Source organism: Quercus suber, unplaced genomic scaffold, assembly GCF_002906115.3.
Source record: "Quercus suber isolate HL8 unplaced genomic scaffold, Cork oak 2.0 scaffold_9, whole genome shotgun sequence".
NCBI classification, from domain to species: Eukaryota; Viridiplantae; Streptophyta; class Magnoliopsida; order Fagales; family Fagaceae; genus Quercus; species Quercus suber.
This window is the reverse complement of record NW_027069475.1, coordinates 1,966,029-2,037,120: the sequence shown is the minus strand read 5'-3', so window position 1 is coordinate 2,037,120 and position 71,092 is coordinate 1,966,029. Positions and strand designations below refer to the sequence as shown.

The following is a 71,092-nucleotide window of genomic DNA, read 5'->3' as shown; positions in this document are numbered from 1 at the left end:
CTAATACTTTTTTCATTATTTCACCTTTTCTTTGCTTTTCTTTCTTTTCCTTCCATCTTTTTTCCTGCCTCACATTCTTTTCCTTCTTTTTTTTTTCTCCTTCCATCTTTTTTCTTGCCTCACATTCTTTTCCTTGTTTTTTTCTTTTTTCTTTTTTCTCCTTCAACATTTTCTCCCATTCCTTCTACTATTTTTCCCCTTTTTTTCAGATACTTTTTGAGATTTTTTCCTCAATTTTTTCAACTTTATTTTTCTTTTGTTATTTTCTTATATATTTTGAAGCATACATAAGACATTCACTCTCCCCTCTAATGCAAGCCTAACACACACCAGAATAACTTTGGTCCACCCATAAAATACAGTGAAACCATCCAGCGCTAATATACAGAGAACTTGAGGAGTAAAAATGACCCTGCGATCATAGCGAGACATTAAGTCAAACCATGTCTCCAAAATTGGGAAGTATCCACATCCACACCAAAAACAAAAGATAAAGTAGAGGTTTCCATTATAAACAAGGTCTCCAGCAACAAAAGATAGAATGTGACTTTGGGGCCAAAAAGTGAGATATATTCCAAGGTTTAATTATAACAAATAGTATCCTAGAATTTATATCTAAGAATAAGTTTTCACTATAAACAAGGTTTTCAAGACTTTATGAATCCATTTAGTACAAGCTTGAGACCCACATCCAACAACAAGAGGATGTAATTGTCATCAAATGTGTTGAAAGTAGATGTCTACAATCCTTAAAATCCTAAATCACTAACAAGACGATAAGCTTAAAAATGGATCACCTACTTTAAAATTTTTATTTTTCCTGTACAAGCATATGGGAAGCAGTTCCAAATTGACAATCATTAAAAGGCCATTACCCAAAGTTGGTCTTGGCCCCCATCAAGGTGGAGTCAAGGGAGGGTTATTCAGAATACAGTGCTATCCTTTCAGTAATGCTGGTTGAAGTGACCACTCCCAGTAATCAATTATGTGCACTTCAGCACTTGATACTTGATACTTGATAGCTTGAGGCTTTTACTATTATACCACAAAGTGGACCCTCCACATGCTAGATTAATAATATTACTAATTTATTTAGTCACAAGGATTTTTTAATAAATTATGTTTGAATATTTTTTTTATTGTTAAGTCATGTTTCTATACATCTCAAATATGTTACAAAAGGGAACCGTAGAAATATCTACATGAGCCATCACTATATTTAAACTCCTCATCTGCATATTGCAATGCAATGTAGCAAAAGTTGAAGCATCATACTAGTTTCATTGGTAAACATCCAACTGACATTTGAATCTGCGTTTGTTACGCAGAAATATGCAACCCTTTTACTGAAGATGAATTAATATAAACATTTTTTCAATTCAGGACAACAGGGTATATGTTTTCTGTCACATTTATTAAGATGACAGGGTCAGATTGACTCTTTGGACCCGATATCATACTCAAACCAAAACATGGATCCTATCCAAATCAATGAAAATACCTTTCTCTTTTGGAAAATTGCAAATCCTATTATATCTTATAGGGGTAAACACATCAGTAGTAAAATATTCTTTTTTGATATGTAAATAGTTGTGTGTGGGGGGATTTGATCCCTAGATGTCTCCGTTGGAAACACCAAGAGGTGCTAGTTGAGCTACAAGGCTCTTGGTTGGCAATAGTAAAAGATTTCCTCCAAATCATTTGTAAGATCTACCTCTCCCAGGTGATAAAAATAAAAGCCAGAAGTCCATCCCGCATTCAAGAATATCATCATACTACATTTACCTTGAAATTAACTGTTTATGATAGCATAAGGTAACTCCAAACAAGATTCAACATATACATTTATGCTTGGGAGCATGTGAACAAGCACTACTATGAAATAATAACAAGAAGTAATAACTATATATAAATAAAAACAAAACTCAACCATCACTAAACTATATAAATGGTTTTTTAAAAGACTAAGCACTTCAAGAATGAGTATTTAAAGTTGTGGAGGAGAAAAACCAAGATAACACATCATATAACCCAGCAGAGTCAACAGACTAATCTAACAGAATAGCAAACTTGGAAAAGGCTAAGCTCAAATAAAAAGAAGATTGTGTTTCTCACATTGCCAACAAACACTGATCGTGCATCTGCCTCCTCCTTGTTTGCTTGAGAAGCAGCTGCAGTGGCAGGGTCTGCAGAAAATGACACACACATAAATACAATCCAAGCATTAAAAGAAAAAACAAAAATTATACTAAAAAGGTGACATGTTAAAAAACATTATATCTTAACAACACTAGAACATCACCACTTAATCTTAAAAGCCTGTTTGACATTCTAATGTACAACTTTTAAAGCTTCACCTTCACCTTCACTTTTCTAGGTACAACTATACTTTTGCGCAGCTTTTTAAAGCCAAATAGACCAATGAAAATGAGTTATACCAACTAAACAAGCACTTTAAAAAAAAAGAAAAAAAGAAAAAAAAAGAGGTCATACTCAATGCACAAAACTCCCACTTTTGCGAGGTTTGGGAGGGGTAATGGCTGGGAAGCACAGACACAGACACAAGTACAGGTACAAACGTGTGTACGACATGGTGACATGAGCAATTTTTGAAAACCGGTACAGCACCAATATTACACAGATACGACACGGGTACAGCACCCTAAATGAAGTGTCCATGCTTCCGAGGGTAATGGTTACCCCCCAATTTATTGTGGAGACTGATTCTTGGACTCCAACTTGCGACCTGTTGCTTTTAGTGGAAGGCACTTGCTATCGCACGAAGGCTCGACCTCTAAATATAAGCACTTAACACTAATATTCTATCTTAACAACACCTAAACATAGTATCAGATTAGCTTCAAATCCAAAACTTCTAGACGGAAATCACTCTCAGCAAATTTATTTTTTGTTATTAACTGAAATATATCACTTACACAATTCATCAATCTTTTATCTAAACAACTTGAACAGAAACATTTCAAGCTATATAGCTCAATATCGAACACCGCCTCTACTATAAACTATAAAATTCATAGCAATTCGAGTAAAAACAAAAAAAACAAAGAAAGCAGTATATGAACAATCAAAGTATAAGTTTAAATTTTTCCCAGGGATTATTTTCTCAGCAAACAATCATAGAAATCGGAAAAGTAAAGTAGAGAATTTTAGAACCTTGAACAGCGCCCATTTCCTTCTCGACCTTAGCTTGCATTTCACGGAGAGCGGCAGCTTCTTCTTCCATTTCCTTCAACCGCTTCTTCATCTCATCCAGCTCCTGCAATCAATCCAATAATCAATTTTGGGTTTTGATGCAACCAAACGGTGATCGAAAACCGAACGCTAGGGTTTTCGATCTTCTCAGAAAAGAAAAAAAGAGGAGGACCTTGACGGCGTCGTCGTCGGCGGCAGACATATCGACGTCGGCGGCGTGAGAGTCCATGTCTCCCTCCATCTCTCCCTCGTCTGGGATTTCTCCGCCGTACACCTCGTGCTCCTCTTCCTCCATCTCTCTCTCTCTGTCTCTCTCTCTCTCTTCTGGGTTTCTAGAAAGAACAAACACCCTTTGGGCTTTGTTTCACTGGTAAATACTGGGGCGTTTTTCCAATAATGAAAAAATAAATAATAATAATAATAAAAAAATGTTTTTTTGGTAAAATAATAATCAAAATTGAATCAATTGGAAATAAGAAACTAGCGGTCACGTTTGTATGTCTTTAGGGTCATATTAAACGGATGCTATAGTTGTTAAATGTTAGTAAATTATTTTTTAAAAAAATTTGAAATTACTTTTATAGAAAATATAAAAAGTAGTAAAAAAAATTAAGGACAAAATTTTTTTTTCTTAATATTATTAATATTACTACATATTTTGAGAATCTAATAGTTAGATTGCATGTTCTTTATGCTTTTAATACTTGTAAGGGTATTGGGCTCGGAAGCCCATTACTTATGCATATATTAGGCCTGGGGCCCAATTCGAGGACGCGAAGTAGTTCGAGGAGGAGTAAACATTGCTATGGAAGTTCGTGTTAATAAATGTAGAATTTAGTTTTGATCATAAGAGCCTATGAGGGTGGTCCGAGGATGAATTACTCCTCGGCTAACTAAAGCCGAGGTTCGCAGGGGTGGTTTGCCGCCTTGAGGAACATTCCAAGTGATTCTATTGATACGGATAAACATTATAGAAACACATGATAGAGGGGAGCCCTAAAATATCTAAGAAGAAGGCTGCTACCATTGCATTGAATGTTCTGCAGCTAACTTTCTAGCTGCATTAATGTAGAGAAGAACCCTGAAGGGTGTGCTTTGGCTGCCCCAATGCACAGAGGGCCTGAGAGGGTATCCGATGGGACAAGCACTCAGATAGTGGCTTGGATGATCAACAAGTAGAGGGCTAAGATCGTCTAAAGAGAACTATATAATGGAAGAGACTCTCCATGGTATAGGGATCAGAAAATTAAGAGAAAAAGACTGTAGTAATCAAGAACTGCATTTGTAACCAAACCTAAGAGAAATATATAAAAACTAAACTCCTTGAACTATGCCGATGACGATTTTCTTCAGTATAAACTTGTCTATCTTCATTCTCTTGTCATCTGAATCCATTTTAGTAGTTGTTTGATTCATTAAAGCCCAGTTTTCCAACCCATTCTCTACAAATTCAATAAGGTCATAGTGAGCGGGCTTAAAAAGAGGCTGGATAATGCAAAGGGAAAAGGGGTGGAAAAGTTGCCACATGTCTTATGGACATACCAAACTACACCTCGTAGGTCCACTAAGGAGATGCCCTTTTCAATGACTTATGGGGCCGAAACTGTCATTCCTCTAGAGAATGGATTCCCCACGCTAAGAATGAGTTCTTTCATTCCGAGCAGCAACGATGGGCTATTGGAGAAGAGTTTAGACTTAATTGAAGAAATAAGAGAAAATGTCATGGTTTAATTGGCCTACTATCAACACAAGTTCAAGCAAGGGTATGATGCCAATGTAAAGCTAAGGTTACTGGCACTTGGAGACTTGGCCTTAAAATAGGTTTTAGGAACTGCCAAGAACCCAGCATTGAAAAGTTGTGACCTAACTGGGAAGGGCCATATTGTATCACATCAGTGACTGGAATAAGTGCATATTATCTTGAAGATCTAGAGGAAAAGGCTGTACCACGCCCTTAGAATGTAAATAACCTGAGAATGTATTATTATTAACGAAAAGCTTTCTTCACCATAACTTGGGTTTAACCTGGATTTGTTATATTGCATGTTATGTGTTCTACTATCTATCTAAGTATCAAACAGAACTTTGGTCATGCCTGACTCCTCAGACCACATACCTTAGGTAAATTGATGTCTTTTAATCATTGTTCTAAGTATTAAACAGAACCTTAGCTATGCCTGGCTCCTTGGACCACATGTTTTAGGTAAATTAATACTCCCTGACATCTATCTAAGTATCAAACAGAACATTGATCATGCCTGGGTCCTCAGACCACATACCTTGGGTAAATTGGTATCTTTTAATTATTATTCTAAGTATTAAACAGAATCTTAGCTATGTCTGGCTCCTCGGACCACATGCTTTGGGTAAATTAATACTTTCTGACATCTATCTAAGTATCAAACAGAATCTTGGTCATGCTTGACTCTTCGGACCACATACCTTGGGTAAATTGATATCTTTTAACCATTGTTCTAAATATTAAACAGAATCTTACCTATGTCTGGCTCTTCGAACCACATGCTTTGGGTAAATTAATACTCCCTAACATCTATCTAAGTATCAAACAGAATATTGGTCATGCCTGGCTCTTCGGACCACATACCTTGGGTAAATTGATATCTTTTAATCATCGTTCTAAGTATTAAACAAAACCTTAGCTATATCTGGTTTCTCGGATCACATACTTTGGGTAAATTAATACTTAATGACATCCATCTAAGTATTAAACAGAGTCTCAGCTATGCCTGACTCCTCGGACCACATACTTTGGGTAAATTAATACTTCCTATCATTTTACCAAGTGTCAGGGCAAAGCCTTACTTATTTTAGACTCCTCGGACCACATATTTAAAGTAAATTAGTGCTTCTTATTGATTGCTTGATTGTTAAAAACGACCAGCCACTTTAAACAACAATGATTTTCACTGTGATAGCAAGCTCAAATGGGAGCATTACTTAAAACATACAGGCATACTTGTATTTGTTTGTGAGTTGGTTATCCCTCTGGTCCTTTAAACTTGCTAATGAGTAGGGAACAAAGTAAGTTTAAGCCTGTATGCATGCGACATTACTGTGTATATCCTTAAAGTTAAAATTATGCTTTGCCGAGGTGATGGACTTCATGGATTTAATTTGTTTTGCTATTGACCATATGAGATGGGATAGTTTTTCTGTAACTTATGCAGATTAATAACAAGAGTTTTACCTCATTACTGCATTTACTAAGTGTTAGAATCATAGGAAGAAAGAAAATATGCATAACTTTCATTAATTAAAGCCTTAAAGCAAGGCAGATTGAGTACAAAAAAGGGGCAGCTTGGTTACAAACTTGGAAAACTAAAGCAGAAGTTACAGACAAAACAAAAGAAAAGAAAAACAAGAAGAAAGAGCATACTAAAGTCTACTTCTTTTTTATTACAATTTTTCCTTGGGGCGGGGCCTTGGATTGGGAAACTGCAGCCTCCAAGGATCCCTGGTTTGTACCTTTGGGGTCACCTTTGGCAGATATTGGAAGAGTGGCAAGGACAATCTCCATTCAGGGTGCCTTCTTGTCTTTGGTAGGATCCTGGGGAGCAGCCGAGGGCTTGGTGGCATTAGGGGCCACTCCCTTAGTCACCTCAACATCCTTTTCTTTCACTCCAGGCTACTCGGCCACTTTTGGAAGGCTACCAGAGGAGGGGAGGACCTTGTCAGAACTGTCCTTCTTGGGCTTCGCCACCTCAGGAAGAGGGTCTACCTTGGAGCTGGTGGATGAGGAGGTACGAATGGCTGGGGGGTAGTACACGTTTTCTACCCTCTTAAGAGCAGAAGAGGCCTCAACCCTAGCCTGGTTGAAGGCCTCATCCCACACTTAGGAGTAGTAGTGTCTACGCACCCCTCAAAACCTCAACCTTTAAGGTCTCTTCGGTCTTTGCTACTCCTATGTCATAGCCGTCTTGCTTGGCTTGATCTCAGGCTTTCTCAATCTCCTTCAACTTCTTCTTAAGGGCAATAATTTGTTTTTCAGAGGCAGCCAACTGTTCCTCGACCTGATGGAAGAATACCCTTTGACCCTTAGCCTGCCTCTCCACCATGTCCAAAACAGCCTCGGCGCTCTTCTTGGCATGATCGACCTCTGCTAGCTTGGCAGTGAGGTCTTGAGATTTCTTTTCTACTATCTTAAAGGCCTTCACTGCAGCAATGCGCTTACCCTTCTCATCCTTGGCTAGTCTGTGAGAGCTGATAACTATCTCCTCAACTTTGTGGGTAGCCTGGACAGCCTATAAAAAAAATTAAAAAAGAAAAAGAAAAAGAAAAAGAATACAACAAACAAACAAACAACAACAAACAGCAACGAGAAGATATGTGAGTTAAGAAAGTCAGAGATGAGTATAGGTACAAGAAAAATTAATGCTATGAAAGTAAAGTGACAAAAATTATTAATAGGCTTACTTAGGCCAAGTCCTTCATCAGACTGAGGAACACTTCATGTTTCCTCATAGTCCTCAGTTCGGACATATTTGCAGGTAATAGTAGGGCTTGCTTCAATGCGTTTGCAACATACCTTGCCTTCTCTTGCTGGGAATTCCTGATGGATGCATCAGAGAGAAGGGGGGCTCCATCCAAGATAAAGGGAGATGCCCAGGCAGGAACCCCAACTTGGGTTTCAGCTCTCTTAGGAAGAGGACCCTTGCCTCCCTCCCCCAAATCTTGGCTTCTTTGGGGAGGTGGGAGTTTGGCTTGGGCATTCTTCTCGAGTGCCTTGCTCCCTGAGGTAGACTCCATCACGTCAAAGAGACTGGTCCTCGGCTTTCGTTGTAATCCCATGATGTTTGGAACGGGGGAGGCCTCTCGTATTTGGTTTTCTTCAACTGGAGACTGTGGTTGGTTGAACACCTCGAAGTTGTCCTCGGAGTTGGACACTTCAACTATTTCTTATTCTTTTTCTTCTTTTTCTTCCCCTTTTTCCTTGATAATAGGATGGGAAGAGGAAGCTTCTGGTATGGGGTTAGTGGTAAGGACACCCTCTGGTATTGGACCAGAAATAAGGAAACCCGCTGTGGCTACACTTATCAGATGAAGACGTGGGTCCTGTGCCTTGATAACGCACTTCGATGCCTGGAAGGTCTTTGAAATCGGAATGTAATCCAAGATCAAGTGGGTAGCCCTTAGTTGTCCATCTGTGTGGACAAACACCTCGGCCTTGAGGATTTTGTCCAATCTTTGCTAGTTCACCAAACTGAAATTGGGAACGGCAGCTCTCTTATCTGCAAAACCATCAAGAGAAACAAAAAACATCATTAGCAAAGGACAACTCAAGTCAAAGGAATTTTCAGGTACAAACACAAACAAAGGAAAAAGAAAAGGAAGCAACGTAGAAATTGTAAACCTATACCTAGAGCCCCACTTGGTTTCCCCTCTCTTGTCAGACAGGGGAGGCCATCGTGTCACTCCCCTGATACGATCAAGAAATCCTTATTTAGGCATTTATTGGAATCGGGGAGGCATTGGATAAGCCTAACCTCGGGGTACCTAGATTTTAGGTAATACCTCTGCCCCTTTAAGTAATGAAGGTTGTAAACCCAATTAACGACGTGGTATGTGAGGTTTAAGCTCATTCTCTCGTTAAGGGCATCTATACTACCTAAGATTCTGAACATGTTGGGTGCGCACTAGGTGGGAGCTAACCTATGAGCCCTAAGGTAGTCCCTAGTAACAGTGCCTATGGGAATTCTCATCCCACCCTCTATGAAGGAAATCATTGGGATCACCGTTTATCCCTCTTGCCTTTTTTTGTGCCACTCTCCCTCCTTATAGTATTTAGTAAACACTCTGGGTGGGATCCTATACAGGGCTTTAAAGCTCTCCATTCCCTCCTTGGAGTCTATCAAACTTTTGAATCTACCAATTTCTAGAAAGGTGTGGAGGAATTAAGAAGATTGAGAGAAGAAAGTGGGGCCGAGGAGAAGAGAAGTATAGAGAAAACAAAAGTATATGGAAAAACAAAGTATAAAGGTACTTGTAAAGGCACGAGTGAGTTGGGAAAGTTGGCAGGTTCAGTGTATGTGCGCTAGAGCTAAATGAATGCTAAAGTGAGATGAGTGATTGATTTGAGTGGTATTTATATCAGAGAGAAAGCTACAGAGCAGGAAAATTCTTGCCCATGTTCTAGTAGAATCATTAGCCGTTGGATCCGCATCGCGCCGTAGAATGTGGGGAACATGGAGCTGTCAAAATTTAATGAGGGAGAGTCTTGAATGCCGAAGCATCAGTATCGTGCCTTAGGTAGTTAAAAAGGCGCCTACGCGATCTGAGGTGAGGTGTGATAAGCAAAAGGTAAGTATAGTGATGTCGAAATCCTCATTTCTTCCTAAGGCGCTCAAAAGAAGAATCTCGAGGGGCTATTGTAGGGGTATTGGGCTCGGGAGCTCATTACCTATGCATATATTGGGCCTGGGGCCCAATCCGAGGATGTGAAGTCATCCGAGGAGGAGTAAACATTGTCAGGGAAATTTGTGTTAATAAATGCAGAATTCAGTTTTGATCAAAAGAGCCTATGAGGGTGGTTTGAGGATGAATGCCTTTTCGGCTAACCAAAGCCGAGGTTCGCAGGGGTGGTTTGCCGCCCTGGAGAACGTTCCAAGTGATTCTGTTGATACGGATAAGCATTACAGAAACACAAAACAAGGAGGAGTCCTAAAATATCTAAGGAGAAGGCTGCTACCACCGCATTGAATGCTCTGTAGCTAATTTTCTGGCTGTATTAATATGAAGAAGACCCTTGAACAGTGCTGCTTTGGCTGCCTCAATGCACAGAGGGCTTGAGATGGTGTTCGATGGGACTAGCACTCATATGGTGGCTTGGATGATCAACAAGTGGAGGGCCAAGATCGTCTAAAGAGAACTGTATAATGGAAGAGACCCTCCATGGTATAGGGATCGAGAAATTAAGAGAAAAATACTGTAGCAATGCATTTGTACCCAAACCTAAGAGAAATATATAAGAACTAAACTCCTCGGGCTGTGCTGAGGAAAATTTTCTTCAACATAAACTTATCTATCTTCATTCTCTTGTCATCTAAATTCACTTTAGTGGTTGTCTAATTTATTAAAGCCCAGTTTTCCAACCCACTCTCTACAAATTCATTGTTTTGGACTTTTTGGGCCTAAATCCATCTATCTTTTGGGCTAGAGACTCAAATTTGGTCCTTACAATGACCTATCACAATAACAATTAGAGTGTTGTGAAAATGTTGTGAGATTTTGTTATGTCCATTAAATTTTCCTAATTTTTAGTGTAGTTATTTTGGTTTTTTTTGAAGGGCTTAAGGATTACGGGCCAATATTATTTTTGTTCAACTACAATTCTTAGAGTGTTTAGGTGTGTGTGTGTATATATATATATATATATATATTTGGCAAGTTAGGGTCTTTATGTGAACTCCCTGAAGTATATGTGAAGGTGAACAAAAATAATGATAATAATAATAATAATAATAATAATAATAATAATAATTATTATTATTATTATTATTATTGGGCTGGTGATTAGGATTTGACTCAATAAAATAGAACACATGACATAATATTATCAAGTGGGAGTTTATTGAACACATGACATAATATTATCAAGTGGGAGGACCGTTAGACATTGATAAAGTGGTCCACCAAAAGGACTAAATAATCCTAAAGCAACTCATTAGTTGGCCTTGTTTTACCAATCATGCTATCTTTTGATGTTCTACTTCTCCTTCGTGCAAATAATAATAATAATAAGACAACTTTAGCAAATAAATAATTTTATTAGGGGTAAGAGACTTACCCATCTTGGTTCATAAGCAATACGTAAGGACAAATATGAGAGATTAATAAGACATGTCTATACTTAATAATAATTATTTCATGCGTCATATAATATACACGTAGCATGTGAAGTTTATAACCAATTATTAACTCCACACGTCGAATGTTTGTATACTATAATTTTCTCATGCCTCTTTTTGTTTTATGGATCGTATCTACTGCATCAAATATATATAGCATACAAACAAACATAGTATACGAAGTAACAAATATTCAATTATATAAATGTACTTACATCACTGTCCTTATACAAATGCACCTAGCACAGTGGCACACGGGTACCTAACCTCAATGCCCTACCATTCACGTTTACATGGAGTACTACTTTCTCAAACACACTTAAGTGAACCGTATGTTATTGCACTACGGGTGTTTTTGCCTTGAGAAAATCTAATTTCTTATATCGGTGAGGTGGTGACAAAGAAGAGAAACTATCGCTCTATTTGTTTCACCTTCTGTAAAGATAGTTTTCTACATTTTTCAATGTTTGTTAGTATTAAAAAAATCAGTCAATGGAAAATTATCTTTAATCAATGGAAAATCCTAATAAAAAAGAGGGCTTATTTTCTATTGCTTGTTTTCTAATAAAAAAAATATTCGGAAAACAAGCTCCCTCCCTCACTGCTCTTAACCCCTATATATATGCTCTTTTGTTCGTGTTAGAGATATATTAGCCCATTAGCATAGGTCAAGCCTAATTCTACTTTGTGTGTAAGTCAAGTCTCCTACTTGTATTAGAAGTCTATTAGTCTAGGGTTTAGTCTACTATATATACACATGTTATGATTCATTGTAAAACAGGATTTCTACTACACTATAATATATAATTGATTTAGCCCTTTAGGGTTTCCTCCGTGAATGTAGGCCGTTAGGCTGAATCATGTAACTCTCATGTATTATTGGGTTCTTTATTTTATGTTTTCGCTTCCGCATCCATATTAGCATATTCAACATGGTGTATCAATGCTAATATTTAACAATTCGTCAAGGGAAACAATATTGGTTTGGTGCTCTTTCACTCTTTTTTGTTAGGACATATGTGAATCATGTTAGGAACATATGTCAATATAGAATTGGCTAATCCTTTGACAAAATGCACTTTTCTTGTAATTGGGTAGATTTAGGATGTGTTTAATACTTTAAGGAACAAGGTTTCAAGTCCAAGTGTTAAAGTCATACAAGTCTGTCCAAGAAACAAGTGAAGAAGTGCTGGATTTTAAAACTTGACAGCTAGTATCTATTGAGGTTTAAAAGGCTATTTAAGCCCGATGCTCAACAGCTGCTTGATGGATAAGGCATCTATCGAGATTTAAGAAAAGCAGATTTTCAATTCTGATTTTCATTCAATCCATGTATAGATGTTTGGACTTTCTTTTCTCACAACTCTAAATATATATAAGGATTGTTTCAAGGGCTGTCACAGATGATGCAGCTCAATGCAAAAGTTTTTCACAAGCATATTGTGAACCGGAGACATATGCCCTAGTTCATATTTTTTCTTAGAGAAGCTGCTGTGTTTGTACACTGTAGAGTTTTGTAACCAAGGAGTTTCGTGATCTTTATCATGTTGATGAACAAAAGAACTTTGCAGCCAACATCTTTCTTAAGTTGGTGTGTAAGCCGCGTACTGGGATCTGCACATCGAATTGGTTAGTCACGTACTGAGAGTCGTGCATTGAAAGGAGAGATTGTCATATTTTTTCTTAGAGAAGCTGCTGTGTTTGTACACTGTAGAGTTTTGTAACCAAGGAGTTTCGTGATCTTCATCATGTTGATGAACAAAAGAACTTTGTAGCCAACATCTTTCTCAAGTTGGTGTGTAAGCCGCGTACTGGGATCTGCGCATCGAATTGGTTAGTCACGTACTGAGAGTCGTGCATTGAAAGGAGAGATTGTCATTACAAAACAAGTCCAATTGACTATTGGGTTAAGGGTTCAACTGTAGGTTGGTATAAGGTACTGGGTTTCCTTTACTTGTAACCGCTTGTTGTGATAATAGTGGATTCTCGGGAGTGGTGACCTTAAAATCACCTGGTGGGGTTTTTGCAGTATAGGTTTTTTCCATTCGTAAACAAATCACCGTATCAATTTATTTTCCACTGTATATTAAGTTAGTTGGTGATTTGTTGGTGCTACCATGCTTATTGCATGCAAATTGAATTAATTAATTAACTTGGCTAATTAATTGGTTAATTCATCATAAGGGGTCAATACATTCTTGGCCTATCATTTTTCACGGTAAGCACTCTCAAATTTTCTCTTTCCTTCACTTTTTCTCTCTTCTCAGTTCTCATGTCCACACTGTAACTCTCTGATCTCTTCTCTTTCCATTGATTTCACTTTTTGTGTCTCTCTTTTCTCCCTGTTTCTCCTCCCTCTATAACATTGTTATCTGATAAGGTTTTTTTTTTTTTCCTCACAGATGATCTGTGAGTAGCTCTTCCTTACAAGGGCGAACAAATCGGCAGCGGTACTTTTTTTCTTTGTTTTCTCCCTCACAAATATGGTGTTCAACTCTCGTGTTTATTTGTTTTCTAATTGTACAGTATGTTGGCTTTGTATGGGCTAGCGTTTATTCATTTACATAATTGCTTTACATAATTGCATAGGTTATAGTCCATTAATTTACATAATTGCATAAGTTATAATTGCATAGATTTTTATGCGTGAAGCCAAAACCAATAGAGTCTTTTAATATAACAACCCCACATGATTTTTAGGATGTGTGAAATCCCTTTTTTACTTTAATCAGTTGACAAGCGTAGTAGGAATTTTAGTGTTTCCAGAGTAGTGTGACAGTTAAACAATCCGCTTCATTATAATCAATAACGTTTCTAGAGCGTTTAATTTCCAGAGAATCCTTATAATCAGTTGACGTGTGCCGTAGGAATTTTATTGTCACACTACTTGGCAAGTGTTACTTATCATCATTATAAGGATTCACTAATGTGTGAATGATTTACCAATAGCGTTGCAGCGATTTATGTAGCTATACTTATCATTATATACATATATACTTATTGTAGGGCCATAAAACCCAGTGATGTGCATCTACTCTTTGTATTGGGCCCGAAGTCCATGACAAGGCCCATAATCGCATATGAAAAATACGAAAGTGATCATGGTGGCCCAGAAAACCGTGCCCAGGATAATTCTGTCTACCTAAGGCCGAGGACGATGTAAAGAGACTTACTGACAAAAATAATCTTCCAAAGCATCTTGGAGCATGGCGGTAGAGCAATTCTCGGGAAAGCTGCAGTCTCCACATTAAATGCTCACAACTAACACTCTGGATGCATTAATGTGGAAATGATACCTGAACAGTGGCTTTTCTGACTCACAGTTACCATCTAGGAGCTCTGATAGGAAGTTGATGTGACAAAGACAATCAACAACAGATCTAACCTACACGTGTATGGTGGAGATGGAGGAAAAAACCAGTATATAAGGAAGAAGGAGCTTTGAGAAAAAGGGAGAGACTTCACCAGAGAAAACACTATAGCAACCTAAGCTAATTCTGTAACCATTATCACTGATCCTTAAGAAATAATAAATAGAAGCTCCTTGGACTATTGCCGAGGACTGAGCTTTTTGTCCAAATCCATATTTGTTTTGCTTGTCTATTCCTTGCATCACCAACTGTTGTTACATTCATCGAAACCTAGTTCTTCAACCCATTCTCTATAATTTTATTGTATTGGGTTCGTTGGGCTTGAGGTCACTTATCCAACAGGGGCAGTATTCAAACCCAACCCCTACAATTGGCGCCGTCTATGGGAAGAATTTGTGCGCTTGTGAGTGCAACAGTTAGAGATGGTGGGATTAGGTTCGCACTAGGCTAACCCACACCAAGGAATTCCCCAATGGATAGAGCCCATAGGATCTCAACTGCAGAGTAATTTTCTTGGTCCTGAGCATGAACAAAATCAAGAGAACGAAAGGAATCGAGAAGGGAGTATGCATACTACCCAGACAAGTAGAAGCCATTCCTAAGTGGGCAATCGTGTATCCCTAAGACCAAACGATAATCAAGCCATGCAGCAGGAGATAGATGACTTGAAAAGGAGACTACGCCATGCACGACGGAGGCAATCTCCCTCAAGTTTTGGCGTATCCTCCAACGATGAAAAAGATAGCAGTTACAGGCAGAGATCAAGAACTCCTCCAAGGTAAACCTTCTCTTATAAAGACGAATACCATCATCGATGAAAACACAAAGATTCATCTAGCAGGGGCCTGGTTAATGATGCCATGAGCAAGGCTCTGGATTAGATCTCTAGATCGCCCTTCACACACAAGATAGAAGGGGCTAGGCTACCTCGGCGGTTCTATCAACCTACATTTACCGTTTATAATGGTCGATCGGACCCCGTAGAGCATGTCAACCAGTTTAACCAAAGAATAGCCGTTCACTCTAAGAATAATGCTTTGATGTGTAAGGTTTTCCCGTCTAGCTTAGGACCTGTGGCGATGAGGTGGTTCAACGGCTTGAAGACGAACTCCATAAATTCCTATAAACAACTCACCCAAGCCTTCAGTTCTTGCTTCATTATGAACAGCTGAGTTCCTCAGCCTCTGAGCTCGTTGTTTTCATTATCCATACTTGAGGGCGAAACTCTAAAAGCATACTCGGACAGATATTGGAAAATGTATAATGAGATGGATGACAACTTTGATGACCAGCACTTTCAAAAGCGGTCTTCCAACCGAGCACGGCTTAAGGAAGTCCCTGACTGGCAAGCCTGTCACCAGTGTACGTCAACTTATGGACCGAATTGACAAATACAAAAAATTAGAAGAGGACCAGATGCAAGGGAAAGGGAAAGAGAAGGTTATCCCTCAAAAGAATAGGGATTTCAGGTCTGACCAATACAATAATGACCGTCTGAGAAGAGATTTCGTAGGGCAATCTGGATCAACCAACACGCACATGGTTAACGCCGTATTCAGGGAATTGGTACATCAGGTCTTGGAGAAGATCAAGGATGAGCCATTCTTCAAGCGGCCTAACAAGATGGCCGGAGACTCGATGAAACGCAATCAGAACCTATATTGTCAGTATCACCAGGACTAAGGACACGCCACAGAAGACTGCAGGAACCTTTGGACCCATCTGGATCAGCTGGTCCGAGAAGGGAAGCTGAAGCACCTCTTGCTTCCTTCTAGTGGCCATTAAGACCAGACAAACCAAGAGTCCAAGAGAGATACTTCCTCAAGACCAGCCATAGGAATAATCAACGTCATCTTTGCCACTCTAGGGAGGACAGGTTCGTGCCCTTCCAGGGTGATGTTTGTAGCTCGGCAGTCTGCCAAAGACTTTGGCCCAGAGACGAAAAAACCCAAGGCATATCCTCATTCGGTCTCGAGTTTCTCTGAGGAAGACAAAATCGGTACTATCCAGCCCCACGATGATGCGCTAGTTATCACTCTTTGGATTGGGGGCTATGATGTCAAAAGAATAATGGTAGACAACGGTAGCGGGGCTGAAATCATGTACCCCGATCTCTATAAGGGGTTGGGGCTGGGGCCGGAAGATTTGACACCCTACAGTTCCCCCTGGTCAGCTTTGATGGGAAAATGGTTATGCCGAAGGGCCAGATTAGACTACCTATGCAAACCGGTCCTGAAGTAGTGGAGGTTGACTTCATTGTGGTAGATACTTACACCCCTTACACTGCCATCGTGGCCAAACCTTGGCTTCACACCTTAGAAGTCGTTGCCTCCACCTTGCACCAGAAGGTGAAGTTCCTATCTGAGGGCCAGGTTTTAGAAATTCGAGGGTGTTCGACTATGGCAAGAGAGTGCTTGGTAGCAGCCATTTCACATTGGCCAAATGCAGGGTCCTCGGCCCCTGTTGAAGAAAGCTCATAGCAATCAAAGATCCTGGCATCGCCTATTAATGCATTAGTCGAGGAAGCAAAATGTGAGGATTTAGAAAAAGTGATAATTGGCAATGGCCTGAAGAGGTTCTTTTAGGTGGGATCTCAATTGCCACCTCAGGAAAAGGAGGGACTGGTGTCACTCCTCAGGGAAAATATTGATGTGTTTGCATGGGACGCTTACGATGCCCCAGGAATTGATTCAAACTTCATATGTCACCACTTAAATATAAACCCATCGGTCACTCCCAAAAAACAACCACCTCGGCGCCTATCTAGGGAGCATGCCGATGCCGTCAAGGATGAGGTGAGAAAGCTCAAGCAAGCAGGGGTTATCAAGGAGGTGTTCTACCCTAAGTGGTTGGCTAACACTGTGGCTGTAAAGAAGAAGAGTGGGAAATGGTGAGTTTGTATGGACTTCACAGACTTAAACAAGGTGTGTCCAAAAGACCCATTCCCCATGCCTCGGATAGATCAGCTCGTGGATGCAACGGTAGGCCATCCTCGGATAAGCTTCCTAGATGCCTTCTAGGGCTACCATCAAAAACCATTGGCCCTGGGCGATTAAGAGAAAACAACATTCGTTACTCTCATTGGGAATTACCACTAAAAAGTGATGCTCTTTGGTTTGAAGAATGCAGGGTCTACCTACCAAAGGATGATGACTAAAATGTTCAAGTCACAGATGGGCAAGAATATAGAGGTCAACATAGATGATATGGTGGTAAAAAGTAAAGTAACATTCGAGCACATGGAAGACCTCGGAATTATTTTTCACATTTTAAGAAAACACAAACTGCGTCTCAACGCCTCTAAATGCTCATTTGGTGTTGGTTCTGGTAAATTTCTGGGCTATATGGTGACGCATAAGGGAATTGAGGTGAATCCAGATCAGATCAGAGCAATCCACAGTCTGCAACCTCCTCAGAATCCTAAAGAAGTTTAGAAATTCACGGGGATGATCGTAGCCTTGAATCGGTTTATTTCCAGATCTGCAGACAGATGCCAACCATTTTACCTCTTGGTAAACAAATGGAAAGGATTTGAATGGCCCGAGGACTGCGTTCTAGCCTTCCAACAACTTAAGGAGTACCTATCATAGCCACCCATCATGTCTAGCCCTAAGGTCGACAAGGTTTTATTTGCCTACATTGTGGTGGCCCCTCATGTTGTAAGCTTGGTGTTGATACGAGTTGATGAAGGCATACAACGGCCAGTATATTATGTGAGTAAATCATTATTTGAGGCTGAGGTGTGTTATTTACCGCTGGAGAAGGCGATTTTAGCAATAGTGCATGCCACGCGAAAACTCCCCCATTACTTCCAAGCACACACAGTGGTTATTCTAACTCAACTTCCACTTAAATCTGTGCTTCGAAGTGTCGATTATACAGGAAGAATTGCCATGTGAAGTACAATTCTAGGAGCTTTTGATATTAAATACATGCCTCAAACCTCTGTCAAAGGCTAGGTCTTCGCTGATTTGATAGCTGAATTCGTTGAATCATCAATATAGATGGAAACAGAGAAACAAAACATAGATGGAAAATTGGTTAGCACAATCTCTGCACGAGGGCCCTCACGCTGGAAAGTATATGTTGCCGACGCAGCGAACCAAAGGGGGTTTGGAGTGGGGCTGGTCCTAATACCTCCTAAGAAGATTACCATAGAGAAATCCTTGAGATTAGGTTTCTCGGCCACAAACAACGAAACTGAATATGAGGCATTACTGCACGGAATGGTCATGGTACAGAAAATGGGAGGAAAGGAAGTGGAAGTGTTCTCGGACTTTAGATTAGTTGTGGGCCAAGTGATGGGAGAGCTAGAGGATAAAGATGCGAGAATGTAGGAGTACCTGAGTCAGGTCAAGCGCTTGCAATCGAACTTTGAATTCTTCGACCTGTCACACGTTTCTAGGAGTGGAAACACGCATGCAGATTCATTGGCTACCCTTGCCACCTCCTCGACGCAGCATTTACCTTGAACCATCCTTGTTGAAGACTTGTGCAGATCGGATGGTGCCAAGATAGGCATGGTGTAGATCCATCAGGCCAAGGTGGGTTCGAGCTGGATGGATCCTATAGTGAATTTCCTTAAAGATGATGTACTACCTAAAGAAAAGTCAGAGGCAGAGAAAATACGAAGAAAAGCCCCTCATTTTTGGCTGTCTGAGGATCACAAGTTGTATAAGCGCTCCTATTCTGGGTCGTATCTGCTATGCATACACCCTGAAGCATCAAAATTACTGCTTGAGGAACTGCATGAAGGATTTTGTGGGAGCCACATAGGAGGAAGGTCTTTGTCTCATAAAGCCATCACCCAGGGATATTGGTGGCCGAGAATGCAGAAGGAAGCCAAGGAGTATGTCAAGAAATATGACCAGTACCAAAGGTTTGCTCCAAACATCCACAAACCAGGAGGTGTCCTCAATCCTATCTCCAGTCCATGGCCGTTTGCTCAGTGGGGTTTAGATATCGTAGGCCTTTTTCCTAAAGCAGTAGGGAATAAGAGATATCTTTTGGTCGGTACAGATTATTTCACTAAGTGGGTTGAAGCCGAACCCCTAACTAACATCAGGGACGTGGATGTTAAGAAATTCATCTGGAAGAACATCGTTACTCGATTTGGGATCCCACATACCCTCATCTCGGACAACGGCCTCCAATTTGATAGCAAGACCTTTAGGAGATATTACTGTAACCTGGGACTCACAAACCAGTATTCCACTCCAGCCTACCCCCAAGGAAATGGGCAGGCTGAAGCTGTCAACAAAGTCATAGTTAATAGGTTGAAAAAGAGATTGGACGATTCGAAGGGAAGGTGGGTAGAAGAACTACCACATGTCTTGTGGATATATCGGACTACACTGCACTAATCAACAGGAGAAACTCTCTTTTCCATGACTTATGGGGTCGAAGTAGTCATCCCTGTAGAAACTTGCTTCCCAACGCTGAGGACGAGCACTTTTACTCTGAGCAACAACGACGAGTTGCTAAAAGAGGGTTTAGATTTAATCGAAGAGAGAAGAGAAAAGGCAATGGTCCAACTAGCCTACTACCATCAGAAACTCAAATAAGGGTATGATGCCAATGTAAAACAATGGCCACTAGCACCAGGAGACTTGGTGCTGAGAAAGGTTTTGGGTAATGCCAAGAACCCATCTTGGGGAAAGTTGGGGCCCAACTAGGAAGGACCGTATCACATCACCTTAGTGGCAGGAATAGACACCTATTATTTAGAAGACTTAGACGAAAAAGCTGTACCTTACCCATGGAATGTAAACAACTTAAGAAGGTATTATTATTAATGAAAATAACTTTTGTCTGCATGATGAATTATTTCAATTACATGTCATACATTCCAGCAATTACTTAAGTGTTAGATAGAACCAAGGTCTTGCATTGGTCCTCAGACCTCAAACCTAGGGGAAACTAATAACTTCCATCAATTATTTAAGTGTTAGATAGAACCAAGGTCTTGCATGTGTCCTCAGACCTTAAACCTTGGGGAAACTAATAACTTCAATCAATTATTTAAGTGTTAGACAGAACCAAGGTCTTGCATGGGTCCTCGGACCTCAAACCTTGGGGAAATTAATAACTTCCAGCAATTACTTAAGTGTTAGATAGAACTAAGGTCTTGCATGGGTCCTCGGACCTCAAACCTTGGGGAAATTAATAACTTCCAGCAATTACTTAAGTGTTAGACAGAACCAAGGTCTTGCATGGGTCCTCGGACCTCAAACTTTGGGAAAACTAATAACTTCCAGCCATTATTCAAGTGTTAGACAGAACCAAGGTTTTGCATGGGTTCTCGGACCTCCAACCTTGGGGAGACTAACGACTTTTGGCACCTATCCAAGTGCTAAGTAGAACTAGGTTATTTAGATCCTTGAGCCACAGCTGTTGAAGAGGTTGACTGCCTTAGACATTCATTTAAGCAATAAACAGGGCCCAAAATGGAGCCTAACTCCATGAGCATCACTTAAAGCATTTCAAGGTACAATTACATCATTTCACCTAAAGCATCATTTAACTTTCCTTTATAGTCAATACCGCAGTATTTCCTTAAGATCAGTAGTTTTATGGACTTATGAACCTAGAAAATGTGAGGTTTGCACTATAAACCTAAACTCTTTTATGGCTCATCTAACTGAAGGCAAGTGGTATTGCTTAGATTGTTTAATTATAAGTTAAGGCCTGAATTAAAATTTACATTGTGGATTTATTGTTTTCAACTGTCCAAGTATCGCTGGCATACTACTCAGATTAGTCAAATATTAGAGAAAGCATGAAAACATGATAAATAAAGGGCCACGTCATTCAAAGAAATACACACATTTCATTACAAAACGAAGTTTCATTACAATAAGCTAAAAAAAGAAAAAAAAAAAAGAAAAGAAAAGAAGAAAAGACAATTACAACAATACAAGTAAGCAAAAAACAACCTATTTCTTCAGCTTGATAGTTAGTTTGTCCTTAGGAGGATGCTGAGAGGCTATTTCAGAGGCTTTAGAGGCTTGGCTCACAGGGGCGGTCTTAAGGGGATCGGAGGCTAACTCCACATTCCCAGAGGCTTCCTTCTCGGCTGGAGGAGCTTGGGGGTTGGCTGGAGGAGTTGCCTGCTGGCGCTGTTGGCCATTTCCTTTGCTCTGAACATGGCCTAAATAGCCTAAAAAGAGAACAAGTGCAAGTTAAACAGGGAACAAGATTCAAGTTAGACAGAAAATGAAGGCTAATTAAGCCGAAGACCTTACCATCCCCAAATACCTCTTCAGGCTAAGGAAGACCTCCTGCCTCCTGAAATTTCGCAATTAGGCCATGTCTGAGGGCAGTAGTAAGGTCCTCTCCAAAGCATCGGCCACATGGCTGCCGGTGCCTCCTTAGAAGTCCCTGATGGAAGCATTGTCCATCAAGGGAGCCTCATTGAGCATTGGGGCAGGGATCCAAGCCTGTGGCTCAGGCAGAGGATCAACCCTTATTTCTGGCCCCCTAGGCCTAACCTTTTGCTGCTTAGCAGCCTACTGGTCCCTCTCTTCCAGTGTGGGATTAGACTTCTTAGCCTCCATTACCTCTTTGCCTTTCGACTCCTTTTTTCTCTTGGGGTCGGAAGGCTCGGTCCTCGGCGGTTGAGTGGACTTGGGAGGAGGAGGGAGCTTGGTTAAAGCGGGAGGGAGCTTACTCTGAGAAGGGGAAAGAGGTCTCCTCTGAGATGATCTTCCAGGTGCCTCTTTCCCTGGCTGTGACTCTATCAACTCTAGCAAGCTTGTATGTTTCTTCCTCTGAATACCCATATCTTCTTCTAGAAGAGTATCCGCAAAGGATATGTCTGCTTTGACTGGGGCCTCAGAGGGTGAAGCTTGGTTGAATACCTCAAATTCGTCCTCGGACGAAACCAGCTCAACTATTTTTTCTTCTTTCTCAGTGCTTTCCTCCTCTTCCTTGACCTGAGGACGAGAAGAAGAACCCACCAAAGGTACGCCCTACGGAGTTGAAGTGCCCTCAGGGAGAAGGAAACCCTCAACAGCAACGTTGATCCTATGGAGGCGTGGATCGTAGGCCTTGATGACGCACTTTGGAGCTTGGAAAGCACGAGATATTGGTATATATCCCAATATCAAGTGGGCTGCCCTAAGTTGACCGTCGTCTTCGTTTATGAACACCTCGGCTTGAAGAATCTTATTCAAACCCTTTTTGTTAACCAGACTTAAGTGTGGCTCGATGACGCGCCTGTCTGCAAAACTGTGGAAAGCAAGATATTAGCAACCTCACAACACAAGTCACATTAAAGCGTTAAACAAATCCTTCTCCTACCCCTAAAGCCACACCTGGTTCCCTTTCTACCATTGGGCAAGGGACGCCATCATGCCATTCCCCGGACACGATTAGAAAATCTTTGTTTAGCCCATTGCTTGACTCAAGGAGGCATTGGATGAGCCTTACTTTAGGCTGCCTTGTTTTCAAGTAGTACCCATTCCCTTTCAAGTTGTGAAGGCTATAAACCCAGTTCATGTCGTGATGGGTCAACTGCAACCCCATCTTCTCGTTCAAGGCGTCTACACACCCTAATATTCTGAAGACGTTTGGGGCGCACTAAGTAGGGGACAACCTAACAAATCTAAGGTAGTCCCTCATCACTGGCCCCATTGGGATTCTCACATCGCCTTCTATGAAGGCGATCATGGGAATCGCCACCTCACCTTCCTCCCTGCGAAGTGCCACTCACCCTCCTTACAATACCTAAGGTCCACGTCGAGCGGAATCCTATAGTCAGCCTTAAATTTTTCCATCCCCTCCTCAGACTCTACCAAGATCTTAAATCTACCCATCCTCAACAAAGGTTCAAAGAAACTAAAGAAAACTGGGAAAGAGAGGTGCCAAAAGAAAGAGACAGAGAAAGAAAAATGAAGAAAGTTTGAAAGGTTTGGAAAAACTTACAAGAATGAGGAAGTGTCGTCGGACAGGCTTTTGAAGGGACATGAGTGAGTGAGAGTGAAAGGTGTTAGTAGGTTCAACATATGTGTGCAGGAGCTCTTGAATGCAATAGTAATTTGTACAAATTGATTCAAACAAGTATTTATACCCAGATTGAAATAACAGCGGGAGTTTTCCAGCTTATGAATGGAAAATAAATCTCCACCGTTGGATCGCCATTACACCGTAGAATGTGGGGAATAACCAGCCGCTAAAATTTAATGAAAGCACGCTACAAGCACCAAATCGTCAGGAGCATGCCTTGGGCAGTTAAAAAGACATGGGCGCTAGCGAAGGACAAGACGTGGTAAGCCAAAGACACGCCCGAGGGGATCAAAATCCTTCTTTTTGTCCGACGTGCCAGACAGCAAAATTTTGAGGGGATATTGTGGGGCCATAAAGCTCAGTGATGTGCATCCACTCTCTGTACTGGGCTCGAAGCCCATGACAGGGCCCATAATCGCATATGGAAAATACGAAAGTGATCATGACGGCCCAAAAAACCGTGCCGAGGATAATTCTGTCCTTGGCTACCCAAGGCCGAGGACCATGTAAAGAGACTTCCCAACAAAAATAATCTTCCAAAGCATTTTGGAGCATGGCGGTAGAGCAATTCCCGGGAAAGTTGTAGCCTCCACATTAAATGCTCACAACTAACACTCTGGCCGCATTAATGTGAAAATGATGCTTGAACAGTGGCTTTTCTGACTCACAGCTACCATCTAGGAGCTCTGATAGGAAGTTGATGTGACAAAGACAATCAACAACAGATCTAACCTGCACGTGTATGGTGGAGATGGAGGAAAAAACCAGTATATAAGGAAGAAGGAGCTCTGAGAAAAAGGGAGAGACTTCACCAGAGAAAACACTGTAGCAGCCTAAGCTAATTCTATAACCATTATCACTGATCCTTAAGAAATAATAAATAGAAGCTCCTCGGACTATTGCCGAGGACTGAGCTTTTTGTCCAAATCCATATTAATCCATATTTGTTTTGCTTGTTTGTTCCTTGCATCACCACCAACTGTTGTTACACTCATCGAAGCCCAGTTCTTCAACTCATTCTCTATAATTTTATTGTATTGGGTTCGTTGGGCTTAAGGTCACTTATCCAACAGGAGCAGTATTCAAACCCAGCCCCTACACTCATATAACAATGAATTTTTTTTCATTCCTTTGTTCCAAAATATTGCTATTAATAGTGAATTTTTTTTTCATTCCTTTGTTCCAAAATATATTAGGTAATCGATGTTCTTGTATATATATTCAATGAAAATTTTATTTTTAAGTGTCTTTTTTTAAGTGTACATGTAATTTATAATTATCATATTTTTGGAACGTAGATGGATAACCCATCACTTTTGCTGCCATAATGGGGGCAGCTACATCTGTCATTGCTTTGAGTGTTGTTCTTTTGAAAGGGTTAAGATCTAGGAGTGTTATACCTAGAGAACCCCATGTCAATTGAGACTATGAAAGATAGTCATATATGAGTGATATTCTTTATAGAGGTGATGTGCGCTGTGTCCATAATATAAGGATGGAACCCTTTGCTTTTTATGCGCTATGTAGAATTCCGTGTAAGAATAATTTACTTCAAGAAACCAATCACATGTCCATTAGAGAACAAGTGTTAATTTTTTTACACACTATTGTGCATAATGTGAGGTTTCAAGTTGTAGGTGAGAGGTTTTATGGATTAGTTGAGACAGTGCACTGATACTTTAAGCATGTCCTTAGAGCAGTTCTACAATTGTACAAACATGTGATTAGACTACCTGACCAAGATAAACCCTTGGAGATAAGGAATAGCAACTAGTTTACCCCGTATTTCAAGGTAAGTTTTAAAGGCTTTCATTTTCCATTTTTTATACATATAAAATGTAAAATGAATGTAACTTATATTGGTCGTAATTAGGATTGTGTGGGAGCGACTGATGGAACTCATGTTCGTGCATATGTTCCACTTCAAATTCAAGGAAGGTTTTGCGGTTGAAAGGATGGAACAAAACAAAATGTCCTTGCTGTTGCTACCTTTGACTTTAAATTCACTTATGTATTAGCTGGTTGGGAAGGAAGTGCACATGACTCACGTGTCTTAAATGATGCATTATCTAGGCAAAGGGGATTAAAAATTCCTGAAGGTATTATAGGACTAGAAAATGATTTTATTATAGATACTAACTTTGAGAGTGATTTCTTTTCCTTTTTGACTATAAACTAGTAGGTAAATATTATCTTGGTGATGCTGATTATGGAGTTCAAAAATGAATTATTTCCCCTTATCGTGGTGCTCGTTACCATTTGAAAGAGTTTAGTGATAACCCGCCAAGAAATGACAAAGAATTATTCAATCTTCATCATTCTTCTTTACACATACCAAACACAGTTGTGGGGCCTGAGAGCCTGGTAGCCTCGGCCCACTTTACATCCGGCCCAGGGCCCATGTCGAGGAAGAAGTATCGTCTGAGGACGGTGTATGAAGGTCTGGGTTGCAAGGATCCCCATCGAGGATGAACCTGTCCTCGAAGGATCGAGATTAACACTAAGTGGGGGAACAAGCCCAGGACAGGTTGTCACCTCCACACTAAATGCGCTCACCTAACCCTCTGGCCGCACTAATGGAAATGTGACTCCTGGACAGGGCAACCTTGGTCACTGCAAATCATATGAGTACTGATAATGCAGCTGATAGGACGGACGGTCAGAAGGAAAGTGCGTGGATGATCAACAGGTGGAAGAGAGAGATGGTGAGAAGAGGACTATTTAAGGGGAACCAATAGAGCAGTAAAAAAAAGGGGAGAAAAAAGAGGAGAAAAAGGGACCACTATCAAGCTTCTCGGATCAGTGCCGAGGAGCGACCTTGAGGGGTAACTTTGGCGCGCCGGCCTTCAACGGGTGTGAATCCTGCATTGGGCGTTCTCCGTTTGTTAGGGCCTAGTTCTTGAACCCACTTTTTAAAAATTTATTGTTTGGGCTTATTAGATCATTCTCCTTTTGATTTTTGAGGGTCTTTCCAAATTGAGTTCTTACAATTGGCGCCGTCTGTGGGAAGAACTAGGGCGCTAGCAAGTGCAACAGTTGATGATTCCCCTGTTGGGGGCTTGCGCAAGGTTGGGTAGTTTTTCGTCACCACTGGCGACACTGACCCCGACTCCAAAAAAAGAAAAGAAAAGAGAAAGAAGTAACATCCAACAATAACGCTTTTGCACAAGATATGATCGTTGTAGGAAAGTAAAAGATTCAGAGAGTAGGAAAAGGAAACAAACATCGCAACATTTTATTAATCAAAAAATAAATACAAGGTACAAACAGAGGCTCAGACTGGCTTGTTCTAAAGCTAATTCTACAAACAGAGGCCCAGACGGGCATGTTTTAAAATTAACTCTAGGGAAGGGGGCTGAGGCATGCTTGTTTTAAGGTTACCAACAACCCCCGGGCCGGTGCGGATGGTGTCGGCGAGAAGAGAGGAGCAGATGCAAGGGCGAATGACGGCCTCTCCCCATGATGTTCCCTTGATTCTCTCCTAGCCCCACGGTGATTGACCGTTGGAGACGGCAACACCCGGGCACCAGACATGACGTAATCTTGCGAGCCTCCATCGGCGGGTAAGCCAGACGCGAATCACTGCCAGTCTGAAGGGCAGGCATGGATGCGCCTCGGAGAAGAGCGTTATGTACTTCAAAGACCTCCCTCCTGACCGCCATGCACAACACCATCAGGATGACGCCTAAACTTTGCCGCGTCGGAAGTCTGACGTGGGCTACAGCCGCAACGGCTCTCGGTCGAGGGAGGAGGACCTTTGGCTTGTGTGCCCTCACTCCCATCCAAGGTCGTCCCATTTCTCCAAACTCTTATCACAATCCTAGCAGGGTTATTGAGGGGGCTCGGAGAGTTAAGGGGACATGTTTCCTGTTTTGTTAGAAGGTTCATGGAGTGTAGAAGGACGTTTCCCCCCAGAGAGCCTTGTATAGAAAATGGAGGTTGATGGGAATTGATCCACACATAATTCGAAAGAAGGATTATCAGTGACATTAATCCTGACCAAATTCCAGGAGGCTATCGACCGCTGGATCTGCATCAATCCACGAGGATATTAATGAGAGTGTGCTTCGCGTGTTGAAACGTCAAGCGCAGAACGCGAGCAGTCAGGAGATGCCTCGTAACTGAGGAGGGCGGAAACTTGAACTGAAGGTGGGGTTACTGCCACGTATAAGGTTAGAAGTCCAAACCACCCTTGCCTAGGGCACTGCGGGGTCAAGGGTCCAATCTGAGGGATGGCCCACTTCCAACGAAGCAGGGCCGAGGCCGTTATCACGCCAAAAATAAGATTCCCAGCACCGAGGACAAACTCTTTTACCCCATACAGAAGAACAGAAGTGTTAGACTGAACCAAGGTCATGCATGGTCCTCGGACTCATGCCTATGGAAAAACTAACCACTTAAATATACCTAGGTACTAAACTGAACCAAAGTCTTGCATGGTCCTCGGACTCAAACCTATGGGGAAACTAGCTGCTTACAGAAGAACAGAAGTGTTAGAATGAACCAAGGTCTTGCATGGTCCTCGGATTTAAGCCTATGGGAAAACTAACCACTTAAATATACTTGGGTACTAGATTGAACCAAGGTTTTGCATGGTCCTCGGACTCAAACTTATGGGGAAACTAGCTACTTACAGAAGAACAGAAGTGTTAGACTGAACCAAGGTCTTGCATGGTCCTCGGATTCAAGCCTATGAGAAAACTAACCATTAAAATATACCTGGGTACTAGACTGAACCAAGGTCTTGCATGGTCCTCGGACTCAAACCTATGGGGAAACTAGCTACTTACAGAAGAACAGAAGTGGTAGACTGAACCAAGGTCTTGCATGGTCCTCGGACTCAAGCCTATGGGAAAACTAACCACTTAAATATACCTGGGTACTAGACTGAACCAAGGTCTTGTATGGTCCTCGGACTCAAACCTATGGGGAAACTAGCTACTTATAGAAGAACAGAAGTGTTAGACTGAACCAAGGTCTTGCATGGTCCTCGGACTCAAGTCTATGGGAAAACTAACCACTTAAATATACCTGGGTACTAGACTGAACCAAGGTCTTGTATGGTCCTCGGACTCAAACCTATGGGGAAACTAGCTACTTACAGAAGAACAGAAGTGTTAGACTGAACGAAGGTCTTGCATGGTCCTCAAACTCAAGCCTATAGGAAAACTAACCACTTAAATATACCTGGGTACTAGACTGAACCAAGGTCTTGTATGGTCCTCGGACTCAAACCTATGGGGAAACTAGCTACTTATAGAAGAACAGAAGTGTTAGACTGAACCAAGGTCTTGCATGGTCCTCGGACTCAAGCCTATGGGAAAACTAACCACTTAAATATACCTGGTTACTAGACTGAACCAAGGTCTTGCATGGTTCTTGAACTCAAACCTATGGAGAAACTAGCTACTTACAGAAAACAGAAGTGTTAGACTGAACCAAGGTCTTGCATGATCCTCGGACTCAAGCCTATGGGAAAACTAACCACTCAAATATACCTGGGTACTAGACTGAACCAAGGTCTTGTATGGTCCTTGGACTCAAACTTATAGGGAAACTAGCTACTTACAGAAGAACAGAAGTGTTAGACTGAATCAAGGTCTTGCATGGTCCTCGGATTCAAGCCTATGGGAAAATTAACCACTACAAGGAGAACTTGGGTACTAGACTGAACCAAAGTCTTGTATGGTCCTCGGACTCAAACCTATGGGAAATCTAACTACTTGCAGAAGATCAAAAGCGTTAGATAGAACCGAGTTGTGGTATGGTCCTCGAATTCAAACTTGAGAGAAAGCTAATTGCCTCACGAGACTAAGTCCAGAACAGAACCAAGGTATTGAGCAAAACATTAAAGTATAACAAGTAACAGGAAGCATCAATCAAAGTACTAAAAGCGAACTACTAAATATATATTTCAAATAGAAAGTATGTAGTTTCGTTACAATGTCGCCAAGGCAAAAAGTGAAATGAAATGAAAAAGACAACAAATAAGAGTGTCCCATGCCATCAAAACAGGGTAGTCCAACGAGATGGCTTACTCTCCAAACTCGGTGGACAGCTTGTCTTGAGGAGCCTGTTAGACAGCCTTGACTGACACCTCGGGACCCTGGCTCCGAGAGGCTACTTCAGAGGACCCTTCCATGGCAGGAGGGATTTGAGGGACAACGAGTGTGGCTTGGGAGTCAGCAGGAGGCTTCACCACATCCTGGGGCACTTCTTGATCGCCAGTTCCTGCCCCCTCCAACACTCCATGGAGCTCAGCCTCCTCAACAGGTTTGTCAGCTGAAGATGTCTCCTCAGCAGTTTTGGTCTGACTTTCACCTGCTGCTAGTAAAGCGGACTCCGCCTCAGAAGTAACGGGGAAAACCTCGAGAATTGCAGAGGGGTAATACACTCTCTCCGCCTTCTTAAGGTCAGATGAGGCATCAACCCCCGCTTGGTTGAGGGCTTCATTCCAGGTCTGGGAATAGAAGCACCTGCACACTTCAGGCACTTGGGCCTTAAGGGTAGCTTCAGTCTTAGCCACCCCCTCAGCAAAGGCCTTTTCCTCTGCTTGCTCTACGGAACGCTCGGCGTCTATTCTCGCAAACACGGCTTCTTCTTTAACCCTCACGGCCTCGTCCCTAGCGTACTCGGCAATACCTTTCGCCCCTACCGCTTCAACCAACTTTTGCTTCAGGTCGGCGATGTCCTCTTGGGCAGCCTGCAGTTGACCCTCGACATCCTGCAAGCGCTTCGTCTGGTCCTCGACCTGTTTCGTAGCAACGGCTAGGTCAGAGGCCGCGCTATCTCTAGCCCTTGTCATCTCCTCTAGATTTTCAATCGCCTTCTTGAGATTTGCCTCAGATCTCTTAAGGGTACTCGCAGCCTTCAGGAACTTATCGCGCTCCTGCCCCAGAGCGTTACTCTGGCTGTCTGCCTCCTCGTCCAGCTTGAAAATAGCCTGGATAGCCTGCCAACCAAAACAAATATGCCGTAAAGGGGAGGGGAGGTGCTCAGAAATAAAATTCAAATAAAATAAACAAGTACCAGAGGTCCTACCATGCCCAGGTATCTCTTGAGGTTGCGGGCAACCTCTGGCCCCCTCATGCTCCCAAACTCAGCCATGTCGACGGGGAAGAGGAGGGACCTCTCTAGGGCATCGGCTACGTGAGCCCCCTTGCCTCTTCGAAAATCTCGGAGAGTAGCGTCATCCATCAAAGGTTTTCCATGGAGCATGACAGCGGGCAGCTAGGCCTGGGGCTCGGACTGCTGAACGATTTCTTTTCCTTTACGCTGACCACCAAGCCACAGTTGTTTAGAAGGTCGGCGGGCTTAATCTTCATCTGGAGAAGAATGGGATCTGCCCTCATCCACTGGGTCTTTGCCCTTGGAAGGCCTCTTTCTCTTTGGATCGGAGGACTCAAGCCGAGAGTCCGAGATTGGAAGGATGGAGGATGACCTGGTTTGCGTAGGCGAAGGCTTGGGCAGAGGAGGAGGAGGCTTGGGCTGTGACTCCCTCGGCACACCTTTCCTAGATTTGCCTTCAAGCAGGTCAAGAAGGCTGGTTTGAGGCTGTCTCTTGAAACCCATCTCAGCCTGAATACCAGCCCTTGGGGGCTGAAGATCGGTTTCAGACAAATGGGGGTCCCCCAAGTCACCAGAGGGATCCTTGGACTGATCGGCTCGGTCAAATGCACCAAATTCAACCTCAGATTAGCTTAGTTCGACCACTTCTCCCCCCTTCTCTGAACTCCCTTCCTCGGCCTTTGCTGCTTGATAGGACGAGGAAGAACCTGCCAACGGGATGCCCTCCGGAGTAGAAGGTCCTTCGAAAAATGAAAACCCGTGCTTTACCATGGTGATTTGCCTAAGTCGAGAATCACGAGCCCTGATAACATGCTTCGGGACCGGGAACGACTTCTGGGCCGGATCGCATCCGAGGATCTTATGGGCGGCTCTAACCTGGTTATCGGCCTCATTCAGAAAGAGCTCCGCCCTAAGAACGGCTACTAAGTCCTCCTTGTTGATTAGGTGAAAATGACGCGCGAAGGCGTACAGATCTGTAGAAAGAGAAACAAAATTCCTTTGATCAAGCAAACAAAGAAGATATACGACAGAGAAAAAAGAAAAGAAGTTAGACTATCTCCTACTTCGAGTACCCTACCTGGCTCCCCCTCTACTGTCGGGCAGTGGAGACCGTCGTGCCACTCCTCAACACAATGAGAAAATCTTGAGTCAACCCTTTACTAGAATCGAGAAGGCACTGGATAAACCGAACCCTATCGTCCCTCATCTTCATATAATACGACTTACCCTTCAAGTGCTGAAGATTGTAGCACTAGTTCACATCATGGTGGGTTAACCTCAAACCCATCTTCTCATTCAAGGCATCTACACACCCCAGTATCCTAAACATATTAACGGCGCACTGGGTAGGAGCTAGCCGAAAATGCCTAAGGTAACCGCTTGTCACTGGCCCCATAGGGATTCTCATGCCTCCCTCTACGAAGGTGACTATGGGAATCACAACTTCACCCTCGTTCCTCCTAATGTACCACTCTTCTTCCTCGCAATACCTCAAGCCGACATTACGGGGTATCCCGTAATCAGCAATAAACTTCTCCATCATCTCTTCAGACTCAACTAGCTTCTTAAATTTACCCATCCCTAGCTACGACTCAAAGACCCTAGAGAGAGAGCAAAGGAGAAAAAAGAATCAAAGAAAAGTTTGTGCTATAGAGAGAAGGAGACTTACAGAAATGGGGAGATTCTCCTCGGACAGGCTCTTTTTGCTGGAAAGGGGAGCTGGTCAGTGTGGAGATTAGACCAGATTCAGAGTATGTACGCCGAAGTTCTTGAGTGTGCAAATAAGGAGGCCAAGTGGTTCAAACGAGTATTTATATCCCCCATTAAAATTAACCAGGCTAAACTTCCTACCTATAAAGGCAGTAAATCCCTACCAACTGATTGCCATCATACCGTTGAACGTGGGGAGCATGGAGCCGCCAAAATTAATTCGAGCGTGCACCGTATATTGAGGCGTCAGAAATGCGCATTGGGCAGGCAAAAAGACTCCAACGCTAACGTAGGCCGAGGTTGGGCGAATCATGACGAAGGCCCGAGGGTATCAAAACCCTCTTTCCCGTTCGAGGATGCGGGCAGCAAGATTTTGAGGGGCTATTGTGGGGCCTGAGAGCCTGGTAGCCTCGGCCCACTTTACATCCGGCCCAGGGCCCATGTCGAGGAAAAAGTATCGTCCGAGGATGGTGTATGAAGGTCTAGGTTGCAAGGATCCCCGCCGAGGATGTACCTGTCCTCGAAGGATCGAGATTAACAATAAGTGGGAGAACAAGCCCAGGATAGGTTGTCACCTCCACACTAAATGCGCTCACCTAACCCTCTGGCCACACTAATGGAGATGTGACTCTTGGACAGGGCAACCTTAGTCACTGCAAATCACATGAGTACTGATAATGCAGTTGATGGGACGGACGGTCAGAAGGAAAGTGCGTGGATGATCAACAGGTGGAAGAGAGAGATGGCGAGAAGAGGACTATTTAAGGGGAACCAACAGAGCAGTAAAAAAAGGGGGAGAAAAAAGAAGAGAAAAAGGGACCACTGTCAAGCTCCTCAGATCAGTGTTGAGGAGCGACCTTGAGGGGTAACTTTGGTGCGCCAGCCTTCAACGGGTGTGAATCCTACATTGGGCGTTGTCCGTTTGTTAGGGCCTAGTTCTTGAACCCACTCTCTAAAAATTTATTGTTTGGGCTTATTGGATCATTCTCCGTTTGATTTTCGAGGGCCTTTCCAAATTGAGTCCTTACAACAGTCATTACCAAATACTGAAAAATGAGATAGTTTTTCAAAAAATATTATTTGAAAAATGACCTATTTTTCAAAAAATGTTAATGCTGAAACAAATATACGCAACTTCAAATTATTAGGAAGACACTGCTACTTTGCTTGAACGAGTGGATTATGAGTTCTCTATGATCTATTTCAAATGCTTGGGGGGTCCATGTTCCATGAGCTTTAACGATGCTTAACCTTTTCAACAGTCTTTACAATTACCAAAAATATAAGTCGATATAAAACCACCATCCCAAACAAAATAGCAAGATTAATCCACTTAGAGTAGCCCATCTCCACCTGCCAAGTGTTTCGCAAGATTTCTTCACCAGTGATGGTAGGTGGTCCATTTGCTAGGTTATTAGGGAATGTTAATCCTTCAAATTCATTCTTGTAGAATCCTTGGTTTGCATACTTATGGAATGCAATGTAGTACAATGGGTATCTCCAAAAAGGTTTAGGAAGATCATTCGGCAGTCGGAAGAAACCTCCATTAAGCATCATCACACCTTGTATTCCAGCACCAGTAATGATACCCATGAGGAAATCTGGCACTATACTAGCAACAATCATCATTAAGCTTTCAACCAGCATCATGCATACAAAGAGGACCAACGAGAAGTAGGCAAAGTGGTCAAAACTCTTTTGAAGGCCAACTAGATAATAGGCTATTGCTCCTGGAAGTAAAGAGATGATAAGCAAATAAGGAATGGAAGAAAATGTGTTTCCAATCACATATGCGCCAACACCGTAGTGCCCATTCAATCTTTCTCGCCCAAAGGTCTGATACATTGTTGAAGAATATAACAAGATCAAAGTACATCCAATTAATTGATACAAAATTGTGTTGTATATAAAATCATTAGAGATTTAAAAAGTGACCAACCTTCATGTCCTCTACAAAAGAAGGGAATCCAGCAATTGCCATAAAAGTCAGAAAAGCCGCAACAAACATCAGTATTGAACCTCTTGCCTAGAAATTTAGAATAAAACTATAATCAAATCATCATTTTGAAATAGTTTAAACTTGAAATCATGACTTCAAGTCAGTAGTTCTGTTATTTGGGGAGTGTGCAAAATTGTGCGGATTAGAGTGTGCAATAAACATCACTTTTTGAAATAATCAATATTAGCTTGGATGTTTTCTTTTCTAAAAAATGATTTGTATATGTATATACGTATATTTCCATCAATTACCTGAATGGAACTAAAAGTGAAGCCAATATCATGGAATATAGTTCCAACACATAAACACAATGCAATATAGATTGCAAGCCGAAGCCAGTAATAGCCTAGATCACGATACATGTTCACAAAGGATCTACTTGTCAGAACTAGGCACTGTGTAATGAAACTTGCTTGGCTTGCCTTCTTCTCCAAAGTTCCTCCATTCTACAAAACAAAAAACTCAGCCTCATAGTTACTTGTGTCTTTATGGGGAATGATTGATGATTTAGCATTAAGTACTCACTAACAATAATAACTATAAACTTGTTTACCTGTTGGCATATCTTAGATACCAGGCGCTGAACTTCCTGGAAAGTCCCAGATGACTTGTATGAATTGACGAGAATATTAATGACTTCCTCAGTGCTTGTTGTGCCATCAGGGTCTTGTATGATGACCTAGTGTTCAAAAGCAAAGGGTTTACATGAGTTTTAAACAATTTGTGTACTCCATGGCCATGATGCCCTAGTGTTCAAAAGCAAAGGGTTTACATGAGTTTTAAAACAATTTGTGTACCCCATGGCCATGATGATTATATTCAAGAGTAGGGATGGTAATGAGAAAAATATATATATACTTACTGCATCAAAGTCCTTGTTGATAGTTCTAAGATAGTGATCAGATGGGTTTCTCAGAGTTGGGCATGGGAAGCCATTGGAAGCAAAAAACTACATAGAAATTACATATAAGCATTTCATAATTATTTGGAAACAATTTGTTTGATGCATGCTGATAAGATTTTATTTTTTAGTCCTTTTTTTCCATTGAAAAAGAAGAATTCAATAAGGTTAAACTAGGTGACAAAAATGTTGATTTTACATGCATTGTAGAAGAAATTATTGTTGTACCTCCTTTGCCATTGAAACGGACCCAAAATAGACTGTCATGCCAGTAGAAAGGAGGCAGAGATTGCTGAAGAGCTCAAAAACTTCACTGATTGGTTGATGAATTGATGCAATAACAGTCCTTCCATCTTGACGTGGTAGCTTAACGATGCGGCTCATGACATGGAAAGATGCTGCACTGTCTAGTCCACTAGTAGGCTCGTCAAGGAAAAGAAGCTTTGGGCGTGTCAATATTTCAATACAAATGCTAACCCTTCTCTTTTGTTCACCACTAAGGCCTTTTATGCTCCACCCTCCTATTCTTGTGTCCATTGAGTCTTGCAGGCCCATCTCCTTTATAGTCATCTCAGCCCTTTCTTTCTTCTCGAATTTTGACATTGAATCAGGCAGTTGGAGTTGTGCAGAGTAGTACACAGCTTCCCTTACTGTAAGTGTTGTCATTAAGGTGTCATCCTGAGTCACATAGGCCTAAATCATGGAAAGTAAGAGAGGCCATTATTACAACATAAAGAAATTAAGGGCAATTTGTGAAACAATTTTTAGGGTGGAAAAAAAATCAAAGCCCAGTTTAGGTACTGGTTTTACACTAAAGTTCTAATTTATCTGAGAATGATGTATTATTACATAAGCTTTACAATATAAAGTGATGTGTCATCAATGATAAAAATAGTAATTTAAACATTTACTTATTGTGTTTAGATATTCATTACTATGTCGATTTGTAAGCCTACACCATGATTTTAGCTCATAAGGAATTACTGTTGCTGTGACATGGAAATTGAAAGTTCTTGAGTAAGTAGAGTGATTCACAACACATGTATCATTTACATCATTAGTCATCAACGAAGTCATAAACAGATCATTTTAGGGGTTAATATGATGATAGCATTAAAACCAGTGTAAGATGTAGCACAAATTTAGCTCTGGACCGGAAAAAGCCACATTATTGTTGGGATCATTATTAATTAATGATAACAAATCCAAAGGCCTACATTTAAGAGAAACTATTTTGACAGACCAAGAACACTATAATTCATATACATAAACACAATAAACACAACACATATGACCCGGCCCTTTTTCACACACCGAAGTTCCAACACAATAAACACATGCACATATGACTCTTTTTCACATACCGAAGTTCCAAAAGCAAGAGTCTCTTTGCGTCCATTAATGAAGATCTCCCCAGTTTGCTGCGTATTTGAACTTAATCTCCCTGCAATAATTACTTGCTTTTGAGTAGTAGTTTACTCTCTCTACTTGAACTTAATCTCCCCAGATGCTTATTAATTTATGCAAAAATAAAAATAAATAACCATATACATTAGTAAATTACATTTAGTATTTATACACAAATTTCACGAATAAGCATAAATTTTTGTAAAACGACTGCATATCCTTGGTGCGATGGTCACTTCACAAGTATATGTGCTCGTGAGATGGGGAGGCAACGACCGATATTCAAGTCTCTAGGATAGAGTTTCATACACATTTACACTTAGATTAGGATAGAGTAAAATTTCTATCTTGTATAAAAAAAAAATAAAAAAAAGCATAAATTTGTGTAAGGAATGAATTCTATGGTTTTTGAATGAAAATTTTATTGTTCTCAAAAAAAAAAAGAAAAAAAAAACTTCTCTTTGATTAAATGTATTTCAATTTTTTTTTTGGTAGAGGAGATGCATTAAAAAACTAGAGAACCAATAGATTTGAAGTACAAAACTTGTTACAGAACAGTGGAATACACCATTCAAATTCGAATGATGAAAACCTCACAAATTCATAGGTGAACTATCATAAAACACAAAGTAAAAAGAGAATATGTCATCTAATGGTGAAATTCTCAAAATATTAATCTAAAAGAAAAACTAATAGAGTGATGTAACATCATAAGAAGTTATACCACGTGTTACTTGATAATAACCCTTGTTATATCTTTTTCTCAAAAAAAAACAAAAAAAAACAAAAACAAAAACCTTGTTATATCATGTACAATTTTTGTATGTATTAACTTTACTTCAAAGTAAATACTACAAGACAAAAGATGTACATATAAGGAATATTGCGCATAATCTTTTTATTTATATATATATGTATGTATGTATGTATGATTCAATATAATGATCTTATTTTATACATGTATGATTCAATAGCACAACAACTAGATTAATTAGTATGGTCTACGTAACCGGTTACAATCGCTCATTTATAGCTAATTAGTCAATACATTTATAAGAATAAAATATTGAGAATAGTTAATGAATGCCCTAAAAATATTAGTTTAAATATATTTTTAAAAACTTTTTATGAAAAACGAAAAAATAATTAATTTTTTAACAGTTTTTAATATTTTCATAAAAGTAATGTTTGACTATCGCGCATTTTTGACGTAAAGGTCATTCTATAAATATAAATTCTTGTGGAGTGAGGTGCAAGAGTTGAAGTTCAATTTTTCAAAAGGGAGTTTCGTACATATATACACTTAAATTATTTTAAAGTAGAATTCTATCTATACCTGTTAATAGGACCCTAAAATATTTTGGTAGTGCTTTTTAATAACTATTGATGTTAACATAAGATTTAAGTTGACTAAATGAAAGTGACATCAATGATAAGCTTAAATGAAAGTTATACATGATACTCTAATTACAACTTATTAATTTAATAATCTATAATTAAGTATAAAAAAGATTGTGAAATTTTTATTTTTATTTTTGTAGCATTGTCTTTTCACTTAATACTAATAATATTTTTAAATTCCATTTTGACTAGCCAAAAAATAAAATGCATGCATTTTTTCGAGTAATACTGGTGTCACATAAATGGCATTGTAGGTGCCACATAAATGGCATTTTAGGTGCCATTTATGGGGAACCAGCATTACTCCATTTCCCCTAGTCTGTTGCTTTCAAGTTTCAACCACTACGAAGGATGGGAGTAAATGGCACTTCCAAAAGTGAAAGATCATATCATAATTGAACAGAAATTGGGAAGTAGTATATCGAGGTTTCTTCTTCTTCTACTTTTCTTCAAAATAAATTAAGCAAGTGATTTTGAAATGTTGGCCAATAATTGTTAATTACCTGCCAAAGAATCCAAGAGAGTAGACTTGCCACAGCCAGATGGACCCATGATAGCCAGCATCTCTCCAGGTTCAGCATACCCAGTCAGCCCCTGAAGAATTGGGCGCCTCCCTTTTTTCCCATCAGGCACTGTAACCCACAGATCCTTCCATGTCAAGAAAAGCCCTTCTCTATTTGACACAAAACCAGCAACGTAATTGTCCTGTTCTCCTCCAAACGATTTTGTAACTTGAGAACCAGACCGTAGAGACGATGATGATGATGATGTTGATGCTTCACGAGTCTCTAAATGGTGAGGACCAGGAGTGAAATGAGCAATGTTAAATGGGAACATTTGCTTAGTGCTATCTTCTTCTTCTGAAGCTACGCTTTGCATCTCCAAATCATCATGAAACCCTACACTGCTTGTCACGGGTTCTTTCAGAAGCGACTTTGTTTGAGTTGGGCTTGGTGTCCATCGAGGGACATAAACTGGAGTAGAAGATGAAGAAGAAGAATCCATGCTATTTTTCTTGCTGTAGAGGCGAATTTCTAAGGGGTAGACAGAGATAGATCCACAGAGCTGTTGTAATCGATGCTGGAGTATTGCATATTTTGCATTACGTTTCCACGAGTGTTTAAGGGAGTGTTTGGTAGAGTAGTTTAAAAATTGTTGTTTGTAATTTTTTAAAATACATGTAGATGAAAAAAATGTGTTAAAATATATAAAATACTGTTTAAAATATAAAAAATATTGTTTGAAAATACAAACCAAACAAACCAATCATTTGAAAAAGGTGTTTCCTTTTAGTGTTTTTGCTACTTTTTCGGTCAATAATAATGTGAAAGTTGAGACATTTATTAGTATAAAACAAACAAAAGGGTCTATTCTATATTCCTAATTAATTCCACGCGGTGTGGGCTGGCCACGGACATATGCAGCAATGTTTAGGCAGCCCATGAATGCACATGTTTTTATTCTTGATGTCTCATTAATCTATTGTCCATCCAAACCCAGCTGTCAACTCAGAAAAACTATTAGGTATCCTTATTGATTATAATATAAATGTTTATTTTTTCTTCTCATATGAATAATGAGTCCTATTATGAATTTAATTAGTGAGACTTATCATTTATGTAAGAGAAAAGAGTACGCATTTATAGTACTCTGAAAATACACAACAATTTTAATTTGTCAACTTAACTACGCTTGGTCCTAGATAGCTGACCCAACTCAATGGAAAGGGTATCTCCTCTTTTAAAAATACTATTATGTTGGAAAGATTTGTATTACATGAAATGCTTTTATTATTTTTTTTTATTATTTTTTTTGACGTTCCAATGATTAAAATCTTATTCGTTAAATAAAATAGTTTCACGTTTTTTTTTTCTTCCTCTTTTGATATTCCAACTTCTTCTACTTCAAATCTTGTTTTCCCCTAACGTTCCAATTTGTCAATTTTTAAAGTATAGTATATTTTAAGACTTAAGTGGATTTTGAAGGTGAGATTCATGAGTTCTTTGATTTGAAACTTTTAGTTAGTATTTTGGAAGATACTCGTAAAAAATTAGTATGATCGACCAAAAGACTTGCATAAAATTTTTTTTGATAACGCTTACTCATCAGACAACCCAAAAGGCAAGCATTGGAGAGTGGTGAATGGTGATTCTTGACCATCAAAGTAATGTGGTAGCGGCTTTGGCTTGCACCTGTCCATGTGTATTCTTTTCAAGCTTACTAAAATCTTATTTTCAATCTTTAACTGTTAGCATTTGCTATTGAAATTTGAAAGTTGAAACACCCTCACACATATCAGGCCACTAGCTTGCTTTAGAAAGCTTTACTTTTTCAATTTTCAATCTTCAATCTACTCAAAATTCCTATCCTTTAAAGCTAATTGCTTTCACCCCACCTATTTAAGCTTCCACTGATATTTTATGCTCACCTTCCCACTTAGTATTCAGCTCCTCTATTTTTCTTAACAGGTTCCTGAGAGCTTATTTGAAACTTAGCAAAAATGACTTTAAAATCTTAAAATGAACTAAATTCTTCTTCTTCTTCTTTTTCCATTTCTATATATTTATTTATCCTATGAGTTATAATTTTATTTTCCTTTAATTTTAAATCAATTGATACTTGATAGGTTATGTTTTATTCTGGCTTCTATTCAAACAACCACATACGAAATTGATCTTATTTTTATTTTTATCTATAGTTTCATATTGGTTTATATGATTTTTTTTTTAAATTTCTATTAATATTATGTCTTCTTGTAGTAGTACTGAGAATGATGTATTATTACATAAGCTTTACAATATAAAGTGATGTGTCATCAATGATAAAAATAGTAATTTAAACATTTACTTATTGTGTTTAGATATTCATTACTATGTCGATTTGTAAGCCTACACCATGATTTTAGCTCATAAGGAATTACTGTTGCTGTGACATGGAAATTGAAAGTTCTTGAGTAAGTAGAGTGATTCACAACACATGTATCATTTACATCATTAGTCATCAACGAAGTCATAAACAGATCATTTTAGGGGTTAATATGATGATAGCATTAAAACCAGTGTAAGATGTAGCACAAATTTAGCTCTGGACCGGAAAAAGCCACATTATTGTTGGGATCATTATTAATTAATGATAACAAATCCAAAGGCCTACATTTAAGAGAAACTATTTTGACAGACCAAGAACACTATAATTCATATACATAAACACAATAAACACAACACATATGACCCGGCCCTTTTTCACACACCGAAGTTCCAACACAATAAACACATGCACATATGACTCTTTTTCACATACCGAAGTTCCAAAAGCAAGAGTCTCTTTGCGTCCATTAATGAAGATCTCCCCAGTTTGCTGCGTATTTGAACTTAATCTCCCTGCAATAATTACTTGCTTTTGAGTAGTAGTTTACTCTCTCTACTTGAACTTAATCTCCCCAGATGCTTATTAATTTATGCAAAAATAAAAATAAATAACCATATACATTAGTAAATTACATTTAAGTATTTATACACAAATTTCACGAATAAGCATAAATTTTTGTAAAACGACTGCATATCCTTGGTGCGATGGTCACTTCACAAGTATATGTGCTCGTGAGATGGGGAGGCAACGACCGATATTCAAGTCTCTAGGATAGAGTTTCATACACATTTACACTTAGATTAGGATAGAGTAAATTTCTATCTTGTATAAAAAAAAAAAAAAAAGCATAAATTTGTGTAAGGAATGAATTCTATGGTTTTTGAATGAAAATTTTATTGTTCTCTTTTTTTTTTTCTTTTTTTTTCTTCTCTTTGATTAAATGTATTTCATTTTTTTTTTTGGTAGAGGAGATGCATTAAAAAACTAGAGAACCAATAGATTTGAAGTACAAAACTTGTTACAGAACAGTGGAATACACCATTCAAATTCGAATGATGAAAACCTCACAAATTCATAGGTGAACTATCATAAAACACAAAGTAAAAAGAGAATATGTCATCTAATGGTGAAATTCTCAAAAATTAATCTAAAAGAAAAACTAATAGAGTGATGTAACATCGTAAGAAGTTATACCACGTGTTACTTGATAATAACCCTTGTTATATCTTTTTCTCAAAAAAAAAAAAAAAAAAAAAACAAAAACCTTGTTATATCATGTACAATTTTTGTATGTATTAACTTTACTTCAAAGTAAATCCTACAAGACAAAAGATGTACATATAAGGAATATTGCGCATAATCTTTTTATTTATATATATATGTATGTATGTATGTATGATTCAATATAATAATCTTATTTTATACATGTATGATTCAATAGCACAACAACTAGATTAATTAGTATGGTCTACGTAACCGGTTACAATCGCTCGTTTATAGCTAATTAGTCAATACATTTATAAGAATAAAATATTGAGAATAGTTAATGAATGCCCTAAAAATATTAGTTTAAATATATTTTTAAAACTTTTTATGAAAATGAAAAATAATTAATTTTTTAACAGTTTTTAATATTTTCATAAAAGTAGTGTTTGACTATCGCGCATTTTTGACGTAAAGGTCATTCTATAAATATAAATTCTTGTGGAGTGAGGTGCAAGAGTTGGAGTTCAATTTTTCAAAAGGGTGTTTCGTACATATATACACTTAAATTATTTTAAAGTAGAATTCTATCTATACCTATTAATAGGACCCTAAAATATTTTGGTAGTGCTTTTTAATAACTATTGATGTTAACATAAGATTTAAGTTGACTAAATGAAAGTGACATCAATGATAAGCTTAAATGAAAGTTATACATGATACTCTAATTACAACTTATTAATTTAATAATCTATAATTAAGTATAAAAAAGATTGTGAAATTTTTATTTTTATTTTTGTAGCATTGTCTTTTCACTTAATACTAATAATATTTTTAAATTCCATTTTGACTAGCCAAAAAATAAAATGCATGCATTTTTTCGAGTAATACTGGTGTCACATAAATGGCATTGTAGGTGCCACATAAATTCATAAATTTATTTTAAACTGTTCATTTGATGCATGCTACAAAGATTTTATTTTATCTTTTATTAAGTTTTTAAAAGAAAAAAGATGAACGCAATAAGGTTTAAAAAGCTGAGACAATGTTGATTTTACATGAATGTATTGTAAAAAAAAAAATTCTTGTACCTCCTCTGCCATTGAAACGGGACCAAAATAGACTGTTATGCCTGTAGAAAGGAGGCAAAGATTGCTAAAGAGCTCAAAAACTTCACTGCTCGGTTGATGGATTGATGCAATAACAGTCCTTCCATCTTGACGAGCTAGCTTGACGATTCTGCTCATGACATGGAAAGATGCTGCACTGTCTAGCCCGCTAGTTGGCTCGTCAAGGAAAAGAAGCTTTGGGCGCGTCAATATTTCAATACAAATGCTAACCCTTCTCTTTTGTCCACCACTAAGGCCTTTTATGCTCCACCCTCCTATCCTTGTGTCCATGGAGTCTTGCAAGCCCATCTCCCTTATAGTCATCTCAGCCCTTTCTTTCTTCTCAGATCTTGACATTGAATCAGACAGTTGGAGCTGTGCTGAGTAGTATACTGCTTCCCTTACTGTCAATGTTGTCATTAAGGTGTCATCTTGAGTCACATAGGCCTAAATCATGGAAAGTAAGAAAAAATCAAGGGCAATTTAGGACGCATTTTTTAGGGAAAAAAATAAATAAATCACTGCATAGTTTACGTTTTAACCAAGTTCTAATTTATCTAGACCTTGAGACTTCGAAATTAATGAGAAGTACTTCAAGGATCATTTTTTTTTTCTTTTTTAGAAACATACACACATAAGGAAAAGTGAATGAAGTTTTAACACAAAGGAACATCGTAAATTATACTTTGAATTATCAATGAAATCAAGCAATGACAACCATCTAGTCCATACGATTTCATGAGAAAGTATTTTGATGGATTAAGCACATTACATATCCATAGGTAAACATAATACACACATATGACCCTTTTTGCATACCGATGTTCCAAAAGCAAGTGTTTCTTTGCGTCCGTTTATCAAGATCTCCCCAATTTGCTGCGTATTTGAACTTAACCTTCCTGAAATAGCCAGTTGCTTATCAATAACTTCCATATTTAAATCAATGGAATTTACTAATGTTTCATATTTCTATTTTCCTCCTCCACTTGGTTTCCAAAGCCCCACGTAACCCGTATTACCACTTATGTAAATCTTTCATTTTGATTTTTTTTTTTTTTTTCTGTTCTCTCTCTCTCTAAGAGCTCAAAAACTTCACTGCTCGGTTGATGGATTGATGCAATAACAGTCCTTCCATCTTGACGAGCTAGCTTGACGATTCTGCTCATGACATGGAAAGATGCTGCACTGTCTAGCCCGCTAGTTGGCTCGTCAAGGAAAAGAAGCTTTGGGCGCGTCAATATTTCAATACAAATGCTAACCCTTCTCTTTTGTCCACCACTAAGGCCTTTTATGCTCCACCCTCCTATCCTTGTGTCCATGGAGTCTTGCAAGCCCATCTCCCTTATAGTCATCTCAGCCCTTTCTTTCTTCTCAGATCTTGACATTGAATCAGGCAGTTGGAGCTGTGCTGAGTAGTATACTGCTTCCCTTACTGTCAATGTTGTCATTAAGGTGTCATCTTGAGTCACATAGGCCTAAATCATGGAAAGTAAGAAAAAATCAAGGGCAATTTAGGACGCATATTTTAGGGAAAAAAAAAAAAAATCACTGCACAGTTTACGCTTTAACCAAGTTCTAATTTATCTAGACCTTGAGACTTTGAAATTAATGAGAAGTACTTCAAGGATCTTTTTTTTTTCTTTTTTAGAAACATACACACATAAGAAAGAGTGAATGAAGTTTTAACACAAAGGAACATCGTAAACTACACTTTGAATTATCAATGAAATCAAGCAATGACAACCACCTAGTCCATACGATTTCATGAGAAAGTATTTTGATGGATTAAGCACATTACATATCCACAGGTAAACATAATACACACATATGACCCTTTTTGCATACCGATGTTCCAAAAGCAAGTGTTTCTTTGCGTCCGTTTATCAAGATCTCCCCAGTTTGCTGCATATTTGAACTTAATCTTCCTGAAATAGCCAGTTGCTTATCAATAACTTCCATATTTAAATCAATGGAATTTACTAATGTTTCATATTTCTATTTTCCTCCTTCACTTGGTTTCCAAAGCCCCACGTAACCCGTATTACCACTTATGTAAATTGAAAGGGAGAAAATACACACTGAAATGCCTTATGTGATTGGACGGGCTGTATATGGTCTGCAGACGTCAGGATGAGCGAGCCCGTCATTTGCACGGGCCTCCAATGGATGGATCTCATATGAACGGACCGGATACGGACGGAGTAAACGAAGGTGGGCTGGTTGTCCATGGGCCTGTTGGACCCCTCATGGGAGATATTTTGGCCCACTCTTATAAGGGCCCAAACAGAGTCCTTGCGCTAGTAGGACTCCGGAAATCTTATATATTTGGTAAAGATCTTCCCTATAAGGAGGAGATCTATCCATCACGTTTAGGATTCTACAAGGAGAGTCCTATAAGGAAAAGACTTCTGCACCAAGAAAGAGATGTCAACCTTATACTACTATAAAAGCCCCAATACCCTCACAAACCAAGGTACATATGATTTTACCCTCTTTAGCACTCTAGAGTTGAGAGAATATTTTCTGACTTGATCTTCGGAGGGTATTTGGCCGGTACCACACCGGTGCCCTTTTGATAGGTTTTCTCCTTTATTTTGTGCAGGTTAACATATAAGCGAAAAGAGCATTACGCGACTTATTGGTGAACATCTCAGCTTCATCATAAATCTTTCATTTTGATTTTTTTTTTTTCTGTTCTCTCTCTCTCTTATCTTCTTGTCCTTTATACTCTTATCTCACTGTTCCTCTTTAATCCATCCCTTCTTCCCTCACCCATTCCACGATACTGTTAATATCCTATTTCCAAACCCCTCAAACCTTCTATGTCTCCATTGCATACTTTATTTATTTACTAACTTGTTTATTCTTTAAGGCAATGTGTACATGAATATTTTGCATTGAAATGATATGTAGATCTCCCATTATTTATGTTAAGTTATATATTCTTATAATTACCTTGCATTTAGTATTGGCTTTATTCCATATCAATTTCTTGTAATTTATGCTTAATTTCATTGAATTTGTGAGTTTTATTTGTAATTGGGTTGGGCTTAAAATTCAGTTTGGAGGTCCATTAATTTTGAAGCTTCTAGAAGTAGATGATTCACAAGACCATGTCCCACAAAAATAGCATGTGGGTTGAGTGTGAAATTTTAAAATTCAATTGAAAATTGATTTTGTGAAATGACTCGCGAGATCTATATATCTTGTGAATCCTCAACACAATAGGAAATTTTGTTATTTGGATCCTTTGTTGTACCCTACCCATATCGACTATATATACTCTCATTTCCCACTATATATAGGAGATGACTTGCAAGACCTATTCTGCCATTTATTTGGTTTTTTTTTTTTTTTGAGAAAATTTATTTGGTTAAATTTGACTATTTATGCAATTGTGATTTCAATGCTTAGTTAATTTATTTTAATTACATAAATCCATTAATTGTTTAATTATCTTAATTAACTTAATTGTAATTCCCTCAAAAAAAAAATTGTAATTAAAATTTGTGGTCTAAATATTGCCTAGGTAATTAGGCCATTTATCTCAAATTACATAAATATCTTGAGCACAAGAATTAGAGAAAAAGAGTTTTAAAACGGCAGGGGAAGGAGATTTTCACTAGTTTCATAAATTTTGCATTGTAATGCAAAATCAATACTTCGAGTTTGAGATGTATAATCTTAGGAAAAAAAAAAAAAATTAGAGATGTACATATATACTATACAGAAGGAGTGGGTATAACATTTTTTGTATGACCTTTAAATTCCACCTTGATTAGGTAACCAATATTATTGGAGAAAGAACTTACATTTTTTTAACTATACCTTATAATATATTTGGTAGTCGGTAGACTATACAAATTGTTCATTCTTAATTGTTTTATTTAGAAAAAAAAGAATATATATTTCTATTTCATAATTTTTTTTGGGGTTATGATCAATAAATTTATTATCATGTCAATTATAAGAAAAAAATTATAATAATTTTATCCTTTATTATGTCAATTTCATGATTTATGACATTTTGTTTAGAAATTTCTAGTATCGTTATTTAAGTGTTGTGAAAATATGTGTAAGTTAAAAAATGTTGTAAAAATATAATATTTAAACACTAAAAATTATTATTTAAACACCCCTACCAAGCACCCCTTAACCTTACACTCCTTAGTATGTTAACTACTATGACTGTGGATTGCTTTTCTTTTTTGATAGCTATTAAATAATAATAATAATAATAATAATAAAAGAGAAAGAAGAAACAGTCATTTCTGAAATTGAAAGATTACCTGCCAAAGAATCCAAAAGAGTTGACTTGCCGCAGCCAGAAGGACCCATGATAGCCAGCATCTTTCCCGGTTCAGCGTACCCAGTTAGCCCCTCAAGTATCGGCCGGCGGCCACTTTTTCCATGAGGCACTGTAACCAACAGTTCCTTCCATGTCAAGAAAAGACCTAGATCTCTATTTGACACAAAATCAACTTCCTTGAATGCAAAGTGATTTTCTTGTTCTATCGCCAACGTTTGTGTAACTTGGGAGTTTAGAGATGATGCTTCATGAATCTCTACGTGGGGAGCACTAGAAATAGCGAAGTCATGAGCAATGCTAAATGGGAATAACATTTTGTTTGAGGTACATGTCGACCTGCTATCTTCTTCTCCAGAAGCTATGCTTTGCATCTCTATATCATCATCAAATCCTGCACTTGTCTCGGCCTCTTTCAGTAATGATTTTGATGGACTTGGGTTTGGTGTCCATCGAGGAACATTAATTGAAGAATCCATTCTATTTTCTTGCTGTAGCCTATAGGGTTGGAGGGAGAGAGAGAGAGAGAGAGAAAGCAATGCAAGGTGATATATATATATATATATATTTTTTTTTTTAAAATACTTATTTTGCTCTTTTTCCTAGGGCGTGAAAGATTTTTTTGAGAATGTATGACGTGAAAGTTGAAACTTTTGTCATTAAATTGAGAAAAAGAAGAAGAAGAAGATGTAGTTAGTAGATAATTTTGCATATATATATAATAACGTGATGTTTCTTCTACTTGCATTTATATTAGATCTCTCTAATTAAATGAATGTAAGAGTCTCACATTATTATATTTTTCAATATAAAATGGAAATCCTATAGTGTCTACAAGCAAGAGTCAAAAGTGTATCACATCATCTAATATAAAATGGAAACCCTATAGAGTATAGACACATCTAAATTCATGTCTAATTTCACAACATGTTTAGTGTCAACTTGTGATTAATGCACAATAATTTTACTATTTACTAATGTGGTCTCATGTAAGTAATGTATTCCAATCACAAGCTGACATGATTGGATGTATCCTAGGAAAATTGATTAAAAATATTAAATAAAATTTAACTACAAATCCCAAACATAATTTAATTGAAAATTTTAAGATATATCACTTAAGAAACTGTATTTAAAATTTGCCTTAAAATAATACTAATACTATTGTCATAATATTTTATTCATGAAATTTTAAGAAACTTGAGGCTCACACTTGTTGATAGTCGTATGGTCTAAAATTTTAAATTAAATGATAAAAAAGAAAATTGTGAAGGTTATGTAATCTATATATATATATATATATATTTTTTTTTTTTGTTTACCAAATTTTATGAATTTTACTTGAGTTAGTTCGGAATTTACTTAAGAGACTTTAAATATAAAATATAACAAGTAAATGAATTCACACTTGACATAATGATAACTTATATACCTGCATCAATATAATTTGAACAATACAATCTTCACCGAGAATACTTGCAAAGTAGACTCGATCGAGCAGTAGGAACTTCTGCTGAGATGATAAAGGAACTAACACCCTTTACGCTTTCTCCTAGGCTTGTGTGGCCACCTTCTTTTTGTTCTTATTCTTGTTCTTATTCTTTTTTAGAGAAAGTTTCAATTTATGGCTTCCATTCTTGATGATAGCTTTTTATCATCAGACTAAGACACCAATCAATTTTTGGTGTAGGCAGGAGATTGAATCTCATATCTCTTATTCAACCATCAGAAATTTTACTAGTTAAAAAACTCATTAATTCCTTGATACATAAGTCTAATACAATATATGGAAGATGTTGACATGACATGGTGAACTAGCACAGTAAAGTGACATGACACAAGGCTAGCCAATCCTAAGGGCAGTATTTCACATGTCACGTGTGGTTATTGTAACTGTATCCAATTATTCACGTGTACAAATGCTGGATTTAAGAAGTCATTACTGGGTTAGAACTAGAAGTATAAGTCATGTGTTTTATTAAATGAGAAATGCTACTTCACAACATTTACACAACAAATCATATGTGATAAGTTATTATTATTTTAATTTAAATTTACCACTGAAATTACTTCTTTACCCACCAATAATAATCTATTATTTATGATTTATCATACAAATGTTGTGAACATAACATTTCTCTTACTATATTCAATATATCATACAATTAATATGTTACAATTATAATCTAACATGTGATAAATATGAGTTAGTGTCATCACCAAAAACTAACCCCAGGCTATAATTATCCATGATAAGCATTGTAATGAAGGGTTTTTTTGTTAGTGAATGAAAAAAAAAAAAATCATTTTGAGAAATTTTCTCTGAAAACCTTGTGTTCTTTACAAAGGTGCCTAACCACCTAATGATTGTTCTAAGTAATTCTCATTTCCAAATTCAATCAAGCTTAAACAATAACCCATCACATTCCCTGTATCAGTTTTACCAAAATGATTACTTATTCCTTGCATCAATTTTCAAATATAAGAATATTTGACCTTCTTTACTATCGTGCATTTTTGGTGCGGTGGTCACTTCACAAGTATAAATGCTTATGAGGTGTGAGAGGCAAGGGTAAGGGTTCAAGTCTGTAGAAGGGAGTTTCACACACATATACACCTGAATTATGATAAAATAAAAATTTTATCTTTAAAAAAAAAAAAAAAGTTCTTTTAGCAAAAACTAAATAAGTTTATATGAAACCTCAAATATGTTATTTTAAGCGCCCAAAGTACTCCCAAGTCCCATCTACCAAAATGGAAACTGCAAAAGGTATTCTTCGGGGCCGGTTCTATTAATTGCTGCACGCTGCACCGCCGAGTATCATTTAATGACACGAATCCCTTTAAAATCATTTTGTAATTTTCTTCACAACTTTTTTTTTTCTTTAAAATTTGCATTATATTCCTTTCCGTCCGGAAATTAAATATATATATATATATATGAGTTAAGTTTAAGTTACACATGGTGTAACTCTAAGTAATATTATACCATTCAATATTTTTTATTTAGATGCAAATTTTGACAAATCCACCATTAGATTACATTATTTTCGTATATTCTCCATACTTGCAAATTTTCATAGTGATCAAAGATTAATAGTCATGTCACCAAATAATTGTTTAAATTCAAATTTTTGTAGTTTAAAATAATATATAAAATATGAGTTTATGGATCGAATAGTAAATAATATCCAATTGAAATGAAAATTGGCAAGAATGTTAAAAACCTATAAAACATGTAATTTAACTGTGTGAACAAGTTATTAGGTGGTGTAACATTACTTAGAGTTACACCAAGTGTAACTTAAACCCAATCCTATATATATATTTGTTAAGATAGCACGTGTAAGGCACATGCTTACCATTGAATAAGAGTAATGATTAGGGTCAATTTTAAATTTTATTTATATCACAAAATAAAGATATAAATTACTTGATTTTTAAAGTATATAGAGATTTATATTAATCAAAATAGTCATTAATTTTAAAAATTTTGGTAATTATGTCATAAAAAGTTAATCTTATTTATATAGTAATTTTGATCACACACAAAATTTGGGTAGCTATTTAACATATAAATATCTATTTTATTATAATAGTTTTTTAATACCTATTTACTAAAGGTAATATATTCACTCAATAAAAACTTCTAAGAATGATAACGAATATCATCATCTTCAAACAATAAGCAACTGAGTTTTGCTAAGAAAAAAAATGGATTATAAAAGGCATGTGTCATCGTATTTTCCATTAGATAAATTATAAGGATCGAAAATTTAAATCTAAAAAATCAATATTCTTTAAATAACAAATAAAACAAGTTATATTATCATTTCAACTTTCCAAGTATTACTACCATCTAAAACTCAAAATAATTGAATAAAATTTTTGGGATGTTAAAATTTAGTAGGAGTATTTTAGATATTACATAGTAAAATATTTTAAGAATCATAAACTTTCATTAGGGTTTAACTAAGAGAATCACAATATGACATATTTGCTATCTTTTTAAATATTAAAGGAAAAATTGCTTGATTTTAAAGTTAAAGGAGAAACTGTAAATTACCCCAAATATAAAGGATTAAAAGTGTTTTTATCCTAAGTTTTTTTTTTTTTTTTTTTTTGGTGTAAAACTATGTGTTTTTACTTATTCTAATTTCACAACATGTTTAGTGTCAACTTGTGATTAATGCACAATAATTTTACTATTTACTAATGTGGTCTCATGTAAGTAATGTATTCCAATCACAAGCTGACATGATTGGATGTATCCTAGGAAAATTGGTTAAAAATATTAAATAAAATTTAACTACAAATCCTAAACATAATTTAATTGAAAATTTTAAGATATATCACTTAAGAAACTGTATTTAAAATTTGCCTTAAAATAATACTAATACTATTGTCATAATATTTTATTCATTAAATTTTAAGAAACTTGAGGCTCACACTTGTTGATAGTCGTATGGTCTAAAATTTTAAATGATAAAAAAGAAAATTGTGAAGGTTATGTAATCTATATATATATATATATATTTTGTTTACCAAATTTTATTAATTTTACTTGAGTTAGTTCGGAATTTACTTAAGAGACTTTAAATATAAAATATAACAAGTAAATGGATTCACACTTGACATAATGATAACTTATATACCTGCATCAATATAATTTGAACAATACAATCTTCACCGAGAATACTTGCAAAGTAGACTCGATCGAGCAGTAGGAACTTTTGCTAAGATGATAAAGGAACTAACACCCTTTACGCTTTCTCCTAGGCTTGTGTGGCCACCTTCTTCTTGTTCTTATTCTTGTTCTTCTTCTTTTTTAGAGAAAGTTTCAATTTATGGCTTCCATTCTTGATGATAGCTTTTTATCATCAGACTGAGACACCAATCAATTTTTGGTGTAGGCGGGAGATTGAATCTCATATCTCTTATTCAACCATCAGAAACTTTACTAGTTAAAAAACTCATTAATTCCTTGATACATAAGTCTAATACAATATATGGAAGATGTTGACATGACATGGTGAACTAGCACAATAAAGTGACATGACACAAGGCTAGCCAATCCTAAGGGCAGTATTTCACATGTCACGTGTGGTTATTGTAACTGAATCCAATTATTCACATGTACAAATGCTGGATTTTAAGAAGTCATTACTTGGTTAGAACTAGAAGTATAAGTCATGTGCTTTATTAAATTAGAAGTGCTACTTCACAACATTTACACAACAAATTATATGTGATAAGTTATTATTATTTAAATTTAAATTTATCACTGAAATTACTTCTTTACCCACCAATAACAATCTATTATTTATGATTTATCATACAAATGTTGTAAACATAACATTTCTCTTACTATATTCAATATATCATACAATTAATATGTTACAATTATAATCTAACATGTGATAAATATGAGTTAGTGTCATCACCAAAAACTAACCCCAGGCTATAAATATCCATGATAAGCATTGTAATGAAGGGTTTTTTTTGTTAGTGAATGAAAAAAAAAAAAAAATTCATTTTGAGAAATTTTCTCTGAAAACCTTGTGTTCTTTACAAAGGTGCCAAACCACCTAATGATTGTTCTAAGTAATTCTCATTTCCAAATTCAATCAAGCTTAAACAATAACCCATCACATTCCCTGTATCAGTTTTACCAAAATGATTACTTATTCCTTGCATCAATTTTCAAATATAAGAATATTTGACCTTCTTTACTATCGTGCATTTTTGGTGCGGTGGTCACTCCACAAGTATAAATGCTTATGAGATGTGGGAGGCAAGGGTAAGGGTTCAAGTCTGTAAGAGGGAGTTTCACACACATATACACTTGAATTATGATAAAATAAAAATTTTATCTTAAAAAAAAAAACGTTCTTTTAGCAAAAACTAAATAAGTTTATATGAAACCTCAAATATGTTATTTTAAGCGCCCAAAGTACTCCCAAGTCCCATCTACCAAAATGGAAACTGCAAAAGGTATTCTTCGGGGCTGGTTCTATTAATTGCTGCACGCCTGCACCGCCGAGTATCATTTAATGACACGAATCCCTTTAAAATCATTTTGTAATTTTCTTCACAACTTTTTTTTTCTTTAAAATTTGCATTATATTCCTTTCTGTCCGGAAATTTTATATATATATATATATATATGAGTTAAGTTTAAGTTACACATGGTGTAATTCTAAGTAATATTATACCACTCAATATTTTTTATTTAAATGCAAATTTTGACAAATCCACCGTTAGATTACATTATTTTCGTATATTCTCCATACTTACAAATTTTCATAGTGATCAAAGATTAATAGTCATGTTACCAAATAATTGTTTAAATTCAAATTTTTGTAGTTTAAAATAATGTATATGTGGGGCCCGTGGGCCTGATAGCCTCAGCCCATCGTGTAGTAGGCCCAAGGCCGACGCCGAGGAAGACTGACCATCCAAGGCTAAGTTGGGGAAAGCCTCTTTTTTGACCCACTCCGAGGACCTCTTTGTCCTCGGCATACTAAGGATAATTTTGGGAAGGGACAAGCCCAGAGCAAGCTGTCACATTCACACTTAATGCATTCACCTAATCCCTTTGGCCGCATTAATGGGGATATAACCCCTTAGCAGGGCAACGTTGATCAGAGTGAACCACTTGAGTACTGATAAGGCCTCTGATTGGACGGACAGCCAGAAGAAAGACGAATGGATGATCAACAGATGGAAGAAGAAGATAGGAAAATGAAGACTATATAAGAAAAGCAAGTAAAGTAAAAAAGGAGGGGGAAAAAGGAGGAGAAGAAAAGGGGCTCCTCGACCACGGGCCGAGGAGCATCCCCCCAGTTGTAAATAAACTCTAAGTATTTTTTTTAATAAAAGAGAGTTCATGCTTGGTGAACGACGGCCAACGCCTAAACCTTCAACCCACTCTCTACAAATTTATTGTTTGGGCTTGTTGAGCTGAAAACCCATTCATACTCAAGGTCAAATCCAAATTGAGTCCCTACAATAACGAATATCATCATCTTCAAATAATAAGCAACTGAGTTTTGCTAAGAAAAAAAAATGGATTACAAAAGGCATGTGTCATCGTATTTTCCATTAGATAAATTACAAGGATCGAAAATTTAAATCTAAAAAATCAATATTCTTTAGATAACAAATAAAACAAGTTATATTATCATTTCAACTTTCCAAGTATTACTACCATCTAAAACTCAAAATAATTGAATAAAATTTTTGGGATGTTAAAATTTAGTAGGAGTATTTTAGATATTACATAGTAAAATATTTTAAGAATCATAAACTTTCATTAGGGTTTAACTAAGAGAATCACAATATGACATATTTGCTATCTTTTTAAATATTAAAGGAAAAATTGCTTGATTTTAAAGTTAAAGGAGAAACTGTAAATTACCCCAAATATAAAGGATTAAAAGTGTTTTTATCCTAAGTTTTTTTTTTTTTTTTTTGGTGTAAAACTATGTGTTTTTACTTAAAATGGTGCGTAAAAAAAAAAAAAAAAAAAAGTCAACTTAAGAACATTGTATGTGAAACAGTGAATTTTGACTCAACAATGTTTACTAAACCAATAAAAACTTCTTGAAATACAACAAAATGGCATAACAATTTTATAATACCTTTATAATTTTGTTATATTTTATTTGACTTGTAAAGAATTGATAGTTCAGTAGTTTTGAAAATATTGTGACGACAACAAGATGTCTTAACATTTTCACAAAAGAAATGTTATGTCCATGACATTTTCATAACAAATTGTAACTAGTAAGTATTTACATGTTGTTATTAGTGGGCAAAAAAGTAATTTCATTAGCAAGTTTAAGTTAAAACTAATAATAATTTACCACCTATGGTTTGTTATGAAAGTGTTGTGAAAAATGTTGTGGATGTAGCACTTTTTTTGCACAATAACTTTATTTTTAGTTGTGGTTTGTTCCAAAATGATATTTTATTAATTTTGACCTATAAGAAATTAACATCTCAACAATTGTGAAAAATTTGTCAATTTGTTGTGTTAATATTTTATTATTTTGTGAAACATTGCGAATTGAACAAACCAAAAATAATATAACAAAACTACTATAGCTTTATGCATTAAAAAAAAAAAGCGTTGGTGAAACAGTGCAAGTTGAAAAACCAAAAATACTGTAGTTTCAAGGCATTCACTCTTTTTATATATATTGATAATATAATATAAAACAAAACAAAAAAAATTTGTGTCCTTGAGAAGAAAAAAAATCCATCTCACCAGATTGGCCAAATGCCTTGAATCAGTATGAAATGTTTTTTAGTAGTATTAGAATGAGTCCAAAAACTTGACTAAACCAAATCTCATTCATATAAGAATTTTGATTACACAAAGTTAGGTAACTATTTAATATATAAATATCTATTTTAGTATAATAGTTTTTTAATACATATTTGCTAAAGGCAATATATCCACTCAATAAAAACTTCTAAAAATGATAACGTATATTATCATCTTCTAACAATAAGCAACTGAGTTTTGCTAAGAAAAAGGGGAAAAAAAAAAAGAAAAAGGAAACGACAACAAAAGGCATGTGTCATTGAATTTTCTATTAGACAAATCATAAGTTTCGAAAATTTAAACCTAGAAAATCAATGTTCTTTAGATAACAAATAAAACACCTTATATTATCATTTTAACTTTCCAACCATTACTACCATCTAAAACTAAAATACGTGAAGAAATTTTTTGGATGTTAAAATTTGTGGGAGTATTTTAAACATTATACAATAAAATATTTTAAGAATCATAAAATTTCATTAAGGTTTAACTAAGAGAATCACGATATGACATATTTGCTCTTTTAAAAATACTAAAGGAAAAATTGGTTGATTTTTAAGTTAGAGAATGAATCTCAAACATAAAGGATGAAAAGTGTTTTTATCCTAAGTTTTTTATTTTTTATTTTTTTTTTTATTTTTGTAAAACTATGTGTTTTCACTTAAAATGGTGTGTGAAGTAAAAAATACAAAAAGTCAACCCAAGAAAATTGTATATAAAACAGTGAATTTTGACTCAACAACGTTGACTAAACCATTAAATTTTCTAAAAACACAATAAAATGGCACAAAATTTTCATAATACCTTTATAATTTTGTTATATTTTATTTTGACTTATAAAAAATTGATAACTCATCAGTTTTGAAAATATTGTGATGATAACAAAATGTCTTAACATTTCACAAAAGAAATGTTATGTCCACGACATTTTAATAATAAATTATAAGTAGTAGGTTGTTACATATTGTTATTGGTGAGCAAAAAAATTATTTTATTAGCAAGTTTAAATTAGAACCAATAACAATTTTCTAACTATGGTTTGTTATGAAAGTGTTGTGAAAAATGTTGTGGACGTAGCACTTGTTTTGCATAATAACTTTATTTTTAGTTTTGGTTAGTTCCAATATGATATTTTATTAGTTTATTTTGAACTATAAGAAATTAATACCTCAACAATTGTGAAAATATTATACCAATTTGTTGTGTTAATATTTTATTATTTTGTGAAACATTGCGAATTGAACAAACCAAAAATTAATAATGTAGCAAAACTACTGTAGCTTTACGCATTAAAAAAAAAGCGGTCGGTGAAATAGTGCAAGTTGAATAAACCAAAAATACTGTAACTTCAAGGCATTTGCTCTTTTTATATATAGATAATATAATATAAAACAAAACAAAAACAAATTGGTGTACATGAGAAGAAAAAAAATTCATCTCACCAGATTGGCCAAATGCATTGAATAAGTATGAAAGGTTTTTAGTAGCATTACAATGAGTCCAAAAGCTTGACTAAACCAAAACACTATTCCTAAGTCTATTGAAAATAATTTTGTGAAACATTGTGAATTGAACAAACCAAAAATAATGTAGAGCAAAACTACTATAGCTTTATGCATTCAAAAAAAAAAAAAAAGCGGCTGGTGAAACAGTGCAAGTTGAACAAACCAAAAAAATTATAACTTTGCTCTTTTTATATATAGATAATATAATATAAAACAAAGCAAAAACAAATTAGCGTACATGAGAAGAAAAAAAATCCATCTCACTAGATTGGCCAAATGCCTTGAATAAGTATGAAAGGTTTTTAGTAGCATTAGAATGAGTCCAAAAACTTGACTAAACCAAACCACTATTCCTAAGACTATTGACTCTTTTTATATAGTTAATAGAAATAGAAATAGATATACACATTTTTTATTCCATTTGTTTTTGTTATCTTTTATCATACACTAGTAGAATTCTCATGCTAGATAGATTAATTAAAAATTATATTAAAAAATAAAATATTTTACAAATTTATTTTACTCCAGTAATAATTAATGTGTCAGTTGAGTAAATTAACTATCTTATTGATTAATTAGCTAGCAGGCGTAAGCATGGCATGTAGTTTGTTAGTTTTATTATATCAATACACAAAATTACGATAGATGTTCAAAACAAATATATACCATCTATACTTTAGGGTGGTCACAATACCCTGAAATTGGAAAAAATAATTTTTATACCTTAAAAAAAAGAATTTTAAATTAAAGTGTGTTGTTAACCACCTTAAAAAAAAAAAAAAAAAAAAAAAAAAAAAAAAATCTAATCAACCTAAAAATAAACTTGAACATTTTAAATAAAAATTTAAGCCGTTAAAAATAAAACTTGACCTCTCCAAAATTTTTGTCCGTTGAAAATTGAACCAAAAATTTGCGAGAAATTCTATGTTCACAATATTTCTACAACACCTTTACAACAAATTCTAAGTGGCAAGTTGTTATCAGTAAAAAAAAAAAAAAAAACAATTTCAGTGATATGTAAATTAGAACTAATAACAATTGTCATCTTGAATTTATTGTGAAAATATTGTGGACGTAGCATTTTTCAAAAATTGTCTAAATAAACAAATTAGCCTAAAAGCCCAAATCTAATGTTTAATTGTGATATTCTAAATTTTTTTTCAAAATATATATTTTAAAATTGCTATTTTAAAAAACAAATTGCATATTTTCCAATAGCTAGTTGGTTAATGCTTGCTTTTGTCTTTAGCTTAATTTATTGGATTTATGTTATACATCTTGTTCATATGCATATGCGCTAAAATAATGCCTTAATACTTTATCAAACATGAATGTTTAATGCCTAAGTTGAATATGTTGAATGAACTTTTAGTTTACCCTTTATTCTTTTGTTATCACTATGGACAAAATTCTTATAAAGAAATCACTTTTATTGCAAAATTCATCTTCTAAGAAAATTCGTATTTATTTGAATAATCTTCTTTTAGATATTAGGCTATGGCTATAAGAAAAGGTCTCAGCTTTTTATCCTAATGGTCAAGGAAAAATAAAAAGAGCATATTTACAAAGAGGTTTTAGCCATGATTTTCTTATAAAAGAAATTAGTGAAACATTGCATTGATTAAATCCTAATTAGTTTAAAGAATACAAAATATTGGTAGGAATATATCATAAAAAATGATGATGCATTTTGTTTATATTGTTACTTATTTAGGCAAGATGTTGGTAATTGAATGGAAGATCAGTAGTTTAAAAATATTGAAAAACTCATAGAAGGAAATTTTAAAACTTGAAGTATTCGAGCTTTTTTTAATGTCAATATATTCAAGTTTTATTTTTATTAAATTTTGTTTAATTTAATTTTCTTAATGAACACCTTGAAAAGAATTCTTGGAGCCGCCACTGATTATCGTAATATAAAATTTTATTTAAAATTTCTTAAAATTCTAGTTGGAGTAGAATATTAATTTTTTAAAATTTAGAAAATAGACTTTTACTTGGAACAAACTATCATAATATTAAATTTTACTATATATTTATAAAAATTAGTTTGTAACTCATGCTTATGCATGAAAATATTAATGATAATAAAAAGAAAAAATTGAAGAATTTTCCCAATATTTTGTTAGTATTTTGTATATTTTAACTTATATATTATTATTATTGTGTAGCCGCCTTGGTAAGTGGTAACACTTCATTTGTGGGCAACAAAAAACGCATACTTACAAAATGTTTAAACACTTCGTTGCATATTATGTTTTAATCAGCTACTAATGGCTAACTACGCACTGTAAAAATGTGAGAAAAAAATGTATTTGGTTGGAAAATTATTAAAAGAACAAGATTTAGGTACAGTACTTAGGTGTTGTTCCTTAGGTGAATTTTTTCTCATAAGATGAAAGTGTATTTTTTAGTTAAGTAGTCACATGACAGAATTTTAAAAGAGAGACCTAAGGAATAGCACCTATAAACTATACCTAAGTTTTGTCCTTATTAAAATACACCAAAAAAAAAAAAACCCATTTTCAAAATAATATTTACATTTAAATCATCACTAATCTATTTGGCTATACATACAAATATTACAAATCTTGAGAAGAAGATAATTACCAACATCTAACAAATACCTTTAAACCCTTGAGTATAGTTATGAACATTTTCTATAACCTTTTTATACATCTTGAAAATAAATAAATAAATAAAAATACTAAGCACTACAGTTTTTGCCCCAACAAAATGCATATAAGACTTTGCTTTTGCCAACACCTATCTATGTACAAAATATAAAAATGTCTACATTCCCTAATTTAGCATCCTTATTAAAATACACCAAAAAAAAAAAAACCCATTTTCAAAATAATATTTACATTTAAATCATCACTAATCTATTTGGCTATACATACAAATATTACAAATCTTGAGAAGAAGATAATTACCAACATCTAACAAATACCTTTAAACCCTTGAGTATAGTTATGAACATTTTCTATAACCTTTTTATACATCTTGAAAATAAATAAATAAATAAAAATACTAAGCACTACAGTTTTTGCCCCAACAAAATGCATATAAGACTTTGCTTTTGCCAACACCTATCTATGTACAAAATATAAAAATGTCTACATTCCCTAATTTAGCAAGTCTCAAATTAGGCATCTAACTTCTATGCAAAATTTGAACTTTGAAACAAAGATCAAGAGTTAGAATGAAAATCTAAAATAGTCTCAAAATAGCCTACATGAAATTCCAAGGTTAGAAAGAGCATGAGATTGGCCGGCCAGTGGATGAAGCAGCCAAGATCTCATCATGATCAAGTAGCAATCCATCACAAATCTAACTCCCATACAAACCATAATTTTGAAAAATCAAACATCAAAAGCTAGAATGAAATCTAAAAAACATGTATATAACCTGCATGAGAGTCCAAGGTAAAAAAGTGCTTGAGATTGGTTATGGAGGAAGAAAATGAAGAAGTGGCCAACATCTCATTATGATCAAGCAATACTCTGCTTGCTCACTCCCAAGTGTAGGAGATCGTAGCAATATAATTCTCGGAATACCGAATGTCAAACTATAAGGAGCAAGATAAATTCAAAGACAATGTAATTAAATAGCAATTTGGGTGAAGAAGAAAAGTAATTTTATTTCGTGATTGTTGTTGATGCCCATTTTTTGAATCCGTACCCAAAAGCCCATATGAAGGAAAGCCCAATGAAAAGCAAGGCCCAAAGACCTACCAAGAAGACCAAAGAGTAAGAGAGGTCCAAAGAAAGAAATGCAAGGGAAAGCGATCTGCAGCAGAATACAAATCTGCCGTATAATATAGTGTTTCAGCAGAATGGCTTTGACAGATCAAGGAAAATTGGGCCCAAAACCCTTTTGATCCAGTTAACATTATTTGGTCCACAAAGGCCTAAATCCGTTTGTATAAAAAAGATAGGCATGAAAACTAATATGAAAAAGCACGATGAAAACAAACAAGGAACAGCAGGAAGTGTCAGCAGCAAGAAATGTGTGAAGGAAAGAAAAACCAAACCAAAGGAAATGACAAACACAGCAGAAAACGCATGAAGAAATAAGACAAAAACACGCAGCAGAACAAAACAGAACTAATCTGCTATGGCAGAAACGGTGTGGGAATGAAAGAAGACAAAAACAGAAGATAATGGAGTAAGCACAGAAGGGCCAGAGCACCATTAACCTGTACCCAGCCAATACAAGGGAGGTGGGCCCATGTTCAAGGGGATTTAGAGGGTGTGGTTTGGTGGTGGGGTGAAAAGGGAGTTGTACGGCACTAGTATAACCAGGCCTATTTAGGCCTTAAGCTATTGTAATGTCTAGGCTCATTTGGGCCTTATGCTCCAACCCAACATTTAGTCCATTTCACTCCTTGGCCTGGGCCTTAGACCACTCTAACGCCCACCGGGCGGGCGATCTTCATTAGCACATGCTACACCACGTCACCTAGATCGCACTTTGTGAACCGCTCCTCGAGCAAGGAGACTAGTGCTCGAGGGTGTCGTCTCCCGGCCACCCAGTAACGTCTAAGGGCATACCTTTGCCGAGCAATTCTATTAAAGTGGGAACCAGTTCCAAAGCCACTCGCACCACACCCCACTCCAACCTAAACACCCACTTAGGGTTGATGACATTGGACCTCTTCTTCCACTAGCCATAAGAGTAATTATGATTCTCCCACTAACCTTGAGCTATAAATATAAGGAACTGAGGAACAAAAAAGGGTAGTTGAAAGGGGGAGAAGGCTACTGAGAATTGAGAGGAATAGAGTCGTAAGAGTGAGAGAAAGGAACTACCAAGGCTTGGTTATTGTTGCTGGGTCTCTAAGTAGGAACTACCCATAGTAGGAAATCCAAAACCCACATTACAAATAGATTGTCAGCCGAAGGGAGAGTAAGCTTGTCAAACTCATTTTGGGTGCACACAATTGGCGTCGTCTGTGGGGACCTCCTACAAAGCTGTGGTTCAACCGAGACTCACTTGTAAAAGAATGTCCGGAATACGTTCCGGGTGTGATGCTGAAAGCGGTTCAATGGGATCTTCTTAGGGATCAACCTAGCGAGAACGGAGGCAAAAAAGACGATAAGATAGGAATCATGAACGAGAGGAAGAGCAGTTCGGCCTTGGAGAGGGGTTGTACCAAACACAACGGACGGTATCAAGTGCTTCAGGGCACAGACAATTTGACGAAAGAGATGAGGAGCTTGAATGATTACGCAGGCTGGTGAGAGATCTAGAGTTGGAAGCAAGGGGTAGACACTGGAGAAAGGACCGAGACAACCGAGAAAGAAGGTCTGATACGGGTGAAGATCGTTATAGGATGGGGTCCAATCAGTCTGGTTCCCGTTGACATCAAGAATGTTCACATTCACGAGATTCCAGTCGACGCCGAGACCGTTCGAATTCGCGGGAATCCCGTTAGCGCTGAGACCATTCACGTTCATGGGAATGTGCAGACTAGGGTTTAGATTCCCCAGAAGAACGACGGCCCCATAATGCAGCCATGGATGCAATGAGTTGCGCACTACGCAGAGCTGCTTGGTCGCCGTTCTCAATCGACATTGAGCGGGCCCAGATGCCAAACAAATTTACGCACCCTCCGTTCAATTCCTATGATGGGAAAATGGATTTGGTAGAGCATGTCAGCCACTATATCCAGATGATGTCTCTGCATACTCATAATGATACGCTGATGTGCAAGGTATTTCCCACAAGCCTCGGCCCCACCGCTTTGAGATGGTTTAATGGGTTGCGGAAGGGCTTCATCCACAATTTTGTCGAGCTGATACCAGAGTTTGGTGTTTGGTTTGTAACTTGCAGCCAAGTACCACATCTAGTAGATGCATTGCTATCCATGAAAATGAGGGTAGGAGAAACCCTTCACAATTATGCTAGCCGATACTGGGAACTTTACAACGAGATCGGCAGGGGTAACGAGAAGATTGCTGCAACCACTTTTAGGATGGGATTGCCCAAGGATTCTGGACTACGGGAATCATTGACTAAGAAGCCTCCCAATGATATGAGGCAGCTGATGAGGTGCATTGACGAGTACAAACGACTAGAGGATGACCAGCTACAAAGCAAAGGTAAAGCTCCAATGATAAATCGTCCTCAGCAGGGTGCCTTTCCACCCAGGACCAGGGGGAGTTTGAGGATTTAAGAGCCAGAAGCACAAGTAGGGGAAGTAAATGTAACATTTAAGGAGCCGGTGCATAGGATTGTAGACAAGATCAAGAATGAACCATACTTCAGGTGGCCAAACAAGATGGGAGGTGACCCATCTAGGAGAAATCAAAACTTGTACTGCACTTACCACAAAGAGAAAGGCCATACTACTGAGCAGTGCTGAGTGTTAAGAGATCATCTCAGGTAACTGGTAAAGGCTGGGTATTCAAAGGAGTTTGTGATAGACCCAGAGGACCGAGGAATGGGGCAAGGCGCACCGCAAAGGGGGAACCCTCTTCCACCCCTTATTGGAATAATTGAAGTCATCCATGGATTCCATGCTGCCTCAGGATACCTCACTGCGGCAAGAAGGAAAGGAGTGTTGACTGTAGTACTAGTGGAAGGCAGCTCGAGCATACAACTATTCAAAAAGAAGATAAAGTTTGCTCAAGAGCCTATCGCTTTCTATGACAACAACTTGGAAGGAACAATTCAACTGCACGACGATGCATTAGTGGTCACGGCCCAGATAAGTGGCTTCTTAATGAAGAGGGTGATGATAGACCAGGGAAGCAGGGCCGACGTGATGTATCTGGACCTGTTCAGGGGGCTCGGTTTGAGGAACAAGGACCTTTCAAAGTATAGTACACCCTTGGTCGGGTTTGATGCCAAAGTGGTAGTTCCCGATGGACAAATTTCTCTGCCCATGAATATGGAAGGCAAAGAGGTGATAGTAACGTTCATAGTAGTTACTTCGTTCTCCTCATACACGGCGATACTAGGAAGGCCATGGATCCACGCAATGGGGGCTGTTCCGTCCACTCTGCACATAAAAGTCAAGTTTCCTACCGAGCAAGGTATTGCTGTAGTAAGGGGAAGCCAGCAGACGGGTAGACAATGCTTAGTTGCCATAGTCAATAAGAAGAAAGAGCGAGCCAACTAGAAGGAGCAAGCCAAGCAAAAGGACCCGTCACAGTGGGTCCCTTTATAGCAATTACAGGATTCGTGAGAAGAGAATGGGGATGGCTCTGCCAAGGAAATGATAAGAGTAAGGATATTACCAGATGTTAACAGGTACTTCTAAGTAGGAGAAGGCATGAAGGACCAGGATAAGGTAGAGATGTTGTTATTTCTTGTACAGAATGTGGATGTGTTTGCATGGAGTCCATATGAGGTGTCCGGAGTGGATCCCGAATTCATTGTCCATAGACTTAACATAGACTCCTCATTCCCTCCTAAGAAACAGAAGCCGAGGAGATCAGTCGAGGAGTATGTTGAGGTAGTAAAAGCGGAAGTCCAAAGGCTGAAGGAAGCTGGGGCAATAAGGGAGATTTATTTCCTGGAATGGTTAGCAAATACCGTGGTAGTGAAGAAGAAGAACGGCAAGTGGAGGGTTTGCGTAAATTTTACAGATTTGAACCGAGCATGTCCAAAAGACCCATTTCCCATGCCAAAGATTGACCAGTTAGTAGATACCACGTATAGACACCCGAGGATGAGCTCTTTGGACGCCTTTTAGAGGTATCATCAAATTGCCCTGGCGCCCAAGGACCGAGAAATGATAGCATTCATCTCCTCGGATGCCAACTATCATTATACTGTGATGCCTTTTGGGTTAAAAAATGCCAGGGCCACGTATCAGCGAATGATGACAAGGATGTTTCGAGATAAAATAGGGCATACAGTCGAAGTGTACATTGATGACATGGTAGTGAAAAGTAAACAGGAGGTACAGCATATAGAGGATTTCCAGGGGGTGTTTGAGGTACTTCGGCAACATAAGTTAAGCCTTAATGCCAAGAAGTGTGCTTTTGGTGTGGGGGCTGGCAAGTTCCTGGGATATCTAATCACTAATCGGGGAATAAAGGTAAACCCAGACCAAATCAAAGTTGTGAAACGCCTCAAGCTGCCGAGCAATCCAAAAGAGGTACAAGTGTTAACCGGGATGCTAGCTGCCTTTAATCGATTCATCTCTAAATTCGCTGATCGCTACCGACCATTCTATCAGCTTCTGAAGAAGTGGAAAGGATTTTAGTGGAATGAGGAATGTGATAGAGCTTTTCGAGATTTGAAGGATTATTTGATGCAAGCGCTCATGTTAACGGCCCTAGAGCCCAGTGAAGATTTATTCATGTACCTGTCAGTGTCCGATAATGCTATAAGTGCTGTGCTACTAAGGGACCAAGGAGTGCAGTGACCCGTGTATTACATCAGCAAGATTTTGGTTGATGCCAAGACAAGGTACTTACCTTTAGAGAAATTGGTGTCAGCCCTAATACATGCTACGAGGAAGCTGCCGCATTATTTTCAGGCTTATACTGTATACGTCCTGACTGAGTATCCCTTACAGTCATTGTTGAAGAGATCAGATTTCACGGGCCAAATTGCTAAGTGGGGGACTTGGCTAGGCTCTTTTGACATACAGTACAGACCACGAAGCTCGGTGAAGGACCAAGTCCTCGCTGATTTTGTTGCAGAGTTTTCTCCTAAGAACAACGGGGAAATGGTTTGTCATGTGGAGAGTCGCCCGTGGAAGGTATTTGTGGATGGGGCGTTAAGTGCCTTGGGTGCTGGTGCTAGGATCGTCATTATCACTCCTAAAGGAATATGGTTGGAGCATTCTTTTAGGTTGAGGGTTTAGGGCCTTTAATAACGAAGCTGAATACAAAGCCTTACTTGTTGGATTAAGAGCCATTATGGCTATAGGTGCGCGTGATGTAGAAGTTTATTCAAATTCCTGACTAGTTGTTAGCCAAGAGCAAGGCAGTTTTGAAACCCGGGATTTACGAATGAAAGCATACTTGCAAGTGGTAATGCAAATCATTGATAAGTTTTGTACGGCAAAGGTGGCCCAAGTATCTCGGGCACAGAATCGACATGCTGATTCCCTGGCTACGTTGGCATCATCGATGTCAGGAGAAGTGCCTTGGTTAATCAAAGTGGAACTCATAGAAGAGTCGAGAATTAGTATGGCAATCAGTGTTGATACTGTTGGAATTGATGTGGCCACGATTTCGACGACCAAGCCATGCTAGATGGACCCAATAATTGATTTCCTGGCCAAAGATCGAGTCTCAAATGACGAAAAGGAAGCTAACAAGGTTCGCTGAGTGGCTGCTCGGTACTGGTTATTGGCAGACCACAAGTTATACCGAAGGTCTTTTGGGGGGCCGTACCTTCTATTTCTGCACCCCGAGAAGGTAAGCGAACTCTTGGCCTAATTGCACGACAGAGTGTGTGGCAGTCACGTGGGGGGACATTCGTTGGCCCACCGAGCAATGACTCAGGGGTTCTGGTGGCCACCGAGCAAGACAACTTTAGTAAATAAATAATTTTATTAGGGGTACGAGACTTACCCATCTTGGTTCATAAGCAATACGTAAGGACAAATATTAGGGATTAATAAGACATGTCTATACTTAATAATAATTATTTCATGCATCATATAATATACACGTAGTATGTGAAGTTTATAACCAATTATTAATTCCACATGTAGAATGTTTGTATACTATTATTTTCTCATGCCTCTTTTTGTTTTATGGATCGTATCTACTGCATCAAATATATACAGTATACAAACAAACATAGTATACAAAAATTCAATTATATAAATGTACTTCCATCACTGTCCTTATACAAATGCACCTAGCACAGTGGCACACGGGTACCTAACCTCAATGCCCTACCATTCACATTTACATGGAGTACTACTTTCTCAAACACGCTTAAGGTCTGTTTAGATACCGCTTATTTTGCTGAACATTGAAAATTGAAAACACTGTAGCAAAATAATTTTTAAATGTGTGAATAGTGCTGTGGGACCTATTTTTAATGAGAAGTTTTATTGAAAAAAGAGATTTCTAGGTCTCGTGAACAGTGCACGAAACCCACTGGAAAAGCCACCACAGCCACAGAACGCACTTCTCAACCAAAAAAAAAAAAATGCCAGATGCAAGACGCTCCTCTGTAGACGCTGATTACGGAGTTCAAAAATGAATTATTTCCCCTTATCGTGGTGCTCGTTACTATTTGAAAGAGTTTAGTGATAACCCGCCAAGAAATGACAAAGAATTATTATGTCTTCACCATTCTTCTTTACACATACCAAATACCAGAAAGCATTCTCAAGCTCATTTTCAAGGTCATTATCAAATATCAGAAAATGAGATAGTTTTCCAAAAAATATTCTTTGAAAAATGACTAATTTTTCAAAAAACGTTAATGCTGAAATAAACAGAGCGTATATGCAACTTCAAATTATTAGAAAGACACTGCTACTTTGCTTGAACGTGTGGATTATGAGTTCTCTATGATCTATTTCAAATGCTTGGGAGGTCCTTGTTCCATGCGCTTTAACGACGCTTAACCTTTTCAACAGTCTTTACAATTACCAAAAATATAAGTCGATATAAAACCACCATCCCAAACAAAATAGTAAGATCAATCCACTTAGAGTAGCCCATCTCCACCTGCCAAGTGTTTCGCAAGATTTCTTCACCAGTGATGGTAGGTGGTCCATTTGCTAGGTTATTAGGGAATGTTAGTCCTTCAAACTCATTCTTGTAGAATCCTTGGTTTGCATACTTATGGAATGCAATGTAGTACATTGGGTATCTCCAAAAAGGGTTAGGAAGATCATTTGGCAGTCGGAAGAAACCTCCATTAAGCATCATCACCCTTGTATTCCAGCACCAGTAATGATACCCATGAGGAAATCTGGCACAATACTAGCAACAATCATCATTAAGCTTTCAACCAGCATCATGCATACAAAGAGGACCAATGAAAAGTAGGCAAAGTGTTCAAAACTCTTTTGAAGGCCAACTAGGTAATAGGCTATTGCTCCCGGAAGTAGAGAGATGATAAGCAAGTAAGGAATGGAAGAAAATGTGTTTCCAATCACATATGCGCCAACACCGTAGTGCCCATTCAATCTTTCTCGCCCAAAGATCTGATAAATTGTTGAAGAATATAACAAGGTCAAAGTAAATCCAATTAATTGATACAAAATTGTGTTGCATATAAAATCATTAGAAATTTAAAAAGTGACTAACCTTCATGTCCTCTACAAAAGAAGGGAATCCGCCAATTGCCATAAAAGTCAGAAAAGCTGCAACAAACATCAGCATTGAACCTCTTGCCTAAAAATTTAAGATAAAGTTAAATTAGATCATCATTTTGAAATAGTATAAACTTGAAATCATGACTTCAAATCAGGAGTTCTGTTATTTGGGGGTGTGCAAAATTGTGTGGATTAGAGTGTGCAATAAACATCACTTTTTAAAATAATCAATATTAGCTTGGATGTTTTCTTTTCAGAAAAATGATTTGTATATGTATATACGTATATTTCCATCAATTACCTGAATGGAACCAAAAGTGAAGCCAATGTCATGGAAGATAGTTCCAACACATAAACACAATGCAATATAGATTGCAAGCCGAAGCCAATAATAGCCTAGATCACGATACATGTTCACAAATGATCTACTTGTCAGAACTAGGCACTGTGTAATGAAACTTGCTTGGCTTCCCTTCTTCTCCAAAGTTCCTCCATTCTATAAAACAAAAAACTCAGCCTCATAGTTACTTGTGTCTTTATGGGGAATGATTGATGAGTTAGCATTAAGTCATTAACAATAATAACTATAAACTTGTTTACCTGTTGGCATATCTTAGATACCAGGCGCTGAACTTCCTGGAAAGTCCCAGATGACTTGTATGAATTAACGAGAATATTAATGACTTCCTCAGTGCTTGTTGTGCCATCAGGGTCTTGTATGATGACCTAGTGTTCAAAAGCAAAGGGTTTACATGAGTTTTAAACAATTTGTGTACTCCATGGCCATGATGATTATATTCAAGAGTAGGGAGGTTAATGAGAAAATATATATATACTTACTGCATCAAAGTCCTTGTTGATAGTTCTAAGATAGTGATCAGATGGGTTTCTCAGAGTTGGGCATGGGAAGCCATTGGAAGCAAAAAACTGCATAGAAATTACATATAAACATTTCATAATTATTTGGAAACAATTTGTTTGATGCATGCTGATAAGATTTTAATTTTTAGTACTTTTTTCCCTTTGAAAAAGAAGAATTCAATAAGGTTAAACAAGGTGACAAAAATTTTGATTTTACATGCATTGTAGAAGAAATTATTGTTGTACCTCCTTTGCCATTGAAACGGACCCAAAATAGACAGTCATGCCAGTAGAAAGGAGGCAGAGATAGCTGAAGAGCTCAAAACTTCACTGCTTGGTTGATGAATTGATGCAATAACAGTCCTTCCATCTTGACGTGCTAGCTTAACGATGCGGCTCATGACATGGAAAGATGCTGCACTGTCTAGTCCACTAGTAGGCTCGTCAAGGAAAAGAAGCTTTGGGCGTGTCAATATTTCAATACAAATGCTAACCCTTCTCTTTTGTCCACCACTAAGGCCTTTTATGCTCCACCCTCCTATTCTTGTGTCCATTGAGTCTTGCAAGCCCATCTCCTTTATAGTCATCTCAGCCCTTTCTTTCTTCTCGAATTTTGACATTGAATCAGGCAGTTGGAGTTGTGCAGAGTAGTACACTGCTTCCCTTACTGTAAGTGTTGTCATTAAGGTGTCATCCTGAGTCACATAGGCCTAAATCATGGAAAGTAAGAGAGACCATTATTACAAATAAAGAAATTAAGGGCAATTTGTGAAACAATTTCTAGGGGGGGAAAAATCAAAGCCCAGTTTAGATACTGGTTTTACACTAAAGTTCTAATTTATCTAAGAATGTATTATTACATAAGCTTTACAATATAAATTGATGAGTCATCAATGATAAAATAGNCTAAATCATGGAAAGTAAGAGAGACCATTATTACAAAATAAAGAAATTAAGGGCAATTTGTGAAACAATTTCTAGGGGGGAAAAATCAAAGCCCAGTTTAGATACTGGTTTTACACTAAAGTTCTAATTTATCTAAGAATGATGTATTATTACATAAGCTTTACAATATAAATTGATGAGTCATCAATGATAAAAATAGTAATTTAAACATTTACTTATTGTGTTTAGACTTTAGATATTCATTCTATGTCAATTTGTAAGCCTACACCATGATTTTAGGTCATAACGAATTACTGTTGCTGTGACATGGAAATTGAAAGTTCTTGAATAAGTAGAGTGATTCACAGCACATGCATGTATCATTTACCTCGATAGTCATCAATGAAGTCATAAACATATCATTTTAGTGGTTAATATGATGATAGCATCAAGACAAGTGTAAGATGTAGCACAAATTTAGCTCTGGATCAGATAAAGCCACATTATTGTTGTGGCCATTATTAATAATGATAACAAAGCCAAAGGCCTGCGTTAATACATTTAAGAGAAACTATTTTAACAGACCAAGAACATTATAATTCATATACGTAAACACAATAAGCACATATGACCTGGCCTTTTTCACACACCGAAGTTCCAACACAATAAACACATGACTCTTTTTCACATACCGAAGTTCCAAAAGCAAGAGTTTCTTTGCGTCCATTAATGAAGATCTTCCCAGTTTGCTGCGTATTTGAACTTAATCTCCCTGCAATAATTACTTGCTTAAGTTATGAGAAGTAGTTTTTTTCTCTCTAGTTGAACTTA

At 37.3% G+C, this 71,092-nt stretch overlaps 8 protein-coding genes across 8 annotated transcripts in view; 2 read left to right on the top strand and 6 right to left on the bottom strand.

Moving 5' to 3' along the window:
• LOC112001883 (polyadenylate-binding protein 2) overlaps positions 1-3,578 on the bottom strand; it is a 7,283-nt gene extending 3,705 nt beyond the window's left edge. Inside the window, exons 1-3 of the mRNA XM_024034049.2 lie at positions 3,386-3,578; positions 3,175-3,277; positions 2,116-2,186 (exon numbers count right to left, since the gene is read on the bottom strand). Of these exons, the coding sequence (XP_023889817.1) occupies positions 2,116-2,186; positions 3,175-3,277; positions 3,386-3,508 (297 nt within the window). The 5' untranslated portion in view covers positions 3,509-3,578. The remainder of the gene's footprint in view (positions 1-2,115; positions 2,187-3,174; positions 3,278-3,385) is intronic.
• Positions 3,579-21,384: 17,806 nt separating this feature from the next.
• On the bottom strand, positions 21,385-22,975 carry LOC136069141 (uncharacterized). Its single transcript, XM_065777347.1, has 4 exons — positions 22,880-22,975; positions 22,009-22,419; positions 21,727-21,829; positions 21,385-21,608 (listed from the first exon to the last, which is right to left on the bottom strand). The coding sequence occupies exons 1-4, from the start codon at positions 22,973-22,975 to the stop codon at positions 21,385-21,387; spliced, it is 834 nt and encodes a 277-aa protein (XP_065633419.1).
• Positions 22,976-33,364: 10,389 nt separating this feature from the next.
• On the bottom strand, positions 33,365-38,988 carry LOC112001869 (ABC transporter G family member 1). Its single transcript, XM_024034032.2, has 8 exons — positions 38,445-38,988; positions 36,498-36,577; positions 35,362-35,826; positions 35,095-35,181; positions 34,786-34,911; positions 34,484-34,678; positions 34,173-34,259; positions 33,365-34,069 (listed from the first exon to the last, which is right to left on the bottom strand). The coding sequence occupies exons 1-8, from the start codon at positions 38,944-38,946 to the stop codon at positions 33,470-33,472; spliced, it is 2,142 nt and encodes a 713-aa protein (XP_023889800.2). The 5' UTR covers positions 38,947-38,988; the 3' UTR covers positions 33,365-33,469.
• A 3,127-nt stretch (positions 38,989-42,115) lies between these two features.
• Positions 42,116-44,054, bottom strand: LOC136069136 (ABC transporter G family member 1-like). Its single transcript, XM_065777342.1, has 3 exons — positions 43,941-44,054; positions 43,104-43,568; positions 42,116-42,127 (listed from the first exon to the last, which is right to left on the bottom strand). The coding sequence occupies exons 1-3, from the start codon at positions 44,052-44,054 to the stop codon at positions 42,116-42,118; spliced, it is 591 nt and encodes a 196-aa protein (XP_065633414.1).
• Positions 44,055-44,143: 89 nt separating this feature from the next.
• On the bottom strand, positions 44,144-47,937 carry LOC136069131 (ABC transporter G family member 1-like). The gene is made up of 3 exons (XM_065777335.1): positions 47,411-47,937; positions 44,967-45,046; positions 44,144-44,596 (listed from the first exon to the last, which is right to left on the bottom strand). The coding sequence occupies exons 1-3, from the start codon at positions 47,904-47,906 to the stop codon at positions 44,144-44,146; spliced, it is 1,029 nt and encodes a 342-aa protein (XP_065633407.1). The 5' UTR covers positions 47,907-47,937.
• Positions 47,938-62,785: 14,848 nt separating this feature from the next.
• On the top strand, positions 62,786-63,445 carry LOC112001867 (uncharacterized). The gene has a single exon (XM_024034029.1). It carries the CDS (start codon positions 62,786-62,788, stop codon positions 63,443-63,445), a length of 660 nt encoding a protein of 219 aa, XP_023889797.1.
• A 267-nt stretch (positions 63,446-63,712) lies between these two features.
• LOC112001866 (uncharacterized) lies at positions 63,713-64,393 on the top strand. Its single transcript, XM_024034028.1, has one exon. It carries the CDS (start codon positions 63,713-63,715, stop codon positions 64,391-64,393), a length of 681 nt encoding a protein of 226 aa, XP_023889796.1.
• Positions 64,394-66,916: 2,523 nt separating this feature from the next.
• LOC112001900 (ABC transporter G family member 1) overlaps positions 66,917-71,092 on the bottom strand; it is a 6,145-nt gene continuing 1,969 nt past the window's right edge. Inside the window, 9 exon segments of the mRNA XM_024034070.2 lie at positions 66,917-68,128; positions 68,131-68,404; positions 68,508-68,594; positions 68,817-69,011; positions 69,116-69,241; positions 69,356-69,442; positions 69,623-69,699; positions 69,702-70,086; positions 70,954-71,033. Coding sequence (XP_023889838.2) covers positions 67,806-68,128; positions 68,131-68,404; positions 68,508-68,594; positions 68,817-69,011; positions 69,116-69,241; positions 69,356-69,442; positions 69,623-69,699; positions 69,702-70,086; positions 70,954-71,033 — 1,634 coding nt within the window. The 3' untranslated portion in view covers positions 66,917-67,805.

Excerpts from the sequence above, each read along its gene's own strand:
- LOC112001869 (XM_024034032.2), bottom strand. The coding sequence starts at position 38,946 with ATGGATTCTTCTTCTTCATCTTCTACTCCAGTTTATGTCCCTCGATGG. Across the intron at positions 35,182-35,361 it reads CCGTTTCAATGGCAAAGGAG|TTTTTTGCTTCCAATGGCTT; the intron begins GTACAACAATAA and ends ATTTCTATGTAG. Across the intron at positions 34,070-34,172 it reads CTTTTGTAGAGGACATGAAG|ACCTTTGGGCGAGAAAGATT; the intron begins GTTGGTCACTTT and ends ACAATGTATCAG.
- LOC136069131 (XM_065777335.1), bottom strand. The coding sequence starts at position 47,906 with ATGGATTCTTCAATTAATGTTCCTCGATGGACACCAAACCCAAGTCCA. Across the intron at positions 45,047-47,410 it reads TCTTTTGGATTCTTTGGCAG|GAAGATTAAGTTCAAATATG; the intron begins GTAATCTTTCAA and ends TGGCTATTTCAG. Across the intron at positions 44,597-44,966 it reads CACTTGCTTTTGGAACATCG|GCCTATGTGACTCAAGATGA; the intron begins GTATGCAAAAAG and ends TCCATGATTTAG.
- LOC136069141 (XM_065777347.1), bottom strand. The coding sequence starts at position 22,975 with ATGGGGTTGCAGTTGACCCATCACGACATGAACTGGGTTTATAGCCTT. Across the intron at positions 21,830-22,008 it reads AGGAGTCGAAAGGCAAAGAG|GGACTTCTAAGGAGGCACCG; the intron begins GTAATGGAGGCT and ends TGCTTCCATCAG. Across the intron at positions 21,609-21,726 it reads GAAATTTCAGGAGGCAGGAG|GCTATTTAGGCCATGTTCAG; the intron begins GTCTTCCTTAGC and ends TTCTCTTTTTAG.
- LOC136069136 (XM_065777342.1), bottom strand. The coding sequence starts at position 44,054 with ATGGAAGTTATTGATAAGCAACTGGCTATTTCAGGAAGGTTAAGTTCA. Across the intron at positions 43,569-43,940 it reads CACTTGCTTTTGGAACATCG|GCCTATGTGACTCAAGATGA; the intron begins GTATGCAAAAAG and ends TCCATGATTTAG.
- LOC112001867 (XM_024034029.1), top strand. The coding sequence starts at position 62,786 with ATGGATGCAATGAGTTGCGCACTACGCAGAGCTGCTTGGTCGCCGTTC.
- LOC112001866 (XM_024034028.1), top strand. The coding sequence starts at position 63,713 with ATGGGGCAAGGCGCACCGCAAAGGGGGAACCCTCTTCCACCCCTTATT.